The sequence below is a fragment of the Camelus ferus genome, chromosome 17, assembly GCF_009834535.1.
Source record: "Camelus ferus isolate YT-003-E chromosome 17, BCGSAC_Cfer_1.0, whole genome shotgun sequence".
Lineage (NCBI taxonomy): Eukaryota > Metazoa > Chordata > Mammalia > Artiodactyla > Camelidae > Camelus > Camelus ferus.
Genome location: NC_045712.1, coordinates 43,289,564 through 43,359,180, shown reverse-complemented (window position 1 = coordinate 43,359,180; position 69,617 = coordinate 43,289,564). Strand labels below are relative to the sequence as shown.

At 42.8% G+C, this 69,617-nt stretch overlaps 2 protein-coding genes across 9 annotated transcripts; one reads left to right on the top strand and one right to left on the bottom strand.

Moving 5' to 3' along the window:
* Nucleotides 1-15,844: 15,844 nt before the first annotated feature.
* On the bottom strand, nucleotides 15,845-23,591 carry EPM2AIP1 (EPM2A interacting protein 1). Of its 2 annotated transcripts, none has more exons than XM_032459268.1 (2): nucleotides 20,875-23,591; nucleotides 15,845-17,662 (listed from the first exon to the last, which is right to left on the bottom strand). In XM_032459268.1, the coding sequence occupies exon 1, from the start codon at nucleotides 23,468-23,470 to the stop codon at nucleotides 21,644-21,646; it is 1,827 nt and encodes a 608-aa protein (XP_032315159.1). In that variant the 5' UTR covers nucleotides 23,471-23,591; the 3' UTR covers nucleotides 15,845-17,662; nucleotides 20,875-21,643. The 2 variants fall into 2 exon arrangements, with proteins under 2 accessions (XP_032315159.1, XP_006195909.2); XM_006195847.3 differs by having other exon boundaries at nucleotides 21,178-23,591.
* A 277-nt stretch (nucleotides 23,592-23,868) lies between these two features.
* MLH1 (mutL homolog 1) lies at nucleotides 23,869-68,996 on the top strand. 7 transcript variants are annotated; one of them, XM_032459244.1, is made up of 20 exons: nucleotides 23,919-24,075; nucleotides 25,880-25,970; nucleotides 28,039-28,137; nucleotides 30,795-30,868; nucleotides 32,517-32,589; nucleotides 33,665-33,756; nucleotides 35,183-35,225; nucleotides 35,364-35,452; nucleotides 37,377-37,489; nucleotides 40,451-40,544; nucleotides 41,525-41,678; nucleotides 48,192-48,568; nucleotides 51,050-51,198; nucleotides 61,192-61,300; nucleotides 62,326-62,388; nucleotides 63,237-63,300; nucleotides 66,167-66,331; nucleotides 66,903-66,995; nucleotides 67,269-67,382; nucleotides 68,669-68,996. In XM_032459244.1, exons 1-20 carry the CDS (start codon nucleotides 23,960-23,962, stop codon nucleotides 68,834-68,836), a joined length of 2,340 nt encoding a protein of 779 aa, XP_032315135.1. In that variant the 5' UTR covers nucleotides 23,919-23,959; the 3' UTR covers nucleotides 68,837-68,996. The 7 variants fall into 7 exon arrangements, 4 of the variants coding, with proteins under 4 accessions (XP_014417790.1, XP_006188413.1, XP_032315136.1 ...); XM_014562304.2 differs by lacking the exon at nucleotides 62,326-62,388 and having other exon boundaries at nucleotides 23,869-24,075; nucleotides 25,885-25,970; XM_006188351.2 differs by lacking the exon at nucleotides 62,326-62,388 and having other exon boundaries at nucleotides 23,882-24,075.
* The last annotated feature ends 621 nt before the right edge of the window (nucleotides 68,997-69,617 follow it).

Below are 69,617 nucleotides of genomic sequence, written 5' to 3'. Positions count from 1 at the left end.
TTAGACAATCTCCCTTCTGGAGTGTGAAAGCCTGGCTGCCTGCGTTATGGGCACCAGGAGACGTAGGGGAGTTAGGGACCTCAGCACCCACTATGCACGTGTTGACTGCTTGAAATATGGTACCTTTCTCCTCAGTTGTGTCTGATGCCCACCATTCCTGACACCTGCTCTTTTATCTCCTCCAGGGAACAGAGTCCCTTTTGCCAGGTAAGGAAGAGACAGCAAGCAGGCAGCTATGCTGAGTTGGGGTGGGATCCAGGGGTCCTGCACTTCTTGGACTTTTAACTAAGCTTCCCTATTTTTAGGTCCTTTCTTTACTCTCTCTTGCAGAAATATCTGGTTATATCAATAGTTCCTGAGACTTTTGGTGACTGTGCTGTGTAAAATGAGCTGGCCCTTCGCTCTCCCTTCTACCGGCTTACCGTGTTTTCTCTTATGTCCATTATTATTATTTCCCCCTCTTCTAACACTTTTCCGGCACCCAGGCTTTTGTTGCTATTTTACTCGCTCCAGTTCTTCCTCTCTACATGCCTTTAAGCAGCAAGAGAAAAAAAAAATTCTCCCATATGAGGGAGCCCTCAACAGGCTACCAGCAGATTTCTCAGCAGAAACCTTGCAGGCCAGGGGAGAGTGGGATGATGTATTAAAAGTGCTGAAAGAGAAAAACCAAACCCATAGAAACAGAGAATAGAATGGTGGTTACCAGGGGCTGGGAATAGGGGAACTGGGGAGAAGCTGGTCAAAGGGTATAAGCCTTCAGTTATAAGAAGAAGAAGTTCTGGAGATACAGTGTACAGCATGGTGACTGTAGCTAACAATACTGTATGGAACACTTGACATTTGCTAAGAGAATGGGTCTTAAACATTTTCACTACACACACACACACACACACACACACACACACACACACACACACGTAGCTACATAAGGTGATGGATGTGTTAACTGTGGTAATCATTTCACACAGTATACATATATCAAATCAGCACGTTGTACACTTTAAATACATACAATTTTATTTGTCAATTGCACCTCAATAGAACTGGAAGGAAAAAAAAAGAATATTAATTTGAAAAAGCAGGAAAGTCACCTGGCAAGAGCATCCATGAGTCTCTCTCCTCTGAGTCTGTGGCCTGTCCCTTACTGTAGTGTTTTCAGGGTCAGAGCCTTGCCCCATATATCTTTCTTCTTTTCATATATGGTTGTTTGCAACCACATACAAGCTCTTCTCCTTTAAAAGTGTCCAGGAACTCATTTCAATGACCTTGAATAACTGAAACCTGATAGACAGTCTAGGGAACGGGCAGATGGCAGGCCAGAGTCATCACTGTCAAACACATCATGAAAACAAATGACTATTGAGTCACTAGTGGCCACTGTATCAAGTGAAGATTACAGATCCAACCCAGATAGCTAACCACGTAAGAAAGACAAATATTTAGATAAATTATCAGGGACATAGAATATATAAATAAATGTCAGCTGATTTTTTTTAAGGCAAAAGCCAAGGAGAGGAGGAAGTACAATTTATTTTCAGTCAACATTTATGTAGCACTATTTTTTTAAGTCTTTATGATAATGTAAGTTCTCAAGAGAATCTCCTAAAAAGAATATTAATTATCTCCACTTTACAAAAAGGAAAACTAAAGAAATGAAAGGTTAAGCAGTTTGTTGTACAACCAGCTGGTCAAAGGGCTGAGAGTAGAAAAGACAGATGAGCTCAGAATGGACTTGGCTGTGCTTCTTAGACCGTGAGCTCAGTCCATCCTGGATTCTGGTCTGAGGCATGATGTCCCTGGAGACCACTGAGGGCATTTACCCATTCGTTATGCATGGCACATGCCTAGAGACAGAAAGGTCTACATGACAGGAAAAACCACAATAGGAAAAATCCAGGCAAATTCTGTTTTTCATTTCAGTTTCAGTATAGCTGATCCTTAGCATTCTGAGAGTATCAACTAAGTTTCATACATGGCACTAATCTATCTTGGTAACACAGGAGGAGAGGCCGTATGGACTATGTACGGTCCAACCTCAAGACACAGATACCTACAACCACAATGAGAACTGCACCTTCACAGTAATGGATACCCAAATTGTAAATAAACCAATGAACACGCTCATTTAAATCCATGCAGCTACAACACACACACACACAACACACACAAACACACAGAATATACTGTCTTGGTTTCCCCACTTTGAGCACAGCTGTTCACATCTGAACCCACTGACACACCATCCAACCCCCTGCCCACAGCAAGAGCTGCCCCTCTCAGCCTCTGAGGCAGTCCTGCAGAGGCAGATACATAATCGGTAGGCTTTATTCTCACAGTCCTGACCACTGACTACATTCACCTGGAAGGGCCAACCAGTGATTTGAACTGGAGGTTAGAGTGGACAGCCAGGGCAACTGGTAATGGAAGCAAAAGGTGGAAAATATTGCAAGAGAACAGCCAGTCCAAGTCATCAGGTAGAAACAGAGATGCACAGAGTGAAGGCAGTTGGTTGGGAAAGCCGTGGGAGTGATGGAGACAGAAAGAGAGAGACAGGGGTGCCATAATATTAGATCACTAGTAAATTCTTGTCAACAAAGGTCAATGAGAACCAAGTTATCCTGAGGAAGCATCCACCCTATTCCTGCAGGAGTCCTGGCTGAAAGGTAGTTTCTGCAAACCTGTGAGTCTTACCTCCCTTGTCACTGCCTGTGACCTGATGATAGACCTAGTAGTGGGCTGAATCATGGACCTCCCCAAAGAATATATTGAAGTGCTGACCCCCAGTGCCTCAGAATGTGACTTCACATTCTGGGGTTGTTGCAGACGAAATTGGGTTGTTGTAGATGTAATTTGTTAGGGTGAGATCATACTGAGGGAGGTGGGTCCCTAATCCAATGGTGTCTTTATAAGAAGATGGCCATTTGAAGACACAGAGACACAGGGAGAGGAAGGCAGAGATTAGAGTGATGTATTTCAAGCCAAGGAGAGCCAAGGACTGCCAGCTGTCACCAGAAGCTGGGAGGAAGAAATGAAACAAATTTTCCCTCAGAGCCTGCATGAGGAACTAACTCTGCTGACACATTGATTTTGTGGGACATCCACTCTCCAGAATGACAGAGAATACGTTTGTTGTTTTAAGCTGCTCAGTTTGTGGTGCTTTGTGGTTACAGCAGACCTAGCAAACGAGTGCAGACCTCATTATCTGAAGGAACCCAAGTGCATCTCTGTCCCAGATGCGTCAGCCCTGGCCAGGGGCTGTAGAAGACTCCAGGACACTGGCTCTCCTCTGACCACGTCCCTTTCTAAGGGGTGAGGAGTCTCCTGGCCCAAAAGAATGTGCCCTTCCAGAGCCCACACCTTTTTTGTAGACCATGATCTGCACCAAATTTCCCTGTCCAAATGGCTCTGAGCCATTTTTTGGGTCTGGCCAAGCCTGGTTCTTGCGTGTCTTGACAGGGGACCAAGCTTCTGCTGTGCACACCTCTAAGCCCAAGAGGTGGCCATGGGTGGCTGTTTGCCAGGAGCATGGGAAGCTGTGGACAGAACTTAACTTGTGGGTTGGGTGTCCACACAAACATTCTCCTTGTGCTGTAGGACAGAGATGGCACTAGGAGGAGGAGAGGGCGGGCCGTGGGCTGAGGATCTCCATTTGGACTATGGCCCTGGTCCCCATGACAGGCAGGGCTAGACCCCTCATTCCCATCCTCACAGACCAAGATTGATGTCCAAAGGCTGGGCATGTTCTTTCACCACTATCCTGGCTCCTCATGCAGGTCCTGGCCACAAGAATGGTCTGCTGCCTCCTTCCTCCTCCTTTGCTCTGATCCCTGTCTCTGCAGAGGTGGGACCTTTGATTGGCCCTCTAAACCACCAATCTCAGTGGCTGGATCAGCCCTGGTGCCCCCTCCCTCCCTCCTCTTCCTTACCACAGGCTGCATGGGCTTCTTAAGAACCCTGGCCCATACCTGTAGCTGGGGTGGGATGTCAAGGCAGGGGTTATAGGTTCAGCTGCCCGTCCAGGGGCAAGGCAAGCAGCACACTCAGCGTGTCTGGCCAGGGGTCAGTACCAGGGAGAGGTAAGGTCTGCCACAAACCGGGACATCAAGGCTCCTTCTAAAGTAGCTCCAGCTGATTGTTCCATCGAGAATACGAGCTTGATGTCAAAGATCTTTTTTTTAAAAAAATAGAAGCAAGAAATCTTGATTTTATTATGTCAAGTTCCTACCTAACTAATTCAAAACTTTACTACAGTGCCCACCAAACAAAACCCAGCCACAGAGGCCAGAGAGGTTGGCAGGGAGTTCCCCTACACGTCGTTTGCCCTGACCTCACTGAACTCCAGGCAGTATGAGGAACTAATGTTGTTTTCATGGGTTATTTCTGCAGCCTGATGTGGCCCTTCCCCCTCTTCCATCTGGTCAACTCCAACGAAAGTGTGACTCATTGCTGTCCTCATCTCCCATGTAAGCCTGGTCGGAAGTCCACCCAGCCCCACCTCCCCGCATTCACCACTTCCTGCTCACTGCTCCTGATTCCCTGTTACAGCCCTTATGCTTTTTTTTTTAAACAACAGTTTACTCATCTACCCCCTAGACAGGGCACACCTCAAAAGCTAGGATTTGATCGTGTTCCTTGTGTGCTGCCAGCTCCCTGGCACTTAGATGACACAACATTTGTGGAATGAATGAATAAACAATACATGTCAGTAATGAAAAGGACATCACGAAGCCGCTGGGTATAGTTCACAGTTGGTATTTGTGACAATAAATGCATCATCTTAATAAGTAAGAGTGGGACAAAATAACAACAACAACAACAACAACAACAACAACGTTCAGAGGGATTGTGCCAAGGGATTTATTTGTACTGGAACTGGGAAACCCATGCCCATGAGGCAGGGGGAGGAGCAAACCCAGAAATTAAAGTAAAGGCTCAAAGGACTGCAAGCCCTGGTGGGCTCTGACGGTAAGGATGGCAGGGGGCGCCAGGAAATCGGCAAGTGAAAGGCAGTGATTGTAATGGAGGGTTCTTAAAGGGGGGCTGTAGGGTAAGGGTTGTGTAGGGACAACAGGGGTGGTGGCGTGGGAGGGATAAGGAAGTGCTTCCCGCACCCTGACGACAGCGACGGGGCTGGTGAACGGTTTTGTTTTCCCTGGGCTGTAGGAGCGCCCCGGCTGGTTTCGGGTGCGCCACCGTGAGGCCAGAGCACGCAGTTCAGCCCCGGCGGAGGGTTCGGGGTTTGCCTCCACGAAGTGGAAACCGCTCGGGCTCAGCACGCTTAGGGACGCAATTTCAATGACATATAAGCACCGTCCACCTTTGTCTCTTTACATCTGCTGAGGTCAAGCAAAAGGAAGGCTGCTGATCTCACAATCAATCATGCCCCCCCTGAGGCTTACTCCTTGTCTCCTGTTTTCCTCTTAACTAGTCTGTAAACGCTTTCGGGACAGGAATAATCTTGGCTTCCCCTACAGGACTTATACTCTGCAGGTGTTTTAAAAAAATAATCTCTGCTTAGTGCATTTAGATGAAGATGCTATCTTATAACAAGTTCGTTTAAAGCTCCAAAAACAAGTGAAATAAGCCAGACACCAAAGGGCAAATATTGTATAATTCTACTTGTGTGAGGTACCTAGAATATGCAAATTCATAAGAACAAAGTAGAATTGTGGTTACAAGGGGCTGAGGGGAAAGAGGTAGAGGCGCTGTTGTTCAATGGGTACCGAGTCTCTGTTTGGAATGATGAAAAAGTTCTGAAATGAAACAGTGGTGATTGTGGGAATGTACTTTATGTCACTGAATTGTACATTTTAAAGTGGCTAAAATGGAAACTTCACATAATGTATATTTTGCCACACACACACACACACAGACAGCCTGTCTAGCTTTATTAATAGCACACAAAATAGAATTTAGGTCAAAAAAACGTCGAGAGGGCCACTTCACTATGACAAAAGGTACCAGTCATCAGGAAGAATTAATTCTAAATGTGTATGTACCAAGTAACTACCTCCTTATGTATAAAGCAAAAGTTGTCCAACCCACAAAGAGATATTCATAATGCTGGTGGAGATTTTAACAATGGTGTATTAGCAACTGGTTAAAAAATTCTCCTACCCATCAGTACCAGAAGACTCGTATAAGGATGTTTTGTGGCAGCATTATTCACCATAGCCCAAACTAGAAACAACCTAAATGTCTATCAGCAGTAGAAGGGATAAATATATTGTATTAGATTCATCTAATGGAATAATACACAGCAAAGAAAATGAACTACAGCCTCATGCAACATGGGTCAATTTCAAAATGTAATACTGAGCAAATGAGGTCAACATAAAATACTACATACTGTATAATTCTATTTATGTGAAGCTTAAAAATATGCAACACTAAACTGTTTTGCTTAGTTTTAAGGATGCATACTTATGTGGTAACATTATTTTTTGAATGCAAGAAAATTATGTCCATAAAAGTCAGAATTATGGATATCTCTAATTGGGAAGGGCAGCATTGTGACCGGGAAAGGGCATGTGAGTTGGCAGGGGCGGGAGCAGTTAAGTGTTGGTATAGACTTCTAGGGTTTTAGCGAAATTTTATTTTGTGTCCCGGATGATAGTTATATTACAGTCTTGACAATGTGAATAGAAAATCAGAGTCCCCTAACTCTAACCCCAGACTGGATGGTCAGAGGGACTAGGCAGTAGATGTGGGAGGAGGGACAAAATCAAGGGTGGGGTGGAGCCAAGAGACACTGGTGAATATTGACAGAGGACAGTTTAAGAAGAGAACCAAAATCAGCAAAAGTAACCAAAAACAATGATACAACTATGAAAAAGTGAGGCAAGAAGGAAAGGAGAAATGGGGTGGCATGAATTGGCTAAGTCTGTATATATCATAGTAGGCGATAAAGAAACAATGTCTAGAGTTGATAAGTGGAGTTAATGATATATAGAAATACATCTGAACCAAAAGAACTAACAGAAGATAAAGTTACAAGTGGTTACTAGTACAGCATAGCAGTGAAGGGGGAGAGGAGTGAGGACACCAAAACTTTTTATTATGTCTTTTGGCATTTTCTGATTTTTTAAAGCCATTCATATGGACCTAGAGATTATCATAGTAAGTGAAGTAAGTCAGACAGAGAAAGACAAATATCATATGACATTGCTTATATGTGGAATCTAAAAAAAGACATAAATGAACTTATTTATAAAACAGAAAATAGGCAAACAACAAGGTCCTACTGTATAGCACAGGGAACTATATTTAATATCTTTAATAAGGTATAACAGAAAAGAATCTGAAAAAGAATATACATATATATATATAAGAATATATATATATATATATAACTGAATCACTTTGCACAAAATTGTATATCAATTATACTTCAATTTAAATAAATTAATTAAATAAAACCATCCATAGACCCAAGGATGCAGACTGAAAGGGAGCATTTGGTGAGGTGTTTTTTTCTCTGTGTACATGTGCTACGGGCATATGCCTGCGCCCAGCACCATTCAGTAAGTAGGCCCTGGTTGCCAAGGAAACCAGCTTTTCACTGATACCAATGAAAATGATGCTCACCAAGCAACCTTCCTCTTGAGCCATGCTGCCTTCCTGAACTCTCTTGCCCGTGTGAAGCTGTCCAGCTGTGGGAAGCTTACACCTGCTATCTCTCACTTCCCCCTTTGTGGCCTGGGACACAGGCGAAGGGGGCTATGCCAGTCAGGATGACCTACTGCCCTATTCTGTTACCAGCAAACCTGCTCATGAGAAATGAGTAGCAGTCGTCTTTTAAGTGATATTCACCAAAGCATAGAAGAGAGTAAAAAAAAATTACATTACTTTTCCCATACTTGCATCATTGACCCCAGGGGGAGAGCAGAGACACGACTGTTTAAATACTAATTATGTTGCAGTATAAATAACATATAGTAATGTACAGATCTTAAGTATGCAGTTTTATGTGTTTTGACAAATATTTACACCTGTAGAACCAACACCCCAGGCAAGACAGGATACTTCCATCAACCCAGAAAGTTCCCTCTTGGACCTTTTTAGTCAATAACACAGATACAGACACACACACAGACACACATACACACACACTCCTCCCTGGTCTCCCTGTGTCCCTCTCCTCTCCAGGCAACCACTCCTCTGACCTCTATCACCATACTATCACCATAGTTTGGATTCTTTTTTTCTTGACCTTCATGTAAATAGCATGTTCCCTTTTGTGTCCAGTTGTCTGGTTTCTTCTGCTCAGGGTAAGGTTTTTGACATTCATCCTGTTGTTCTGTGTATCAGTAGTTTGTTCCAGATTAGTATTTCACCATATGAACAGAAAACATTTTGAGTATCCATTTTCTGTTGATGGACACTTGGTTTGTTGCCAGTTTTTGGTTTTTATGAATAAAGCTGCTATGAACATACCTTAACATTCAACATTCTTGTCACATACGTTTCGTATCTCTTGAGTAAATAGCTAGGAGGGAAACTGTCGAGACTTGGGGCAGGTTTACGTTTAACTTCATAGGGTAGTCAAATTTGACTCTCTTTATGTTGTGGTAAAATACACATAACAAAATTTATCATCTTAACCATTTTTCAGAGTACAGTTCAGTGGTATTAGGTACATTCATACTGTTGTGCAATCATCACCACCATCCATCTCCAGAGCTCTTTTCATGTTGCAAACCTGAAATTCTGTACCCATTAAATAATAACCCCAACTCTCCCTTCCCCCAGTTTCTGACAACCACATTTCTTTCTGTCCTATGAATTTCACACTCTCTGTGTTAAATTTGACCCTCTAATGCCTAATCAATAGTAGTTGTCTTCTTGTGACTGGCTTATTTCATTTAGCACAATGTCCTCAAGATTCATCCCTGTTACAGCATATTGCAGAATTTTTTTCCTTTTAAAAGCTGAATATTATTCCACTGTGCATATATACCACATTTTGTTTATCCATGCATCCATTGCTTCCATCTTTTGCCTATTGTGAATAATACTGCTATAAACTTCAATGTACAAATCTCCCTTCAAGTCCCTCTTTTCCCTTCTTTGGAATTGCCAGAAGTGGGATTGCTAGATCATATGGTAGTTCTATTTTTAATTTTTTGAGGAACTACCATACTGTTTTCCATAGTGACTGCACCATTTTACATTCCCACCAAAAGTATGCAAGGGTTCCAATTTCTCCACATCCTTGCCAATACTTATTTTCTGTTTTTGCTTTTGTTGTTGTTTTTTAGTAGCCATCCTAATGGGTGTAAACTTGATTCATTTTTAAAAACATTTCTGGTATGGAACTTTCAAACATACATAAAATATGAAAGACCCCCAGATACATACCCACAAGCCTTAACAATTATTGACATTTGATCGCGGGTAGGGAGGGACGCTATAGAGAAGGAAGGACATACCTTCTTTAGAGTAGCTGTGAAAGCAGGGACAGAGATCTGTTTAGAACTGTCAAGTAAGGACAGTATTTTGCAGGCTGCCTGACCAGTAGGAATGAATCACTGGTGTCCAGTCTTTCTGCCTGTGTTCAAAATAAGGAATAACAGTCAAGTATACTTGGTAAAGAAGCAGCAGAGGAAGATCACATCAATGGACCATAAAGGAACCCTCACCATCACTTAGCCCACACATACCCTTTCTGCATGTACCTTTCATATTCTAACTAACATGATCTTTTTATAGGAGGAGGCTGAGGCTCTGATTTGTCTTGGTGACTCGTGTGATTCACCAGAGGGAGACTAAACCAGATGCTGTAGGTAATACTTACTCTGACAGTATTAGTGAGCTGGTGGGCTTTCCTAGTTATATTATATGGGAACTTGAGGAATCCAAGCTAAGCACAAAAGCCAGAACTTAATTCTCCTTCAAGCCACTGACTTGCTCTTAAATTAACGTCCCCTTGAGTAGGAAACTCCTGAAATGAGTTCCCTGAATATCTGCAAGCAGAAGTCAGTTATCCCTGAGCTGGGACTTGCCTTTTCCCTGCCAGGAATCATGGGATCGGGAATGACACGTACCCCCTGTATTAACTATAATTTCTTATTTTCTGTATTCTTGGTCCTCTGGCATCTGGAGCCTTGCTAGCCCACAGGAGAACGCCCTTCCCAGGGCTGGCTAACTTCTAGACCTAGCAAACTACTCTCCTCTGAGCAATGCCTTTCATATACAAATCAGTTAATCCAGAGCCTGTAAACTGAACCACCTCCTCTATTTGACTCGTACATTCCAGGAGGCAATAGTCCTCTGCCCTAATCATCCCACAGCCAGGTACCAGACAACCAGAGACAGCCCCAGTATCCCAGAACCAGCTGAGATTATTGAAACTAGCCAATCCTAAACCTGCTTAGTGATATAACCATACATAAAAATAATTAAGAGGAACAGGCTATTATGTATAAAATAAATAAGCTACGAGGGTATACTGCACAACACAGGGAATACAGCCATTATTTTGTAGTAACTATAAATGAAATATAACCCCTAAAAATTGTGAATCACTATGTTGTACACCTGTAACTTGTGTAATATTGTACACCAACTGTACTTCAATTTAAAAAATGAAAAAAGAAATAATTATTTCAATTGACTTCACAGAACAGTATTTTTGACTATACATCCTTAGTGGAATACATTGTAAAGAAAACCAGAACTGCACAGAAATCTCAGATTAATTTGGCAATCTTACTGTAATTTTACTAAATTATTTTAAATGTTATTTTAAAAGTATTTTATGTATACTGTAGATAAACATAAGTTATTATGCTAATATTTTAGAAACAAATATTTTAAACAAAAGAAAGGAAATACCACTGCAAAATCAAAGAAGTTAAACAAAAACTCTACAATGTTAAATTTGAATTGGAAATACCAATAGGACCTTAAAATGTGTATTTCTTAGCTCTGTGCACTGGAAAGTCCTAGAAGCAACGATGGCCAATGAACAACAAGCAACACCAACATTCTAGTGGTGACCAGTAACTACCATTCGCTATTTCAGGGAACTGGGGCCCCTAACCAAGTATGGGGGAGGAATGTAAGGTGAGCTGGAACACCTTACGCAGGAATGCATGGACGAGGTCAGAGGCTAATGGCATCATGGCAAAGGATACAGGAGCCAACTCAAAGAAGCTCCCAGTGGTCAAAGACAGGGCAACATGAGCATCAAAAAGGACAATGACTGCAAAGCAATTGAAACAATTAAAAATATAAAAGTCTACAGGCTTATAAAGAAAAATTTTTATTAAAATGTAGAAAGTCCACAAATGAAAAAAAAGGAGACACCAACTCCTAATTCTGAAAATTAGTAATTAAAGGGGACGAACTAAGTACTGATTCTGTCTTCAAACTATGTAATGAAGGCCTACTAGTGTCAGGCACTGGTCTCAGTACCAGAGACTCATCAATAGAGCAAAATAAATTGCTACCCTCATAGATCTTATCTGTGAATCCTTGGCAGGTTGCTTAAAACTGTATTTCAAGCTAAGTAATCCCAGTTTTTATGGAAAAGTTCTACTTTACGGAAGAATTCCAGCTAATGAGTGTAGAAGGCATGATAGAGTTAGAAAAATTACTATGTCACAAGTCCTAATGAAATAATGGATTCAGGCAACAATGATCAACAGATCAAAACCACTAGGTGGAAGGCTGACAGGGAGCCTGACAATGGCAGGATCAGGCTGCGACCACTGGAGCCCACTGACCAACCTGAGCATTACTAAGCCTGGGATGACCAGACAGTCTGTGACCCTGATGTCAGGTAATAAGAAGTACAAGGACCACCTTTGCAAAGAGTCACAGTTGTTAAACCCGGGTCTCACCAAACCTTTAGAAGTAACTGCAAGACTACACAAAACGTGGAGAATAAAAGAACACATTAAACAACACAACAGGGAAGAAATCAGATTAAATCCAGCACGTGGGACGTTCCATCTAACAACTGACCTGGTTTCTCCAACAAGACAATGGAATGAAAAAAATGGTGAGCAGGCAGAGGGACTCCTCTGGATTAAATGAGATTTAAAACACACAGCAAACAAATATGGTGTGTGGGCACTGCTTGGATACTGATTTGAAGAAATCAGGTATAAAAGGTCATTTTTAAGAACAATTGGAGAAAACAAAATACGGACTAGGCATGAGGTTTTGTCAAAGAATTATTATTAGGTTTGACAAGCATTGTAATTATAGAAGAAAATATACTTGCTTTTTTAGAGATGAAATAGAAACTTCAGGGCTAAAAGAGGTGTGTCAGTGGCACAGCACAGCATCCACATCAGTCAAATGAGAATTCAAGGCAATAAAAGGCATAATATAGGCCTTAGAAGCTTATTTTTATATTGATAATAGGCTTACTGTACAATGAGGATTGGTTAACTACTAAAAAAAGTGTAGAACTATTCAACTCAAGAATATGGAAAAATAGATTGAGAAAAAATGAATCGGAAAATAGGAAGAATGAATTAAAGAGAAATAAAAGCAGAAATCAATGAATCAGAAAATAATGGCACTGATATATAAACACAGAAGCAAATTCTTTGAAAAGGACAAAAAACTAAAAATCTGTAGTGAGGCTAATTAAGAAAAAGAGGAAGCCCGAACATTAGGAATGAAAGAGAGAGTATAAACAAAGATATAGAGGACATGAAGTAAACATGCTATCAACAACTTAATAAATTTGAAAACCTTAATTTAATGGAAAATTTCCTGGGAAAATCCAAAAAGTTGGAATTAACTCAAGAAGCAAAAGACATGAGGAAATTGAAAAATTGTTAAAGAACTCCCTATAGTGGAACTTGTCCCATTCTTTTCCGACAAGTTTTTTTCAAACCCTCTACAAACAGGTACTATGTAAACTATTAAAACTGTTTCAGAATACACATCAAAATGTGAAAATTTTATAATTTTGTTACATATCTAATGTGTCAACAAAAATCAGTTGATCTAAGAAAGAAATGGAAAATTTCATCCAAGGTAAATCTGAGGTTTATAACCCAGAAAGAGCATCTCAGAAAGCTCTGAGAACTGTTCCACCCATTAGAAGTCAAGGCACTGTTCCGTAAGTTTTTTGAGACAGAGGGCTGTACATCAAATGATGTGTTATCGACAATTTACATAATCCAGATCTAAATACCATGTGACTACTTACAAGATCAAGAAGGAATGTTATCTTTAAGGAGTTGTCTTATTGATGCTACGAGACTACTTACTGATTGCTGTTTATGGTTGAGCAGATATTTCTGCAGACGGAGAAGGTTTGGTCCAGACATAATGCAGATACACAATACACAGCGGGCTGGGTGGAAGAAGGGGCCAAAGTGCAGAGAAAGTCTTTTTATGTTTACATTTTTCTTGTCTTGCCATAAAATCTGAATTTTATTTCACAAATGTTAACAGTATGTTGAATTCTAGATTTCCCAAAGCATTCTGTTTAGCACTGAGAGATATCCTGTCTCAACCACTATTAGCCATAACCAAAGTGCAAGACTAAGGATTCTGGGGTCCTTCATCTGGCAAACAGGCAGCTCCTTAAAAGGAATGAAGAAATGAGGCCAATCTGGTAATGACAGCAAGGGTGGAGTGGGAAAGGAGACAGGAGTCAGGAAACAGCTTTCATCCTGGTTCTGCCGTGTAGAATAACCTTAGCCTCTCTCTGGGACCCAATTTCTTTACCTGTAAAGGAGTTGGGATAAATGATCTTTTTATGGAATCTTTAACATTCGGTTCTGTATGTTCTGATTTCAGGAGAAACTCTGATAACAGGTGCCAATAAACCCACCGGAATTTTTTTTGGTGGAGGGAGGTAATGTAGGCTTACATATTTATTTATTCTCAGAGAAGGTACCGGGGATTGAACCCAGAATCCATATCATGCTAAACATGCACTCTACCACTTGAGCTATACCCTTCCCCGTGGAGTGGTTTTGAATACCAATGGTTGCTAGCCACTGAGAGAGCTGGTAGACAACTTTTGGTGTGTCTGCCTAGCCCAAACTATTATAGTCGCCCTTTTCAACCCACCCCAACTGCAGGGCTGGGGTCCTGTAGCTGTGTTATATACCCCTTTTTGAGAAAAATCATCTTTCCAGTCATAACAATGTTCTCCCATTAAAAAAATATACATATGAGCAGGGGACGCTGGTGTTCAGAGAGAATAATAAAGCTAATGTGCAAAGAAGGCATAGACAAGATCCATGATTATAGGAAATTTATCTGGCTTGGTTATCTGAATCTCCAGTGCCAGACCAGCACCTGGCTCCAGTGAACCTTCGTTAAGAACTGTTGAATGGTGTGTGTGGGGGGGTGCAGCTCAGTGGTAGGGTGCATGCACAAGGTCCTGGGTTCAATCCCCAGTACCTTCATTAAATTAAGAAACCTAATTACCATCTCCTCAAAACAAACAAAAAACCTGCTGAGTGAACACTGAATTCAGTTCCCCTAAATGGCATCCATAAGATACTCCTGTATTTCTCTACTCACTCCCTTGTTTCCCTTCAAGCCAGTGTGGTTTCCTACAACCTGAAAGCCCTATCAAACACATTATGGGACCCTTTCCATCATAACCATCACTCATCATACGCCTGGCCTCAGGGAAGACATCAAAGACTGGACTGACACAAGTTCCTTCCCGGGAATGTGGAATTGGCACATGGGGAGACTGGGTCAGGCCAATGGCCCTGGAGTGGGGTTGTGATGGGGAGACGGGGAGGTGTGCAAGGCTGGCTGTAAAGGGATAGGAAAGATGCAGAGACGGGAACTGACAAGGGTGGTTCTGAGAGACATCTTCCCCCTTCCCATTAGCCAAAATGAAATGGCAAACATTTGGAGGCGATGAAATGTTTTGATTGTGGTGTTTCATGCATTTGTCAAAACTGATCAAAATTTAAGTATGTGCAGTTCATTGTACTTCACTGTACATCAGTAAAGTTGTAAAAACAAATGTGGAAAGTGCTTAAGTTGAACCCTTTCTGTTATTTTATAATAACCAATAAAGTTCCAATGATGGCACAGCACTTAAGGAGGCCCTTTGTTATGACTGCTATTTTGGACTGTGCTTAATATCAGCACTTTTTTATTTATCCCAATGCCTTCTCACCCCTCTTCACCCCTCTCAGCCCTCACCTATCCCCACTCATGGAAGTGAACATGTAATAATAAATAGTAAATTGTAATAGCGTAACCAAGTTGGTGAGCTCTAATAACCACTAGAACTAAAATGCAAGACCTTACATATTTCTTGAATTTATCAAGCTTTTACATTTTAGTCTTCTCTAAGTTCCTTCTAGGAGTTAAACACTGTAAATTATTTTACCTGGATTATTTTAATCATAGGGCGTATCTGCCTCTATTCTCTACAGAACTAGTAATTGATAACGTAAACCAGTGTTATGGCTTGTTAAAGTTACCCACGTAGACTGCAACCGCTTTTAAGACAGGATCAACTCGTGTATCGTGAATCCCCAGTTTACCAGCAGTGTCTACTGCAAAGCAGAGCAAGCAGGGGGAGGGGAAGGGATAAAGGGTAAGATGTAAGATGTAGTAGGATGAAAAAGGGCCTGAGTGGGTACAGACCATGCAGGGCCTTGTTTAACGACCCACAACGACCATAACGATCCATAACGACCTTGGATCTCATTCTAATGGTGATACTAAGCCACTGGAGGATTTTCAGCAGAGGACTGGCATGGTCTGATTTATATTTCAAATAAGGATCACTCTGGTTGCTGTGTGAATAATTATCAGGGAAGTATGGAAGCAGGGGGTATACCAGAGAGTACCAAGAGAAATGGGTGCACATGTTCACTGACAGATACTGAAATGTTTACTGCCACTTTATTTGTAATAACCACAAATTGGAAACAACCAAAATTTCCATCAACAAGAAAATGGATTATTAAGTTGTGGTATAAATCATACAACAGAATACTACACAGTAAAAAATGAACTGCTGCTACAGGCAACAACACGGATAACCTACAGACACAAAGTGAACAAAAGAGTACATATAATTACTACATTTACACGAATCTTTAGAACAGACAGAAGTAATTCACGGTGATAAAGGTCAGAATAGTGGTTATCTGTGTGTGGGAGGGGGGCACAGGGCACCTACTAGGGGTTAGAAATGTTCAGTCGACCTGGGTGATAGGTTCAAGGGTGTATATAAAAATCCACTGAGATGTACACTTAATATCTGCATTTTACTGAATGTAAGTTTCACCTCAATAAAAAAGAAAAAATATTTTGAGAGAAATTCTATAGAGACATATAGCTGTGTTTTAATTGGTTGTAATTGTCTTCAAAGTATTTCTGGGTCTCCTCCAATCCAAGGAAGGATTACTTGTTCCTCCGTGAACTTTGGTGTGGACGTGTGATTTGCTTTGGCCAATTAAAAGTGCTTTAAGGACCTGTAAGTGATTTGTCATACTTTTTTCATTTACCAAAATAAGCAACCATATCTTGGATGATACCTCTTGGTCAGCCTACATCTCAGAATCAGGACAACTCAGAGCAGAGAGCATCTTCCATAAAGGGTCACACATCAAATATTTTAGACTTTGTAGGCCAGAGACTCTCTTCACAACTCTGCCCCTGTAGAACAAAAGCAGCCAAAAACAATACAGAAACAAACGGGCAAGGCCATCTTCCAATAAAACTTTATTTACAGAAACAGGCAGCAGGACAGACTTTGTCCCTAGGCCATAGTTCATCAACCCCAGACTTAGAGCAAAGGCCCTAGCCAAGCTGCATGACAAAGGTTGTGTGAGACACTGAGATTTTGGTGGTTCTTACTGCATGGCAACCAAGTCCATTCTGATACAGAAATTGCTTCTGTTTTCAAAAAACCTAGCGTACTGAACATTCACTTAGATGGCAGGCATTCAGGAAACTGCTACTGCAAGATGGAGGAAATAACTTATGCAGGGGCAATGCATGTTACAGAGTGGTCAGACTGTCCCTTGAGAAAATCTGGAAGGCAGAATATCTATCCTTTATCAGAGAAAAAGAAAGACAAGGAAAAAAAATTTTTTTTGGTTACTGTCAGCCCCATTTGACAAAATACATAGGAAAGAGATGAACTCAGAAAAGAATTCATCAGTTTGCCAGCAGAAATACAAGGGAATAAAGAGAGTTCACAAACTCAAGTATTACTGGGTAGGAAGAAGCTGCTTCTCAACTAGAAAGAGATGAAAACAAGAAATCCTTTACTCCAAAGGTTGATTAAAACCCAGATTTGCAGCAAGGATCAAATCACTGGATGACTATCACACCTATTGTTTAAGATCTCTGAATGAGTGAATGGGCCTCAGACTCAAAGTCCAACTAAGAGTGTTAACGCTGGTAACTTCCTTAAATTGGAAAAAAATGGCTCTCCCACAAAGCCCGAAAGCCCAAGCTAGCCTAGAAACTGAGTTCAGAGAGACATGTGAACCAGAAAGCAGAGAGATACAGCAAATCTAGGAATTTACACATCATCTAAGTGTTACTTTTGTTTTACCTTCCTTGTGGAGGTGATGGCATTCTGCAGGTAGGAAAGCAAGTGAACTGAGTATCTAGTGACCAGAAGGGCTGAGTCATTCTTCTAATATTTTGTTAAATTTACTTACTTTAAAATCCCAGAAGAGCCAGAAATCATCTGTAAAGGAAAATAGCAAGTAAATAGTACGCCATTTTCTCCTAGGGTTGATGCTTACTAAAGCCAAATAGAAATTAACTCTTACGTAGCATTATCTTTTTCTGAACCTGAATGCCAAGTTTTTCAATTACTGAAGTACTGTTTTAGTCAACTAAATAGCTAGCTGTCCAATCTTTCTCATCCAGGTTCCTTTGCCAGATTTTTTTTTTAATTAAGACTTCTACATCAAGTAACTAAAGACAATATAACATCACGGATTTATGTTGAGTATACCCGACTTTACGACTTATGTTTATTAGGGCAAATTGCAAGCTAGCCACATGCCAAGCACTGAGCTAAATTCTACGAATACAATTCCCCAGCCACAAAGAACTTAGTTTCATTTCTTAATCTGTAATATGTGGGTAACAATTACCCGGCAAGCAGTTTACAGCAGGACCACTGTGAAGGTCAAATGAGACTATGAGAGGGCTTCAAAGATCGTAAAACACTACACTAGTATTTATTTATCCAAACATTTACTGAAATGTCAGGCATTGTGCTAAGCACTAGATAGAGCAGTGAGCAAGGCATACGGTCCCTGCCCTTATAAACCTTACAGCCTAGCAGTGATCAGTAAGAAAGAACAATAAAGTGCGCCCAGTCTATAGCTGAGGAAGAAGAGGCTATTTAGGGAGTGCACAGTAGGGGCACCTAGTTAGAGGGTATGCATCAAGGCATATAAACTGAAACCTGAAAGATGAACAGAAATTGTACGTTAATCTAAGAGCAATGGTGAAAGCAGGGGAGTGATACGATCAGATACATCTTTTGCAACAACCTGGCTGCAGTGTGGAAAGGGATCAAAACCAGAGAAAGGGAGACTAACGAGGAGGCTTGAGGTAGGCTGACAGCCTGAATTAGGATAGAAGTACTGGAGAATTGAGAAAAATTTAGGCAGTAGACTTAACAGAAAGGTTTTTGTGAGTGGATGTCATGGATGAAGAGGGAAAAGCTATGGATAACTCGGTTTGGGGCTTGGGCCAGGGCCACTGAACGGCTGGTAGTGGTGGTGCCATTTACTGAAAGAGGGATCATGAAACCAGGAGCAGGTTTGGGGACAAGATCAATGCCATATAGCGGTGCCTATGAGACAGCAAAGCGGACTTAAGTTAGCAGTGAGATATACAAATTAGGAAAGGTCTAGAAAGGAGATATGAATTTGGGAGTCATTTTCATAGAGCTGGCAACTGAAGCCGTGAAAGGAAATGAGATTGGCTAAGGAGATGACATAGAATAAGAGCTTAAAACAAAACATAAAAATCCCAAGGATACAGATATTTAAGAGAAACAGATGCCCGCAAAGAAGACCAAGAAAACATACTTGGAGATGGGATCTCCCTGAAGCCAAACTAAACAAGTACTTCAAGGAGGGTGGCCAGTGGTGTCAGAGAGGGTAGGAATATTGACAAGGACTTAGTGAGCTTGGTAGAGCAGTCTGGCAATACAGGAGAGTGGGGATACAGACAAATCTTTTAAGAAAACTACTAGGAATGGGAGATATAGGGACATACGAGTTTTCAAAAAATAGTACTTATTTTAAATGTATTCACTGATACAATAGGACCAGTAACAACTACTTTACAAAAAGAAGTTTTTTAAGACTGCCATGCAGTTACAGAATTACTTAGTACAGAAAACAGTAAAATACACACTTTTTTCTCCTTTTTTTTTTAAAACAACAAGACTAGTTTATAGCAAATTCTCTATTGTCCAAGATGAATTTTAAATCCTTGGCTTACATCTGTCCCACATTCAGCGACTAGTGTCTATATGGTGCCAACTAATTTTATTACTACCTTAAGCAAAATATATAGCAGAACTTCACAAAATGTACAAGGCCTCAGTATTTGAGGACCTGGGGTCAGAAAGCAGAAACAGCTTTCAGTCATTCTTTCAATAAAGCACTTGCCACGAAACAATACTCCAAACTCTTGGGAAATCACTGGTAGATTTTCTGTTGCTGTTTGGCTGTTTTTTCACTATGGTGTCTTTCCAGATATTTAAGCTTACTCCCTTTAACCAAAATCTCAACTTGACCATTCTTGTTAAAGATCTTATTTATACAGAATACTTGCTTTTCTGCCTTAAACTAATTATGCAAAACAGAACAGAGCCCTTTCATCTGATTCAATACCGACTGCTGACTTACACATGCTATTGTGAGCTACCAGAGCCTATCACGGCCTTTACTGCATCCTACCAGCCAAACTTGGAATGCTACAATTAGTCTCCCCATCAAGTACCGTCAGTTTTGCCCAACTTGCCCTTCCAGTTTTGCTTCTACCAGTAATTTGCCCTGTCCCTTGAAATAAGATCATCCACACTAGGGATCTACTGGCACTTTGGGAGGGGTAATTCACTGTGCCATGCTGTCCTCTGCACTGCTGGGGAGAGGGCAGGTCCTTCACACTTACAGAACCCCCCCAATAAATGTGACAACCGAAAGAGTCCCCTTTATGTTCCCTGACGTCCTCTGGAAGGAGGAGATACTGCCTCTGGCTGAGAACCACTGGCACAATTTTGTTTCTTGGGCTCTTATGGCATCTATTTTGATTGCTCAGGTTTTAGTTCCTTCTAAATTCTTGCTTGTATCCTGGTTACTTGAATTTGCTGAATTAGTGAGCAAAGAAACGTGTCACAGTAGCTAAGACAGGACTTGAGCGCTAGTTTTCAAACTGTTCTTGAGAGGATCTCTAAGCTGGGTCCTGCTTTTAAATCATTTCACATATTTGTCTTGACTGTAAGATTTCCTTTTCATGGTTAACATAAGCTTGAAAATTACTGCTTTAGCACAAAGCAGATGTCTCACTAGAAATATGGAAGTGCTACAACCTGTGAATAAAGCAGCTTCTCAAGAGTTAAACACTTCCATGTGCGCACTGTCTTAAATACACAATGTGCGGGAGTTTCAAATTCTATAATGAATCTGTTTTCAGTGGCAAACAAAATTTGGTACCGTATGACTTTAAAATGAAGGCTTTCCTTTAAGCAGGATTTCTTTATAGAGCTCTAACACCCATGCAGATAGGACAAACAAGCTAAAATACCTCACACCTCCTGATCCTGGGAGGTAAACATCTTTTTTCCTCATCCTTTCTGACAGGACCAAACTTCTGTCTAAAGTAGAAACAAGAACTACTAAGGGGCAACCCCTAAGGGTCTATACTTACCGTAGTCCTTTGGTAGGCAAGCTGATAAAACAGCACCCAACTGTGAAAAATTCAGGGGAAACCTCCAATAATTGGTTAGGCTGATCTCCAAACTGCAGGAAGCCTCCTTAACCAGCAATTTAAAAATAATTCTTGCTCCTCTGACTAAAATGTTATTTGATTATTTTCTCTATTAGTAATGTCATTATCGCTAGGGCAGGTGAGGGGGGAAGTGAGAGGGAGGGAATACGTCAATATTTACTTCAGACTCAGAAATATGTCTAAAAAAATAGTCTCAAACACTTTGATAGTTAGACAAAGTACCTCCACTGTATGAAAGGTCTTCCTTTTCAGAAACTTCTGCGCTTGCTAATGAGTTTCTGTAGGCTGGCTTGAACATACATTTAAGGACTGGATCATTTCAGACTATATGCATCAGAATTTTAACACTGTTAAAACAAGAGCAAAAATTTCTTCAGAACATCTTAAAAGCAGACTTCTAATTCAATTCACATTACTAGTAGTACACTTCTTTGAAAACAATTATATCATAAAAGCAAAGGATAATGACTTTGCCATTGAATTAAGTTTTTTAAAAAGTGTCTGCATGTTTCAGTCCCATGCTGCCTCTTGAGACGAAAAAAAATTTGTCTGAAGAATTTGACTTGTGATCAATTTGGATGAATAAATGTGGTGCTTTCTCACAATCCAAATTAATGAACGTGAAAATCAAACTCTTGCTTTTAGAACTGGATTTCTGTTGAGTGTTTCAATGTTGTACTACAAAAGTTCATGGATTTGGTTCATTTCTTCCTCTCACAAGATCATCCCAACGCGGTTCTATTTCAGTGGTGGCAATTCTAAACAGGGCGTGAAGTTGTTCGTCTGTCAACGGCTGGCTCAAAGTGTGCTGGTTTCGGGTTAAATACGAAAAAGCCTTTTCACAGATTTCGCTACTATCAAACAAGGATGCCACCTTACAGGCAACCCCTTTGATAATTGGGTAAGATTCAGCAGACAATCCAGCATAGAACTGCCCCAAGTCTTTGGTTCTGTATTCGTTCCAAAGGTTAGTATTCGCCTGAAGTTTCGTTAGCTCCACCTTTACTGAAATAGGTGCATACTCAGTTTTAAAGCTAAATGGATTTGCAAAAAGCTCTAAGTCCTTTTTAATGAACTTGAGGTCTTTGAAATGTCTCTCAAACTCTTTTTGGAGGCGACAGATCACCACCTGATACCTACCAGGTTCAAATATTTTTTCATCTTCTTTAAGATGCTCTTTAAGCTCATCAGTAACTTCTCTCAAGGCGGCAAAGTGTGTTAGATTGTTTTCCTCAATATGTCTCTGAAGTAAATTCAGCTTAACTTCAAAGGTACAAATATGGTCAAAGGCAGCAGCAGCAAAGACCTTACTAACTCTCAACAGTACACTGAGTTCTCGAAGGTGGTCCATAATATCCACCAAGAAGCCAAAATCACAAAGCCACTGCTTGTCTGTGAAGTGGATCGTGGTCGCCCCTATTGAAACCAAGAATGTTTTTATCTTTTTTCTTAAGGAAAATATTAGTTTTAAAGTTTTCCCTCTTCTAAGCCAATTGTTCAGGCAGCGTCCATTAACCCTTTCACCGTGCTCTGATTCAGACTCGGTTAGTAAAGCCTGAAATTCCGGTCGCCTAACGCCTCTGGTCTTAATCAAAACTATCCATTCAGATACGGCATTTATGACCTGATTAACATCCAAATCGTAGGAGCTCAACAGTTCCAAGTGAAGAAATCCTGAATAATGGATAACATTCCAACAGTTGGGGCTCACAGCCTTTTCTCTCATGTATGACACCAGTCCTGAGTTCTCACCAATCATCCTCAGAGTGTGAGTCGTGGTCAGTCCAACCATCCGCTGCAAGCTAAGCCCTGCCGTCTGCAGGGCCTCAAGGATTGCCGCCATGAGGGCACCAACACTGAAATAATGAGTCAGGTTGATTATGGTCAGAAGCTCTTCCTGCACCACCAAATCGTGGCCCACGCCGCGGACAAAGACCAGGAGGTAGTTCTCATAGGCCACAAAAGCCTGGTCGTCCAAGGCAAGGGAAAAGGCTTTAAAGTCCTTAGCCCGGTTAAAAAGCTGACTGCGTAGATTCTCGTGAATGTCCAGGACCCTTTGCCGCGTGATCTCCGGGGATAAATCAACGCCATTCAGAACGCTTACGTGATCGGGCAGTACGTCTCTCAGCATCACCTCCATGCACCGGTACACAAAGTCTCCCTCACCCCAGCCGCGACCCTTCAAGGCCAAGAGGCGGGCGACCACGAGGCCTGCACGAGCAGCTCTCTCCTCGGGAGTGAGCGGGGCGGCCTCGGGCAAGTCGCCCCGACGCAGACGCTCCACCAGGGCTTCGCGCTCGCCCTCCGACACATACCGCTCGTAGTAGCCGTGCTCGGCCTCGTAGTGCTGCCTGACGTCGGGTTCGCTGGCAGCGACGACGACGCGGCGACAGACCAGGCACAGGGCGCCTTCGCCCTCCGGAGGCTCCACCACCAGGTATCGCTGGGTCCACTCGGACCGGAACCCTCGAGACTCGTCGACTTCCATTTTGCTCCTCTTGGGCGTCATCCACATTTTACGAGGGGCCGCAGGAGCTGGGCCGACCTCGGCGAGGCCGCGAGGAGAGGGGAGGAGCAAGAGCGAGCCGCAAGCGCCTCCTCCGCTCTGCGCCAGATCACCTCAGCGCGGCACACCAACCTGCAGCTCCTGTGCCTCGGTCCCTATTGGCTGGAGATTTCGTTTTCCTCAGGCATGAGCCAATAGGAAGAGAGGACAGAGCTTTCTAGCGCGCAGACGCACATCCTTCCAGCTACTTGGTGGACCGAAGCCGCGTTAGGGAGGGACAAAGAGACCCGGAACCTACGGACTTTAGAAACTTGACTGGCATTCAAGCTGCCCAATCAGTAGCAAGCCCTGGTTCGGAAGTGGCGCTCCCTCTGGAGGGTAGGTTAAAACAGAGTCAGCTTCGTTGATGGAGGGACGTAGGCAGGAAGCCCTAAGGTGATTGGCTGAGGGCACTTCCGGCGGTCACCTCGCGGTAACCTGGGCTCCACTGGCGCCAAAATGTCGCTTGTAGCGGGAGTTATCCGGCGGCTGGACGAGACAGTGGTGAACCGAATCGCGGCAGGGGAAGTTATCCAGCGGCCGGCTAATGCCATCAAGGAAATGATTGAGAACTGGTACGAAAGGAGTCGCGCTGGGCTTCCTTAGAGGCCAGGATTTAACGGGCCGCTGCTCTGCATGGTGCGGACACGCCTCCCTGCCCTGAACGGAGGCGTGTACGGCGCATACTCACGGCAGCGGAGGCCGGGGGTCCTCTCTTCTCTCTTCTCGGGTTCCGTGTGTTCTCGATTGCCCTCGCGAGATTTTAGGGTTGTTGGCGCAAATAGAGGGCTGCACAGTGTTGTTTTAACGGTGCACTTAAATAAGAGAAATACTTTCAAAATTATACATGCAGAAGGTGCAGATTTTTAAATGTGTAAACATTTTATGTATTTAAAAAGGGAAAACAACTCCCCTCATCCTTCACAGGGGACCGTGTGTTATCAGTTGCTTGCTTATTCCAGAAGTCATCCATATACATTCAAAAGTGGAATTCATTTTGAGTTTTTTTCTAAGTGAATTGTCAGCATTTTAGGACAAGACGATGGACTTACGATTCACCTTGCGATCTTGATTGCCAAGTTAGTGACCTCACTTCGTGTTTTCCTGCCCTTTACTTTTTGTGAGGACACTTAGAAGATACCTGATTTTTATGGGAGTATTTCGTGAATTCTGAAGTTTAGAATTGTCCCACAAACGTTGTGGAGGAACAAGGTGAAAAACGTGGAAAGATGGGTGTAAACTGTAAACTTCAAAAAGGACAGATTCTCATAATGTGCCTAAACATTGTCAGATTCTTTGTAGTAAAATCCATTGATGCTAATAAAATCTATAAGTTAAAAGGAAAAAACATGCCCCAGCGAAGAATGGTAGATTTAACAGTGGGTCAGAAAGGACCACTGAAAGGAAGAAAGGGAATTAGAAGGAAGCCAAAGAACCTGGGAGTGATTTCTCCTTTTAACTTGATAACACATAGTTCGCAAAGGCTGGCTTTTGTTTCTGCAATGTTAGAATTAACTGACAGAACAATCTGGGTCTGTTATTGTACTGTGCCGAAATACTGTACAACAGAACTACACACATTAGCTCAGTGGCTTATAACTCTAAGCAGAGATTTTGTACGGGGTCCAGTTACGCTTTTTTTAATATGGAAGTCAAGATAACTAAGGACAACTTCAATTCAGGGGCTCTGGGGACAGGTATTTAATATTTCGGTAACATAACCTTACTTCTGTATAAAGGATTTTCTGTGTAAGGAGGAGTTAACTTCTCTTTCTCACACAGCCCCAGGCTGGATTTATTTTCTCAAGCTCTATAGGTGCCCTGTGCTCCTGGGTTATTCTTTGAAGGTATAGAAGATGTATTTGGCTTCTTAAAGCACTTTCTGCCAGTTTTTGTTTCTCCCAACATAAATATATTTGCTTAAAGAGAATAGTAGAAAAAAATGTAGAATTTTAAAATAACATTCTATAAGGGTCATTTAGGAACCTGAGGCTGAATAAAGTTTGAGTAACAGATGGTAGAATTAGTTGAGAAGCAGATAAGAAAGAAGCATGTGCTAAAAGGTCCCACTTCTAACTTCCCTTCCTTTCTTTCCTAGAGAAACCAACATGGTGCTGAATGTCTTATTGGAAATGATGGTTGCCCCCTCTGGCCCTCTCTTCCTTCTCCTTCTGTCACAACATGTCAACTGATAACAATGTAGTCACAGAGCCTGTAAAACAAAGGAAAAAACACATTTAATTTATCTGAAATTTGTTCTTATCTCTTGGCTCATATTAAAATCTGTGCATTAGAAGGGGAGGAGGGTAACAAAAATAAAATATGTGCATTAGAGTAGTTGTAGACTACTAAATTATTAATTTTTGTTTGATCTGCCAGTTTAGATGCAAAATCCACAAATATTCAAGTGGTTGTTAAAGAGGGAGGCCTGAAGTTGATTCAGATCCAAGACAATGGCACTGGGATCAGGGTAAGTAAAAACTCAGAGGAGAAGGATGTTTGTGTGCTTCGTGTGCTGCATCTGCAGGAAGTGGCAGCACTTTTTCTTGTTCTGGAAACTTTGGGCTTTTGTGCATGGAATTGTTTGAAAAATTCAGCACCAACAATAAATCTCCTGGGTACCTATTCCATGCTAGGCGCTGTTCAAGGGGATAAGGAGGTCACAGAGCAAGTTATGAGGCTGTTTAAAGGATGAGTGTTCTGGGCAGAGAGAACAATACCTGTAAAGGCCACAAAATGGAAGCTTGTCTGATATGTTTAAGAACCAGCAAGGAGGGAATGTGTCTAGAACAGGGTGGAAGAGTGGAAGAGGAACAGGAGTTGAGGTCTGAAGGATAAGCAGGCTGATCATGTAGGGCCTTATGGGACATTGTAAAATCTTTGGCTTTTTCTTTGGATAAGATGGGATACTATTAGAGTGTTTTGAGCAAAGAGGTGACATGGTTTGGCAAGTTTTGTAAGAACTCTTTTGTCTATGGTGTGGAAAATAGACTAGCAGGACAGGACAGAAGCATCGAGGAGGCTCTTGAAGCGATTCAGCAGAGGAGTGAGGGTGCCTTGGGCAAGTGTGGTCACAGTAGAGATGTAAGAAGCAGTGAGATTCTGGGTTGATTGTGAAGAACCAAGTTGTCAGAATTTGCTGGCGCAGGGTGTGAGAGAAAGAGGGATCAAGAGTGATTTCAAGGTTTTGGCTGTGCAAATAGAAAAAAAGAGTTGCCATTTGCTGATGGGAAAGGCTATGGAACAGACAAGTTTGGGAGAAGATGGGAAATTCATTTTTGGGTATGTTAAACTTAAGATGCTTGTTAGATGGATACAGATGTGAGTACCGGGTAGAGGTTTGGGATGATGACAGAAATTTGGTGTATTGCATTTTAATAGTGTTAAAAGCCATGAGAGTCACATGAAGAGATGCTCAACATGACTAGTCACTAGGGAAATACGAGTAAAAACCACAGTGAGACATCACTTGATATCCATTAGGATGGCTGTTATAATTAATTAATTAATACATAAAAACAAATATTGGCAAGGATGTTGAGAAATTGGAACCCTGTATGTTGCTGGTGGGAATATAAAATAGTGCAGCCACTGTGGAAAAATGGTATACTGATTCCTCACAAAATTAAGCAATTCCCATATGATTGCAATTCCACTTCTGGATACACACCCAAAAGAGTTGGAAGCCAGGTGTTGAAGAGATTTGTACACCCATGTTCATAGCAACATATTCATAATAGCCAAGAGGTGAAAGCAACCCAAGTATCAACAGATGAACGGATAAACAAAATGTGCTGGATACGTACAGTGGAATGTTAGTGTTACAAAGGAGTGAAATTCTGACCCATGCTACCACGTGGACAAATCTTGAAGACATTACGCTCAGTGAAATTAGCCCATCACAAAGGACAGTACTATATGATGCCACTTATATGAAGCACTTAGGGTAGTTAAATTCGTAGAATGAGAGAGTAGAATGGTGGTTGCCGTGGGCTTAGGGAAAGGAAAAATGGAGAGCTTTTGTTTAACCGGTACATTTTCAGTTTGGGGATGAAAGAGTTCTGGACATGGAATGTTGGTGGTTGCACGCCAGTGTGGATATACTTCATGCCACAGAGCTGTACACTTAAAAGATGGTTAAGGTGGTAAATTTGGTTACATATATTTTACTACAATTCAACATATCTATAAAATGTATTTATAGACTTTTAATAAAGAAGTTTTCTAATACAGTAATAATTTTTGTAAACTTTCTGAGACTGGATGAGATCATCAAAAGAGTGTGTGTAAGCAGAGCAGAGGTCTGGGGACAGAGTTGTGGGTTATCCACTGTCGGGGGAGTTGAGGGAAGCAGCAAACGAGACTGAGGAACCAGGCAACGAAGAGGACGGGGCGCCAGGGCCATGTGGGCTTCTGGATCCTGCTGATCTAGAACTCTTCCCCTAAAAGGGTTTTCTTCCTGGATTCAGTCAAGAGGGTAATTCAGAAATATTTGGGAAAATGAGTAACATAATTACTCATTTTTCTGTACTTTTTAGAAAGAAGATCTGGATATTGTGTGTGAGCGGTTCACCACAAGTAAACTGCAGTCCTTTGAGGATTTAGCTCACATCTCTACCTATGGCTTTCGGGGCGAGGTAAGCTGAGGATTAAAGAGACTTGGAAAACATCCTCCTGTGATGGTGGTTCTGCCATTTGTCAGCTTGTTTCTCAGCAGGTCAACCAGCCATGATACTTTTTAATTGATAAATATAAGCAAATGAGAACGGACTTAAATTCAGTGTGCCAAAACTGAGAATTGTTCATAAATACTTTATACACCATAAACTAGATACAGAGACACCCCCCCCCCACGTCTCTTGATGGAGAAAGGCAGCACCACCTACCAAGTTTTCTTGTCCAAAACTCAGATGTGAATCTGGTCAATACTTAGATCTAAGTACCAGTACAGAGAAGATACAGGGGACAAGGGAGCATGGTAAATGGTCCTGAGACTGGGAAACCACATGAGAAAAGACTTGTTTCCTTCAACAGGTAAACTGCAGAAGAAAAACGTAGAGAAGGGAGCAAGAACCTGTGGCTTAAAAAGAATTTGAGACACATTAACCAGCTCCAATGTACGGCTCTTACTCGGATCCTGATTTGTGCCAACTGTAACATTTTTTGAGACAGATATTTGAACACAGATTGGTTATCTGATGGTATTAAGGAGAAATTATTATCTCGGTATAAAAATAGCATCAATTTTGTTGTTGTTTTGAAACAGAGGTACTGGGGATTGAACCCAGGACCTCATGCATGCTAAGTATGCTCTCTACCACTGAGCTATACCCACCCCTCTCATGGTTTGCTTTCTTTTTCTTTCTTTCTTTCTTTCTTTCTTTCTTTCTTTCTTTCTTTCTTTCTTTCTTTCTTCTTTCTTCCTTTCTTCCTTTCTTCCTTTCTTCCTTTCTTCCTTTCTTCCTTTCTTCCTTTCTTCCTTCCTTCCTTCCTTTCTTCCTTTCTTCCTTTCTTTCTTTAAGTCCTTATATTTTAAGTTATATTCTGAAATATCTGTGAATGAAATTATGTGATGTATCATAGGAATATCTGATACAGAAAATGGATAAAAATATTTTTAAGATCAAAATAGGATCTTATATTTTTATGACAATACCCTATGGATATATTTTCATTCACTATGTATAGGCCTGCATAAATTTATAATGGCTGCATACTGTTCTGTTATATGTGTGTACTGTAGTCTATTTAAATGGTTTCCTGGTTAAGTGTTTATTCTTGACTTCTTAACTGCTTAATACTCTGATGAATATTCATGTATGTGTGTGTGTTTTGTTCAGTTATTTCCTTGGATAAAATTATAGAAATAATATTCATGAGTAAACACATGCATACTTTTAAAGCAGTTTATAGTTTCCTATTGCTGTCCCCCAGAATGACCACAACCTTAATGGTTTAAAACAACACAAATTTGTTATTACAGTTCTGGACATCAGAGGACATGGGTGTCACTGGGTCTCAGTGTACTAAAATCCACATGTGTTGGCGGGGCTGTATTCCTTTCCAGAAGCTCTGGGGAACCAGAGAAACTGGAGTAGTTATTAGTAGGGGAATGAGAGTGAAGCTGGAGGAGGGCAATGGAGCCAGTTACTTTTCATTTTAGGCCTTTCTGTAGTTTTTGAATTTTTTATCATATTTTACTTTCATTCAACTTTTTTTTTTAATTAAAAGGCAGCTGTGGCCCACTTACTGCAATTTAGATCAAACCTGGTTGGCCTCAAGCACCCTATGGCTCAGAGTGAGCCCCAGGTTGGTCCAGGTACGGGCAACATCAGACAGTATAACCTGAGGCTCCCCGGCTTTAAGTGTTTCCCCCGTCCGCCCTAGCAAAGCAGTGCCATTCCGACTTTGCAACTTCCTGAGTCAGTTCCTAAGCCGGTGACCTCCTGGAGCCTTAGTCCAGTTGTAGGGTATCTTTGGGGTTGTAATTAAACCGTGATTAAACAGGGAAGATTTATTGAGGGAATGCTGTGTGCCATCCATGGTTCTCAGCACTTTGTATGTATTAACGCTTTCACTCTTGACAGCTCTGCAAAGTAGCTTCTATTATTAGCACCCTGTTTTACATATGAGGAAACTGACACTGAGAGTTTAAGAAAGGTGACCAGAGCACACAGCTAGTAACCCCCTTCCCCATCACAGTGCCTGGGTTTCATTTTTATATGCTATGGTGTCCTTGTGAAAGAAGATACAGATTCCAGAGGGCTAGCAAACCAATCCTGATGTTAAGGGGAAAAGTGGTCATTTTTGTTTGTTTGTTTTCTTTTGTTTTGTCTTAATTGCATAATTTAAAATTTATGTTTCTAAATATATAATTGGTTACAGAAAACAGTTTTGAATAACACCATACAACCTTGTCTGTTTGGGGTGACTCCATTATCCATTTCTGAAGGCAAGCTTTGAAAATTGTTAGAAGACAAATTACTGAGAATATTAAATATGGCTGTAACTCTTCACCTGAGCACAGTTGCTGTTAAGGTTAACATTAATGCTTGGGTGTCTTTCCTTTTGGACTTTTATGTATATATAAATTTCCCTTGTTCTAATTATGCTACAGATTCAATTTGATATCCTCCTTTTTTTTTTTTTAATGTCATCAAAGTGAGTGAGCAAAGTGAGTGTCATTTGTTAATACAAAACAGAAGCGGCAATTTAGATAACTTCTCCCTTATGATGTGACAGTGGTGACCCAGTGATGGGTTTTTCCTTCCCTCCGTGTTCTTTTCTTCCATAGGCTTTGGCCAGCATAAGCCATGTGGCTCACGTCACCATTACAACCAAAACAACCGATGGGAAGTGCGCATACAGGTACAGTGCTGTCTTCTGCTCTGCGTATGTATTCATCATGAAATGTGTTTTTGCCTGCGTCTCAAAGTAATCCTGTCTAAACACCAGGGTTATCTCTTTTGGCTGAGATCTTAGGTAAAACTTTTCTCCTCCCTTTGCATTAGTTGATAATCCACGGGAACGATTATAGGTAATAATCTTACTTCATGGACTCCTAAAAGGTAATGGATTACAAGTGCCAGCAAGATTCCTGTTTGTTTATTTTTTTAATTGTGCTTTTCTGTTCTTCTTCTTTTTTTAATTCTTATTTTTTATTGAAGTGTAGTCAATTTACAGTGTTAGTTTCAGGTATACAGCAAAGCGATTATTAAGTTATACATATACATACATATATATGTATGTGTGTTTTCAGATTCTTTTCCATTATGTGTTATTACAAGAAATTGAATTTAGTTCCCTGTGCTATACAGAAGGTCCGTGTTGTTTATCTATGATATATATATATAGTGATCACACCTCGGTTTTTATAAGCTCTGGCCATTAACTAGTGGAAGACAAGGATTCATGCCAAAAAAGAGAATTTATTTTATCATACAGATTGTTAGTTAATATAGAAAATGACTTCAGCAAACGGCAGTTCTGCCTTTTTCTCAGTCTTTAACAGACAAACGTGAAGTTTTGGAAGGTGGAGCATTTCAGAGTGTATAGCACTGATGCTGGTGGGGGTTGACTTGGTGCAAATTATAGTAGCCCTCAGATTGATTTGATTGATCCCTTCTCACAAACTGGGGAGACCCTTGTTGGTGAATGTCTTCCTACATAGCCTGGGACACAAGTTCCATTTCTTCTGGGGTGTTATGTCCCTCTAGTGGCTCCCCTTCCATGGTAGGATGGAATCTAGAGTCATCACCGTGGCAACCAGCACCCTCCTGATGTGCTCACCTTTCCAGCTTCTCCCCTCCACACATCCTTATCTGCCACATAGTCTAAAGCTTCTATACTTTTGTTTATGTTTTTCCCTTCCTGGATGGTTTTCTCTGCTCTCTCCACCTGAAACTGGTCCACTCTAGAGCCCAGGTGAATTGTCATCTCTTCTGTGACACTTTCCCCCACCCCTATCCCAGACTGGATGTTTTCCTTTTCCAGATCACTTAGCGCGTTGTTCTGCACTGCAGGTAAAAGTCTGTGCCCTCACTAAGTCAAGAGTTTTCCTAGGCCTTTCTTTATTACCAGGGCTTCTGTAGGCCTTATTCGTGGTAGCCCCTCAAGTAAATGATTGCAGCATTACTGAAAACATTTTACTGTCATCTTAGGCATTGGCAAAACTATTGTTCCTAGCTCAGAATTCAGGAACTAAAAAGCAATGTTTGCTAAAAGAACAGGGATTCCCCCCTCCTTTTGTATCCAATTAGAATAGTTGTGGAAGTGGCAAAATAAAGAGGAAAATGGTAATTAAGTCAATATGCAACATAGCTATATTTTAGTCTATCATTAATGTAATTTCAGTTTTTACCCTCTAGAGGAGGTACTGGGGATTGAACCTAGAACCTCGTGCATGCTAAGCGTGCACTCTACCACTTGAGCTATAGGAGAGCTCCCCAGTTTTTACCCTTTAGATAAGTATTCTACCTCTATTAGGTATTAATCATCTCTTATATTTTCTGATTAGAGCACAATACTCAGATGGAAAGCTGAAAGCACCTCCCAAACCATGTGCAGGCAATCAAGGGACCCAGATCACGGTGAGAATGGTACACAGGACGGGAAATTATTGAAAAAGAGCTTTGTATGAATAGTGAAATAAAAACCAAAATTGTCTCTGAGTTCTCAAAGTATTAATAAAATGAATTTGTACTAGGTCATAGAAATCCCAAGATACCACCCTGTAAGGAAGAGAAATGATTGTTGGCTCTTGTGGCATGGCAGGCTGCTCACCACATCCTAATTTTTAAGAGACTGGGAGATTCTTCTACTGAGATGGCAGAAATCGGTGGTGGGGTAGCTGGCATTGAAAGAACCTTAAGCTTGTCTCCAGAAAACATCAGTCAGAGTTTGAGCCTTGATACTCAGTGGTTGTGTATCCAGAGGAAAGTTATTTAATGCCTCTTAATCTCACTTGCTCATCTGTCAGAGAATAATGGAGTGAAAAATACCTGTCCACTCACTCAAAGGATGTTGGAGTGACACGATTGTATCATTAGTCAGGAGAAGGTCTGTTGCGCTGCCTTATTTCTATGGTGCCATGTTTGGTCTCTTCCCATTCCAAGCACGCCACTGCCGTGTTAACGCATCCCACCCCTCCGCCCCAGCCTTGGCCAGAGCACGTCTCGTCGAAGGCTCTAACCCCTGGGCTTGATGGGCAGGCAGCGGCAGAAATGAATGTGTACTTCACAGTGCATGTTAAGGGGAATACTGTACCAGGGTGACCACAGTGTGATTTCCAAGAACCCCTAGAAGATTTGAGAAATTTTATAATTACTCTTAGTGTGAAAACTATTTCTGAATACCATGTGGTATTAAAATTATTTGTGAGTTTATGTTTGCCCCACTAACTCTTGTGCTATCCTGGGCAGTACTGTGCTTTATTTGTCTTCGTATTCCCAGCACAAGGCAAAGAGCCTGATGTAGAGAGAGCCCCCAGTACCTAGCTGACAAGTCAGAGTGAAGTGGGAGGCAAGAAAATACCCTTTTATTTCTTTTGTTAAGGCTGCTTACAACTGCGTTGGTGGTAAATATAGTTGGATTCTCTGCCTTAAGACCCAGCTTAATTTCTTTATACTTCTGTGGATTTACAAGAAAAATCAATCTTCTGTTCAGGTGGAGGACCTTTTTTACAACATATCCACGAGGAGGAAAGCTTTAAAAAATCCAAGTGAAGAGTATGGAAAAATTTTGGAAGTTGTTGGCAGGTACCTTCCAGAATCTGGGCGTGGGTCTCTGAATCAGTCTCTCACCAAAGAAATGTGTTCCAGTGCTTAGAAACTGAGAATGGTTGCTGAGCTAGGTAAATAGCAATACTAGCCTACAAATCATTTCTGGTCAAGGTTTAGCCACCAATTCTAGCTTCTCCCCCATGTCCCCAGAAGAGAGCAGTTGGTCTCTGTATCAGTGAGGGTTCTTCTGTGGTGGGCAGCAGAAACTGACTGTAACTAACTTGAGTCGTAAAGAAATTTATTGAAAGGTTAAGACCGACTCACCAAGTGGAAAGTGTGGACAGCTGCTCCTTGAGGAGAACCAGAAGCAGGGTGGCTTCAGGGGTTTGATGTAGTGACCCTGTCCCACCTGTTTCCATTGCTTTCCTGACTCTACTCAAGAGTCTTTCCCAGGAGAGTACATCTCATTGGTGTACATGATAGTCCCCTCAGCACATACCCACGTCTCGAGAAGATTTCTCGATTGGCAGTCTGCATCTATCAAGTGGAATGGGGAGGAGGTAGTGACCCGGAGGAGGACTTGGGGCTGTTAACAGGAGAAGGGACACAGGGCAGTTGAAAACAGCATTATGTCCAGGAGAGACTGTCTGCTAATACAGTGGCCCCAGCATGGCTCTCTGAGCCTGCATGTCCTTGAATTGTAGCAGAGCTGTGTTAACTGTTTCTCAGTATTGATAAAAAATCTAAAATCTGTTAAACATTTGCCTCTAATAGAAAGGAACAGACTTATACATCAAGTTCTCTGCTTTTTTCCCCTGGAATCATATAAATCAGTATCAGATGTTAATTATCTCCTGGAAGTAGAGGAGTTCTAGTTGGCTGTTTGGGTTCTAGGTGTGGTAAGTGAGTTAATTGTTAATGAGTAAGTGCATTTTACTAGACACAATCCTTCAGTTCGTGGGGCCCACGAGGGAGAAGCAGTAAATGTAAATGACAGCCAGCTGAGAAAAGGCTGGGCCATACTGAACACGACCTTGGGTGGAGGATGAAGCCGGTGTGGTGGGAGAGTGGGGGGGCTCTGAGAGAGAATAACAGAGCGCAGGGGGTGTTCAGGCTACGTTCTCAAGATGTTCTTGAGGCAACCCAGACCTTCTGAGTTTGTGAAAATAAAACTAGGCGAGGAGGAGATGGTATTGAAATAACCCTGAGTCTAGCCAGCGACGTACAGGGGCAAAATGGAACCCTGGCTTTGTTCAGTTCTGCCACATTTAGCATTGGTATCTCCATGCAGTCTCTGCTGGCCTATTTCCCTATGGACAAATTATGATATTTGAAGGTATTTTTGTTTGTTTATATCTTTGTTCAGACCACTTAATTCCACCAATTTTTATAACTAAAAGGGGGCTCTGACATGTACTGTGCCTTGGCCAGTCTTTTTACTGTCTTGTTTTTTCTTTGCCAGGTATGCAATACACAATTCAGGCATTAGTTTCTCAGTGAAAAAAGTAAGTTCTTGATTTACAGGGGATGGTTATGTGTTACAAGAGCAAAAGGACTTTTGATCGTTGGCCGGGGAGGCAAGGTTATGGTGTCTCAGTCAGCACGGTGAGACAGTAAGCTGGATCTCCTGTTGTGTTCATCAGCAAGGTGAGACGGCGACTGACGTCAGAACACTGCCCGGTGCCACGACCGTGGACAACATTCGCTCCATCTTTGGAAATGCTGTTAGCCGGTATGTTGATAACTTTTTAAACTCCTCTGCATTCCATCCCATTATTTAGGGATCTGTCCAGATAACATCTGCCTTAAAAGTTTGCTTTAATTGAACATGCAGGTTTGTGGGCATGCTTCAGATCACTTCGGGTATCAGTGCTTCTTGGGTGCACATCATCTCCCAGATGCTCTGGCTATAAATCAGTGCATTCTCTCTAGGTCTCTGTCTTCAGAATATTTGTAGTGTAGAGGAGTGCTCCCTCTTTTTCTTGTATTTTCATTATCTTCACTTTAGGGTTGCATGCATTATCATTTGGTAGTTAGTAATTACCTCCCATTTTTCAGGCTTTGTGCCAGAAGTTAAGGATATAAAGACAAAGAAAATATTTCTGCCCTTAAAGACCTTCCTGTCTGGTGGTGAGCAGATTAGTGTTACCAAATCCTCGTTGTCAAGGAAAACCCTAAGTGGGAAGATTGCTTGCATTATAGCTTTCTCGATACTCCCCTCTGCGGGGGAAAATGCAGACTACATCCCAGATCTGTAGTTTAATCTCAGGACTTCGCAAGACCCAGAGTGCCTGTGTCATAATCTGAGTTGAAGAATACTAAGGGCCTTCTGTGTGCCAGGCATGCCCTGGACGCTGGGGTACACAGATGAATGACATAGCCACTGACTTCCCTTTTTCTAATAACCCATAGGCAGGAGCAGTAGTCCCAGAATCCAGTTTTCTACTTGGAAGGACAGATTACTCTTTGAACAAGACCAGGTTCCTAACTAGGGAACAGTTTGCTTTCAGTTACCCTTTTCTTATTAATTGTTAAGAAATTGTGGTTTTTTTTTTTCTCAGTTGTGCTCTCAGAATGAAGAGAAAGCTCTATTGTACAGTGAAACTTTTAAGGACCTCTTGACCAAATTTTAAGACTCAGAATTAGTTATTATGAAATTCCTGGGGACTATAAGAGATTGGCAGCTCCATGGAGCAGCAGTTCCCAAAACATGTTTCCAGAACACCAGCCTCTTGAGACATTTTGGGCAGAGAGGGTTTGCTGGTTCACTGTGTGGGGGCAGGAAGCTCTGGAGCTGTACCGCCTGCTCAGAGACTCGCGGCACACACATCATTCACTGCCTGAAAAGCTTCCACTATCCAGCCCACAAGTGCCTAATGGGTGCCTGCTGTCTGCTGGGTGCTGTGCTGTATGGTAGAGATACGTAGTAGGGAATGAAGCAGAAACGAGTCATACCCTTGGAGGACTCATATTCTAGTTGGAGACCCAAGAAAGAATTATGCTGTTCTGTGCATTACTGACTGTGCTGGATGCCTCAGAGGAAAAGCATAAGGTAGAGGGATCCCTTGGTGGTCAGGGACAGGGACTCACAGAAGATTTGAGGAAGTGAGCGCTGAGATCCTAGGGATAAGGTGGAATTAACTCACCAGCAATAGAAATTTACGGGGCAGAGGGACAAGCCCTCGGGGAGGCCTTCAGGCAGAAATGAATGTGGCTTGTGTGAGGACCTCCTTTCACCTGTCAGTCTCCTCTCGTGGTGCTTGTCAGCAAGTAAGGGCTTCAGCAGAGACAAGTTCTTTGGACTCTCACCTTGGGCTCCTAGTTACTAAGATACATAGAAGTTTCAGCAAAATAAGTTCTCAGAGCCTGGACTCGCCGTGTCCCAGCAGTTACAGCAGTGCTTGGCTAGTAGCATGAGGGCTTGAAAACACTGCCTAGTGGGGTAGGTGGATGGATGGTTGGACAGATGGTGGATGAGTGGTTGGACAGACAGATGGGCGAGCTCAGAGGACCTCAGTAAACCAAGTCTTCAGGGTCCTCGTTTGGCAGAGTTGGTGTATGAGAAGGAGCCCTAATTTTTCCAACTCTGATTCTTTAGAATGTTTGGATTGTCCAGTTTTTTCAAAAGCCTCAAAATTTCTCTTTTTTCCAACCAGAGAATTGATAGAAGTGAGATGTGAGGATAAAACCCTCGCCTTCAGAATGAATGGCTACATATCCAATGCAAACTACTCAGTGAAGAAGTGTATCTTCTTACTGTTCATCAACCGTAAGTGAGAAAGAGCCAAGTGGGGACGTCTGTGCACAGGGACCTTTGGGGTACCATGGAAGTATTCCTCATTCACAGGTGTGATCATACCCAGGGAAACCTCACACCAAAATGTGGTTTAATTAGGAAGTATTTATAATTCCTCCCCTAAATCCACGCAGCCCTCCCACCTGTGCTCATTGCTGGCTCACAGTTGTGGAGTCTGGCTCTTGCCTCTGAGGGGGAGCCCAGGAGAGGGCATCCCAGGCCCCTGTGAGCCAGACCCACCCCTCATCTGCTGCCGTCAGCGCCTTCCCAGCAGGCCCCGGACAGATCTTTGTTCTTTCCCGAGATCAAGGGCCACATTTGGAAATTACACAACAGGGCAACAGGGAGAGGGGCCTTCAGGTGCAGGCAGTTTTTTGTTTTTTTTTTTTTTGAATGTACTAAATGCCACTGAGTTCATTTTAAAATGGTTAGTTTCTAAATTGTGAATTTCACCTCAGTAGATTATTTCAATTAAAAAAATGATGGAGAAAAAATAAAGTACATTTACTGTATAGCACAGGGAACTGTATTCAATATCTTGTAATAAACTATAATGAAAAAGAATAAAAAATATAGATATATATTAAAAAAAAAGAAATTAGCTGATAGCTTTATGGGTGCTCCCTTGTAACTGACTCTGTTTATCTCTTGCTGCCTTTAGAATTCTCTTTTTATGTTTAACTTTTGCTATTTTAATTATAATATGTCTTGATGTGGGTCTGTTTTGGCTTATCTTGTTTGGGACCCTCTGTGCTTCCTGTACCTGGATATGTTTCCTTCTTTAGGTTTGGGAAGTTTTCAGCCATAATTTCTTCAAATACATTTTTGATCCTCTTTTTTCTTTCTTCTCCTTCTGGGATCCCTATTTGCATATGTTGGCACCCTTTATGTTATTCCATAGGGGTGGAGGGTATAGCTCAAGTAGTAGAGTGCGTGCCTCGCGTGCATGAGGTCCTGGGTTCAATTGCCAGTACTTCCTCTAAAAAATAAGTAAATAAACCTAATTACCCCCCCCACCAAAAAAATTTTTTTTAAATGATATATTACTGTTAAAGTGAAGAAAGGAAATGCTAGGCCCTTTGAGATTTTTCTTTTTAAAGAATGAGTTATTTACAGCACAAAGAGCAGGACTAGAAATCAGGAGGAAATAAACTCAAATCGATTTGGAGTTTCCTCAGATTCCTTTCCAAGCTTTCTCTGCTGACATAGTGTTGAAATGATTGCTACCTATTAAGTAAATACTGCTTTGCATTCTGCTGCTTTTTGCTTAACTGCACATTGCGTGGTCTTGAGAGACAGTGACAGGGCAGCAGTCCCAACACCATCTGACTCAAGTTTTTCCTTTTCATCCAGAAACACACCACCTCATTCCATTTGTTCATTTCTTACCGTTTTTAATCGTATGGGTCCTTTACCTTTATTGTTTAATTTGTATTTTTTTTAATTTTTGTTTTGTGTGATTGCTATTGGAAATGACATATTCTCCCGCCTTCCACTTATAGTGATAACCAGCTAGAGATGTCCCAAATTAAGCATATTTTACAGCAGTTGTTCAAAGCAATGTGGAAACAGTGAAGAGGGAGACAATATTCTGCAGACACATTCTGTTAAACTGACTTATTGGCAAGGTCTTTTCCCACTTCATTAGGAAGGACTTGAGCCTGACGTGCAGCAAAGCTTACTTTAATCAAAGTTCAGAAAATGTTTTTCATTTATTTTTTTCCCCTAACCATGAAGAGAAACTGCTTTGTAACACACATGTTGGCTATAGAATAGACAAGCAGAAATCAGAGTAAGTGCCGTCTGGGTGGCTCACTCCCATGCCTCTGGTGGGGCTTTTTACCACACCAGCTCTGCGTTAACATTAGCTAATCTGGTCATGATGCCAAGTTCCCAGTAGCAGAGAGACGGCAGGCTCTTATGTGTGTCATCCAGTTATCTCACACTGGCCAGGCTCACTCAGATGATAGGAACAAAGAACACTCCTTTGGCATGTCTCAAGTTCAGAAATCTCAGCAGAGACACTCCAGCTGTCCTTTGTCAGGTTACACAGCCCAGTGACATTACTGAGGCGGCTGTGGATGTATGAGCACTCCTTGTTGATAGAATTACGGTCTCTCTTCTCATTGGGAATGAAAAAATGTGACATATCCCTGGCTGCACCAACGCAGGACGACAGATCATCAGCAGGTCATCCGTCTGGGGAGAAAGGAGAGCTGTGGTTGTCTGAAAATAGATCTTCCTCTGATTTTAGCCTTGTATCTCCCAGCTTTCGTCATTTTCCACCCCCTCAAGCCTGCCTCATTTCCTAAATTACCCTCAGTGTGTGTTCAGTTATTTGTCCCACCTGAAATGCCTGGAAAACATGCTCTTCCCCATAAGTACTCCATTTGTCTGCCCCCCCCACCCCATCGGGGCTCCCTAAGCTGAGGTAGCTGCTCCCTCTCCTCATCACTCAGCACACGCGTCTCCCTCATGGTCCTTCCACCGTGAGTTGGAATTAGTTTATCCACCAGCGTTTGTCTCCCAGCTCGTAGCACACATGGTAGGTCTCCAGGATGGATTTGCAGAATGAAAAGTCTGAGCAAGGGCACGTGGTCCACCTGGGCTGGCTGGGGAAAGGGGGTGGGGGGCAAGTTGACTGTCCTGTTGTACCTCTGCTGCTCGGGTGAGACGAGAGTCCCCAGGGAGAAGCTGGGGAGTCGTGACGTAGAGGGGGCCCTTCCTCCCTGGGGGACTGATGTGGCTGTCACTCCAGAGACATTCTTCTTGAGCTGATTTCATGGTATGTGTGAATGTGTACCTGCCATCTCACCTCTCGGGACAGATCTGGGCTAATTGCTTTCCCTTTTACATTTTTTTTATTTATTTTTTTAATTGCAGTATAGTTGATTTACAATGTTGTATTAGTTGCTGGTGCCTTTTATTTTTTAGATCGTCTGGTAGAGTCACCTTCCTTAAGAAAAGCCATAGAAACAGTGTATGCTGCATATTTGCCCAAAAATACGCACCCGTTCCTGTACCTCAGGTAATGCAGCACCAAACTCCTCGCCCAAGACTCACAAGGAAGAGAAATTCTGTCCAGCTGTCTCCTTTGAAAGAGATGGACTTGCTAATTAGCCCAGTCAGAGTGTATCCCTTACCCCACTGGCAAAAGATATTCGTCCCTTTCTACAGGGGAAAGGCAGAGTTCTCCTTTATTTATTCACTCCTGCCACAGAATCTGACCGAGGGCCTCCCTTGTGCCAGGGGCTGTGTCAGTGAAACAAAGCTGAATAACATGGCTTGTCCCTGAGCCACGCAGAACCTGCCTGAACCTGGCAAACAAACCGTTCGTCTTGAGGGTCCATCCAGGGCCCTCTACCAACAAAGCCTCACACTGCAGAACTCCACTGTCAGAGCCAGCAGTGAAGTATGATGGATTTGGAGCTCAGCCAGCAAGTTGGTAGTTGGTACAGCCTCCAGCCTGACTTTTGTGCTCCAGTTTAATGATAGAAGTTCTCTCACATATTTTCATTTTTTTTTTAATTGAAGTATAATCAGTTATAATGTGTCCGTTTCTGGTGTACAGCATAACTCATGCTTTGATCTACATGTAATACTGAACAGTCAATAGGGGATAGGTTCGTGACCACGATCTGGAAAAGTTAAGCACCTTGCCCTGGGTTATGTAATAAGAAATTCCACATGATGGTAATAACTGCTAATGTATAATAAACTGCCTGGTACATGCAAAGTGCTTTACACGAATTGAATCCCCACCATGTGTTATGTTCAGTTCACAGGTGAGGAAACCCAGGCAAAGAAAGATGCTCCAACTTAGCCATGCCCACTCAGCATTAAGTAGCAGAGTTGGCATTTGAACCCAGGTCACGCAGACTTGACCCTGAAGGCTTGACCACTGTGTCATTAGGCCTCCCCGTGTCTGCTGGCCACCACATACACTGTGAGTGAATTTTCCCACATTCCCCACCATCTGAGGTGATTGTTCTCTCTTTTTCCTGCCAGTTTAGAAATCAGCCCCCAGAATGTAGACGTCAACGTGCATCCGACGAAGCACGAAGTTCACTTCCTGCACGAAGACAGCATCCTGGAGCGTGTGCAGCAGCACGTTGAGCACCAGCTCCTGGGCTCCAACGCCTCCAGGACGTACTTCACCCAGGTAGGGCGCCTCTCCCCGCTCATCTGCCACCTTAAAACATGCCCCGCCACACGTGAGGGCCCAGGTTCTTGACTGTTGCTTGAGGACTTTGTCATTATTACTTTGGTAGTTTTCTTTCAGCAACATTTCCTTCTTTGAACCCAACTGTGAAGGTTTTACAATGTTGTGTCTGGACCTGGAGTCCTGAGGCCTGAGCTCTTCTCTGTGCCTCCTTCTGGTCCTCAAGACCACCTTCCTAGGAAGGCGAGCTGTCTACTACAGAGAAGGGCACCTCTCCCCTGCATTCTCCTCAGAGACCTTCAGAGGCTGATCCCACGTACCCAGGGCAGAGGGCAGGGGCTGGCTCGGGGAGGCCATTGCCAGAGCGGGGCCTTTGGTGTCAGACCTGGGTTACTGCTGTGTGACTCACCCTCCCTGGCCTCCATGTCTCCCTCAGTAAAGGGGGAACCAGTCACCCCGACAGCCATGGACAGTTCCAAGTAGTTAGTGAATAGCAATTGCATAGTCTAGTCCAGGGCCTGGCACCATTCATCTAACTACACTTAACCAGGTTCTAAGTGCTTTGATTCTAAACTACTCCCTCTCTCTGGGGCCTCAGTTTTTCCATCTGTGAAATAAGCAGGTTGATAACATGATGTCCAGTGTCCCGTCCCAGTTCTGAGGTAGTGTGATTCTGGCCAGTCCTGTATTCATAGTGAGCATGTGTTCATCAGAAGCACAGCAGACACTGAAACTATGCAAATGGAAACATCTTCCCCGTTAAATTGCACTGGGTCCTGCAAGCGGGAAGCCAACTTCTGTGAGTCCTACTTCTCAGAAAACTTTTTAAATTACCAAGCAGATGAGTGCTTCCCAAAAGCACTTCCCATGGTTACCCCCCTGGAAGGGGCCTAGATGGGAGACTGCGGGGCACTGGCAGTGAGAGGGGACGCAGGCAGGGTGGGCCGTGCACCTGCAGGTTGTTGGGGCTGAGGGTGGGGGCGGTGTGAGTGTGAGCCCTCGGAGCAGGATCTGGTGGTACAGGGAAGTGCTCGGTAGCTGTTAGGATTTTTTTTTTATCCCTTGTTGTTGCTCACTTAGCCTCAGCACCCTGTAGTGCTCATCCTCTGCCTCCCTCCCCAGATATGCACGGAGGCTTCCCAATGGGTGGGGCATTGTGGGTGCCTGGGGTTCCAGCACAGACAGGTTCCTGGCTTCACTGAGAGCTCACGCTCTCCTAGAGTCTACATCCCACGACAGAGACAAACAGGGAGGAGGGTGGAGGGGCTCCTGGCTCAGGTTTGAGCCTGAGGAAGGCGAAGGCTGGGACCTGAAGCCTGAGAAGAAACTAGGTGGACAAAAGGGGATGAGGAAGGAAAAGGGTGTTTCTGGCAGAGGGAAGGGCTAGGGTAAAGGCAATACGTGTTTGAGGATCTGAAAACTGAGCGTGGTGAGTCCAGTAATCTTCGGAAGCTGTCTCTAATGGCTGCCGAGAATCACCTGGGGGACTTTAGGATTTCCCGGGGCCCTCCCCAAACCAATAAATCAACCTCAGGGGGCGGGGTCTGGGCATAATACTTTGTGAAAGCTTCCCTGGGTGCTGTTGGGGGCAGCCAGGGGTAAGCAACGCTGGGCCTGGGTGGTGCAGGCCTCCGCTCCCTGCAGAGTTCAGGCCAGATAGAGGGGTTTGCAGCAGCACGTTGAAGAGCTTAGACTTCAACTTGAGAGGAATTGACGGGATCTGGTTTGCATTTTGTGAGGAGTGCTCTGGCTGCAGCGTGGAAGACGGCAGGGTTGGAGAGGAGCAAAATGGAAACCCGCAGTGATTTGGGAGAAGTTGAGGGCCAGGGGGCAGGTCTGGGCAGAGGATGGGGTTCTGTTCACTAATAGTTGAAAATCTGGAATTGCCAGGCCCTGAAAATAGGTTGGGTAGTTGGCAGTGGGAGGAGAAGCCCAGAGTGTGAGTTGTAGGTGAGGCAGCTGTCCTGATCGAGGTCCTAGGGCAAGGGTTTGCCAGAGACCCAGGAGGGTGTCTGTGGCTCCCCCGGGAGAAGAACCTCTTGGCTTCCCTCCTGTCTTATCCTGTCAGCCAGATTCATTTATCTAGATTACATTTTAGTTCCCGGAAGAACTGCAGGGTCCTGACTAGTATGTCTTCAAAAGGAAGGTGGTTCTACAAAGAATCTACCTAGAGAGGAACAGACCAAGGCACATAGTCATCAAATTGACAAAAATTAAGGATAAGGGGGAAATATTAAAATTAGCAAGAGAAAAGCAACAAATGACATACAAGGGAACTCCCATAAGGCTATCAGCTGATTTTTCAGCAAAAACTGTACAGGCCAGAAGGGAGTGGCCCAATATGTTTAAAGTGATGAAACGGGAAAACTTAACAACCAGAAATACTCTATCCAGCAAGGCTCTTGTTCAAATTTGATGGAGAAATCAAAAGGTTCACAGACAAAAGCTAAAAGATTTCAGCACCACCAAACCAGCTTTACAACAAATGTTAAAGAACCTTCTCTAGTCATCAAACTGTAAGAAAAGAGAGCAAAAAGGAGAAAGGGGAAAAAAAAACCTACAAAAGGTTATTTTGGCAATTGGAGGTCTTTTATGATTCCATATACATTTTGGAATTGTTTGTCTTAGTTCTGTGAAAAATGTGAGTATTTTGACAGGGGTTGCATTGGATCTGTCGATTGCTTTGGGTAGTGTGACCATTTTGATAATGTTGATTCTTCCAATCCAAGAGCACAAGATGTCTTTCCATTTCTTTGATCATCTTCAATTTCCTTCATCATTGTCTTACAGTTTTCAGAGTATAGGTAACCTCCTTGGTTAAGTGTATTTCTAGGTATTATTTTGTTTTTGAGGCAATGGAAATGTTTATGCCAGTTATAAAATTCTGGTTTTGGGAGTGGAAAAAAAAGTGAATGGAGGGTCACAAATGGCAAAATATCTTTTTTTGTGGGTGAATTATATATTCCATTATGTATATATGCTGCATCTTCTATATCCATTCATCTGTTGATGTGAACTTCAGATGCTTCCATGTCTTAGCAATTATAAATAATGTTGCTGTTAATAATGGGGTGTATGTATTTTTTTGAATTAACATTTTTGTTTTCCTTGGGTATATGCCCAAGCGTGGAGTTGCTGGGCCATGTGGTGGTTCTATTTTGGGGTTTTTGAGAAACCTCCATATTGTTTTCCATGGTGGCTACACCAATTTGCGTTTCCACCAACATTGTACAAGGGTTCCCTTTTCTCCACATCCTTGCCAACATTTGTTATTTGTGTTCTTCTTGATGATGGTCGTTCTGACAGGGGTGAAATGATACCTCATCGTGATTCTTACTTGCATTTCCCTGATACTAGTGATGCTGAGCAGCTTTTCGTGTTCCTGTTGGCCAACTCCATTTCCTGTTTTGGAGAAGTGTCTGTTCAGTTCTTCTGTCAATATTTTAAATGGGTTGGTTGGTTGTTTGCTTTTTAATTGAAGTACAGTTGATTTAAAACATTGTATTAGTTTCTGGTGTACAGCATGGATGGACTTGGGCGTTATGCTAAGTGAAGTAAGTCAGACAGAGAAAGACAAATACTGTAAGATATCACCTATATGTGGAATCTGAAAAAAATACAACAAACTAGTGAATATAACAGAAAAGAAACAGACTCACAGATACAGAGAAGGGACTAGTGGTTACCAGTGGGGAGTGGGAAGGGGGAGGGGCAAGATGGAGGTGGAGGATTAAGAGGTACAAACTATCAGGTGTAAAATAAGCCACCAGGATGTACTGTACAGCATGGGGGGTAGAGCCAGTATTTTATAATAACCATAAATGGAGTATAACCTTTAAAAATTGTGAATTACTATACTGTATACCTACATGCATATAATATTATACCTGTATAATACTGTATACCTAGCTATACTTCAACTTTTAAAATACTGTCCCTATTATAAAATAAATGCATAAATAATTTTTTTAAAAAAGAAGGAAGGTGAGTTTCTGGATCACAGAGCCTGCCTCTTGTCAGTGCATTGCTTAGACAGAGCAATGAGAGGGGTCCAGACTCAGGCTGTCCCTGCTCCTGTGGGGTCATCAGAATCCTTTCTTGCCCTGCCAGCAGCAGGTTGCCCTGGCTCCTGACTTTCTGGCCATGGGGCCACCTTCCTGCTCCCCACCTGGTGCCTTGTGCTCCACTTGGGGGGCAGTACAGCAGCAGCCCTGGTTTGCAGTGAGGCCATTTGGTGTGGAAATCAGGAACCCTGGTGGCTCTTGTGGTTTGTTCCATCTCTAGCATACTAGACAAGGTATTTCACTTTTCTGGACTTTGAAACTACTATCTGCAGGGTGGGGGGGTATAGCTCAGTGGTAGAGCTCATGCTCAGCATGCGTGAGGTCCTGGGTTCCATCCCCAGTACCTCAGTTAAAATAAAATGAAATAAAGTAAAATTACTACCTGCAAAGTAGTTTTGTTAATTTCTACCTCCCAAAACCCACCTGGCTGTTGCATAGGCAAATGAAAGTAAATACATTACAAGGGCTTTAAACTGTCCAGGGTTTTTCCTTTTTGAGTAGACTTGCTACTTTAACTTTTAATTATTTAACTCTTTATTATTGAATCTTTGTAAACACACATACAAGCAGATGATACAGCAGATCTCCATGTACCTATCACGCAGTTTCAACAGCCATCGACACTTCGCCATCTTTGTTTTACATATCCAGTCCATATTCAGACACCCAGAAAGATCTTTTTATAAAAGTAGTTTTGTTCAAATCTGTATCCAGTCAAGTTCTACTCATTATGTTTGGTTGTTATGTTTCCTTGAAACCAGGAAAGTCATCCTTTTTTTGTTGTTGTTTTTACTAGCTTATTCTAAAGCTAGTTGGAAAGTGCACATTTAGGGTTGGCTGATTGCTGCTGCTTAGTGTCCTTTGACGTGCTTGAATCCTTTAAATTTCCTATAAACTGAAAAATTAGATCTAGAGGCATGATTATATTCAGATTAAAAAATTTTTTTGCGAGCGTTCATGATGGATGATGCCATGTACTTTCTATTGCATCCCAGCAGGGGGTGCCTGATGGCCTGACTTGTTCTGTCCCTGTGATGAGGTTTATCCTCCAGTTCAGCTGGTGAGAGCCCGATTCCTTCACGCCATCGATACTTAGCGTAATGGTTCCACCATTCACTGATGACCATTGTCTGAGTCAGTTATGTCATTAGGATTGCAAGATTGTGATTTTTTCCTGATTTTACCATTTCTTCTTTATTAATGAACTGTAATTTTTCTGGGTGGAATAATTTTCCCTCATTTGTTAGAGCTGTTTGGTTATCCTGAAGTACAGTGCATACTAGAAAGTAGGCGTAAATGCTGAGTTCTGTGCCTTTGATTGTCAGTTTGCAGGGAAATGGGTGGGCATCCCAGCAGTCTTCAGTAACATTAAATGACTTGTTTTCTCTTTCTGTCTCTCCCTCCACCATCTCTCTTTCCCTTCTTCCTCTCCATTTTTCTCTCTTCTCTCTTTTAGTAATTTTGTCATAGCTGTTAAAGCAGTTTAATTTAATCAGTTGTAGCCATTTTCTTATTAATTCTGAAATTACTCCATCTTTAGCCAGTGGAAGCCCCTTCGGGCTGGTGCTCTTGTCCCTTTGACCCAATTCCACTAGTCTTTGATAATTTCTTTGTTTCTGGTGAAGCAGGATGTTTGTAGGCTCACTCTGTACTTTCCCAGCCTGTGCCCTGGAATTGGCCACTTTTCCAAGGAACTCTGGTTTATTTTAGTGGGGAATGGTATTTAGAGACTTTAATCTGGGATCAGGGGTCCTCAGTGCTACCGGTGGTCATTGCTTTCAGGCCTCTCCAGTGGAAAAAGCTAGGAAATACATATATTTAAAGATGCAGAAGAAATGTGGTTGCCAGAAGCTGGCAGGGAGGGGAGGATGGGGAGTTACTGTTTAATGGGTACAGAGTTTCAGTTTGGGAGGATAAATGGTGGTGATGGTGGTACTTAATGCCACAGAATTGTACTCTCAAAAATGGCTAAATATATATATATAAAATAGATAAACCACAAGGTCCTCCTGTATAGCACAGGAAATTATGTTTAATACCTTGTAATGGCCTATAATGAAAAAGAGTATGAAAAGGAATATATATATATGTATAACTGAATCAATTAATACATTGTAAGTTGATTGTACTTCAGTTAAGGAAAAAAACAGCTATATGTATTTTACCACAATGAAAAAAATAAAATCTCTTATGGCAACAAAACAGAAAGAGAGAGACAAATATGAGAATTTATACTAGTATTTCTATATCAAACCCATTTTTAAATTATAAGAATTTTGCTGAATTTTTGAATTTTATAATTTTACATCTTTTATTTCGTCAGTCAAATCTTGGTCAGAGAATAATTCTGTAATGGTAATTCTCCCTGGTTCTGGCTTCTGCTCCATTTGTGGACCTGCACTTTGTTACTTCATATTCTGAATCTTTCCACTGTCTTCTTTTTTGGCAGACTTTACTACCAGGTCTTGCTGGCCCCTCTGGGGAGGTGGTTAAATCTACAGCGGGTGTGACCTCCTCAGCTGCTTCTGGAAGTGGCAACAAGGTCTACGCCTACCAGATGGTCCGCACAGATTCCCGGGAGCAGAAGCTCGATGCCTTCCTGCAGCCTGTGAGCAGGGCCCTGTCCAGTCAGCCCCAGGCTGATGTCCCAGAGGACAGGACAGATGCTTCTAGTAGCGGGGCCAGGCAGCAGGATGAGGAAATGCCTGAACTCCCAGCTCCTGCTGAAGCAGCTGCCAGTCATCAGGGCCTGGAGGGGGATGCAACAAAGAAGGCTTCAGAGCCATCAGAGAAGAGAGGGCCACCTTCCAGCCCGGAGAACCCCAGGTACGGCCTTGCCTGACTCGCCCTCTCCCTCTGATGGGATGGTGCTGGGGCCTGGTCCACTGTCTGCGTTTGACCATGGCTTGAGAGTCACCCATCACAGTGGCCTTTGAAATACCTTAAATGTCTATGATTCCAAACATTATATAAAAATACATCAGAAGGAAAAATCAGAAGATTTATCCTTTAATTTTAGTAATGAATTTTGACAAAGCCTCAACAGCAGAGGTGGCTGGAAAGAGGGGCCTAAAATATCCAGAGGATTCTTTCATCTGCTCAAAGCTGCTCTCACTCCTTTCAGAAGCACAGTTTTTCACTTCAAAGCACGAAACTCCCTGAAGCACATGAGCTGCTGGTGAAAGAGCTAGAGAGGGGCAGGCACAGCTGTACTAGTGACTGTTGTTTAATTTTGAGCATCTTCAGTGCACCCTCTGCAGGTGCTTTAAGGGCACGTCATTGAAATCTCTATGTGCAGGTATTGACCGCGGAGCTCAGGGTGAAGTCCTTTGCCCAAGGCCACACGTTTGCCTGATGGCTGACCCCCAAAACACTGGCTCTAACTGCCTGTTGCAACTCGGGCAAGTTTCTTAACTCCAGTTTGCTCATTTCCAAGCCAGCCTAGCAAGACGACTTACAGGATTTGTGTCCAGAGAATAATAAAGGATGCTGCCATTTATCGAGCATCTGCCATGTGTGCCGGGCACCTTGCGTGCATGATCTCATTTAATGCTCTTAAAAGCCTGGCCAGAAAGTGTTCCATTTCTGTTTATCACTTGGCGAACTAACCACCCAGCATTCAGAGAAATCTTTCTAAACCAGTAATCAGTATATCGCTCCTCTGCTGAAAACTGGCGCTTCCTACTGCTCTTGGGGTGAAACCAGCCTGTCCGCCCCCAGTCCACTCCCTTCCTCCCCGTGGAGGCACTTTGGCCGCGCTGCCCCTGCAGGCGACCTGACCTCACTGAGCTCTCTCCCTTTTGCTGTCACTGGTCCCTGGGCCCAGGAACACTCCAGCTTCTTGTCACTCAGGTTTCAATTCAGATGTCATATCACATGTTGCCAGAGGCCTTCTTTGTCTGTGTAATCTAAAGTTCTCTCTCCTCTTGCTTCCTCATCATTCTATCATGTTACCTTGTTTTATTTTCATCACAGCACGCGTTGCTACTTAAAGTGACCTTGTTTCCATTGTTGTTTGACTCACCCCCTAAAAAGTCAGCATGGTGAGGACAGGCACCTTGTGGGCTCGTTCATGGCCATAGGAGGTTGGCCTTCTGACAGTGCCTAAGGGATGGAGAGATGGAAGGCTGAGTGAAGGAGATTTGGCCAGGTTAGCCCACTTGCCCAAGGCCCTGCAGGTCTACGGGCTGAGCCAGGTTCCAAAGTCCAGCTGCTCGGGCCTGAGGGGTGTCAGATGAGCGATATTCGGGAGAACAGGCTGATCTCACTGGCCTGCCACCAGCACGGGGAGCCCTCCCCAGGTGTGCAGAGCCAGCACAGAGAAGCTGCTCTCTTCTCCAGCATGTAAGACACAAAATTCCAAAGATACATTCACCTCAGTGTTCATCACAGTACTCTTCACAATAGCCAGGACGTGGAAGCAACCTAAATGTCCATCGACAGATGATTGGATAAAGAAGATGTGGTATATGTACCTCATATCCAATGAGTGTTGCTCAGCCATAAAAAAGAGTGAAATAATGCCATTTGTAGCAGCATGGATGGACCTAGAGATTATCGTACTAAATGAAGCAAGTCAGACAAAGACAAATATGATATGATATGTGGAATCTAAAATGAGTAGTATTCCATTGTATAAATATACCACAGCTTCTTTATCCAGTCATCTGTCGATGGACATTTAGGTTGCTTCCATGTCTTGGCTATTGTAAACAGTGCTGCTGTGAACATTGGGGTTCATGTATCTTTTCAAATTAGAATTCCCTCCAGATACATGCCCAGGATTGCTGGATCATATATAGCTCAGTGGTAGAGCACATGCTTAGCATGTGCGAGGTTCAATCCCCAGTACCTCCATTAAAAAAAAAATTAAAAACAAACAAGTAAGTAAACCTAATTACCTCCCCTGCCCTGAATTTTTTTAAATGACACATATGAACTGATTTATAAGACACAAACAGACTAACAGACCAAGAAAATGAACTTATGGTTACCAAAGGGGAAAGGAGAGGGGAGGGATAAATTAGGAGTTTGGGATTAGCAGATACAAACTACTTACTATGCATAAAATAAACAACAAGGTCCTACTGTATAGCACGTGGAACTGTATTCAGTATTTTTTAACCTATAATGGAAACATGAGAAGGAATATATATTATATGTATATGTAAAACTGAATCACTATGCCTGTACACCTGAAACTAACAGTGTTGCAAATCAACTCTACTTTAATTTTAAAAAAAAACAGCAATAAAAGAAAGTTTTTTAAGACAGTAATGAGCTGCCTGTTCCTTATCTGCTTTGCAGAAAGCGACATCGGGAAGGCTCTGACATGGAAACGGTGGAAGATGCATCCCGAAAGGAAATGACCGCAGCTTGTACCCCCCGGAGGAGGATCATTAACCTCACCAGCGTTCTGAGTCTCCAGGAAGAAATTAACCAGCAGGGACATGAGGGTACGTAAATGCCCAGGGCTGCCTGGGACCTCCAGGGCCAAAACTGCTAAAATGAAATATTTGGAAATGCAGAAAGCATTCATGTTGGGATGGCCTCTGTGCTGAGCAAACCTTGCTTCCCATATTAACCCGTGGTGGCAGCAGCTTTAAAGATAATTTTCAGCTCAGGGAAGGAGGGAAAAAGTAGTCTCTGGCTTTAAATTAGAATTAATCGGTACTCTCATTAGACCACAGAAGTCAGAGTAAAGTGGTCATTTAAGTAATCCCCAGTCTGTTCCTGTCTGAGCTAAAAGTGTAATGATAGCACACTTCTAATGCTGTGGCCTGACTGGGGTGTGCTGTTGCTGAAAGTGCACAGGCTTGGGAGGGCCGTAGTTGCTACCCTGGCACTCCTGCTTCTGCTGTGTGACCTTAGACTCCTGACTTAACCTTTCTGTGTGCCTCAGTTTTTCCTCATCTGTAAATTGAGATTAATTTTACCCCTGAAGATTATTGTGCTGATGAGAGAGAAAGTGGTAAGTAAAACACTTGTTACATAGTAAGGAGTCAATAGATATTTTTACATCCCAAAGACAAAGTGAAAAAAAAACCATTATCATCTTCCTCAGAAGCAGCTTTCAGAATACCTGAGTATAGAAGTCCATCTGGGTTACTGTTACTCCAAAAGTAACTTGTGGTTATAGGAATGAAAAGGAGGCTCGTCATATCCCAGGGATGAAGTGACGCAGGGACTGAGGTGTGTGACGGTGACATGGTCCTAACAGCAGTGCTGACCCCACTTGATGAGTCAGTGATGCTCCAAGTGGCCTTCATTGCTGGGGCTCCAGAGGGTAGCTCTGCATGCTTGTCCATGCAGTTTAGCCCCAGCCTTTCCACTCCTCATCCCCTACCCATTTCTTTTTATTGAAGTACAGTCAGTCACAATGTATCAGTTTCTGGTGTACAGCACAATGTCCCAGTCATGCATATACGTATTTAGATTCATTTTCATCTCCTTTTTCATTAAAGGTTATTATAAGATACTGAATGTAGTTCCCTGTGCTATACATATGAAATTTGGTTTTTATCTGTGTTTATATATGGTAGCTAACATTTGGAAATCTCAGATTCCCAAATTTATCCCTTCCCACCTCTCTTTCCCCCAGTAACCATAAAATTGTTTACTATGTCTGTGATCCTGTTTCTGTTTTGTAGATGAGTTCATTAGTGTCCTCTTTTTTTTTTTTAAGCTTCCACATATGAGTGATATCATATGGCATTTTTCTTTCTCTTTATGGCTTACTTCACTTGCAATGACAATCTTCAGATCCATTCATGTTGCTGCAAATGGCATTATTTTATTCTTTTTTATGGCTGAGTAGTATTCCATTGTATAAATATACCAAAATTTCTTTAGCCAGTCATCTGTCGATGGACATTTAGTTTGCTTCCATGTCTTGGCTATTGTAAACCGTGCTACTATGAACATGTATTTTTTCAAATTAGAGTTCCCTCCAGATAAATGCCCAGGATTGCTGGATCATATGGTACATCTTTTTTTAGTTTTTTGAGGAATCTCCATACTGTTTTCCATAATGGCTGCACCAAATAACATTCCCACCAGCAGTGTAGGAGGGCTCCCTTTTCTCTATAGCCTCTCCAGCATTTATCGTTCATGGACTTTTGAATGGTGGCTATTCTGACTGGCGTGAGGTGATATCTCATTGTAGTTCTGATTTGCATTTCTCTGATAATTAGTGATATTGAGCCTTTTTTTCATGTGCCTGTTGGCCGTTTCTATGTGTTCATTGAAGAGCTGCATTTTTATGTCTTCTGCCCATTTGTGTATTGGGTTGTTTGTTTGTTATTAAGTTGTATGAGCTGTTATATATATTCTGGAAATTAAATCTTTGTCAGTGGCATCATTTGCATATATTTTCTCCCCTTCCGTAGGTTGTCGTTTCGTTTTACTTATGGTTTCCTTTGCTGTGCAAAAGCTTATAAGTTTAATTCAGTCCCATTTGTTAATTTTGCTTTTATTTCTATTGCTTGGGTAGACTGTCCTAGGAGAACATGGCTAAGATGTATGTCAGCGTGTTTTGCCTATGTTTTTTCCTAGGAGGTTTATTGTGTCATGTCTTAGTTTAAGCCATTTTGAGTTTATTTTTATTTCTGTGTAAGTTGTGAGGGAGTGTTCTAACTTCACTGATTTACATGCTCCTGTCCCGTTTTCCCAGCACCACTTGCTGAAGAGACAGTCTTTTCTCCATTGTATATTCTTGCCTCCTTTGTCGAAGGTTAATTGACCATAAGTCTGTAGGTTTATTTTTGGGCTGTCTATTCTGTCCCACTGGTCCATATGTCTGTTTTTGTACCAATATCATGCTGCTGTGATTACTATCGCTCTGTAGTATTGTCTGAAGTCTGGGAGGGTTATTCCTCCAGCTTCATCCTTTTTCTGCAGTATTGCTTTGGTAATTCTGGGTCTTTTGTGATTCCATGTGAATTTTAGGATTATTTGTTCTAGTTCTGTGAAATATGTCATGGGTAGTTTGATAGGAATTACATTAAATCTGGAGTTTGCCTTAGGCAGCGTGGCCATTTTCACAATATTGATTCTTCCAGTCCAAGAACATGGGATATCTTTCCATTTCTTTAAGTCATCTTCAATTTCCTTAATCAAAGTGTTTTGTAGTTCTCCCCGTGTAAGTCTTTCACCTCCTTGGTCAGATTTGTTCCTAATATTTTACTGTTTTGGATGTGATTTTAAAAGGGATTATTTCTTTACTGTCTTTTCCTGCTACTTCATTGTTAGTGTAAAGAAATGCAACTGATTTTTGTATGTTAATCTTACATCCTGCTACCTTGCCGAATTCTTTTATCAGCTCTAGTAGTTTGTGTTTGGAGCCTTTAGGGTTTTCTATATATAGGATCATGTCATCTGCATATAGTGACAGTTTTACCTCTTCTCTTGGTGTATTGGTGGGAGACGGTGAGCCAAGTGTCCTTCCACTCCGCCATCTTGGCACCTGCTTCCTCTTATCCATTTCTTAATTAAACAAGTTAAATTTCAACACTGCTATAAAATGTATGTCAAAAGAAATGAGTGGCCAGGGAGCAACTCAGTACCTTCTCTGCTGATCCGTACCCTCCTGAACAGCTGCTCAGACTCAGAAGCCCCTCGCCTTTTCTTGTCTCACTCACCGTGTGTCTGGACGCTTCCAGGAAGGCCTCAGATGGCCCTTCCTCGTTCCTTCTTTGTTTCCTTTGCACTCCGGGCCTTCGTGTGCGGGTGGGGAGAGGCAAGGCATATGTGTTTACATGGGAAGGGTACACACTCGCTGTGACTAAGGTCTTGCCTGGTGTAGACCAGTTGGCTTCTGATTTCTGTTTCCATGAAGATTCACTCCCCTTGCTCCTTCCCTCAGTTACTGGCTTTCAGGCTGGGAGCTCTTAAAACCATTTAAAATAATAAAAGGAAGAGGGGGCTATTACTTGATGTGTTTAGCAGTCTTCCTCACAGTTGCTTGAATTGACAGACTCCCTCAGATTTGGAATTGAATGTTTTCTTTAAGGCTTTGTAGTCCTCACACACAGCAGGATATTTAAAGTCATAATTTCAATAAATTTCAGAATAGTTGCCAACCATTTTCAGTGCAGGATAAGACTAACCTGCACCAAATTTGGTCAGGTTTGGAGTCCATTGCTGAGGCTGGGTTGATAATCTAAATGTTCTAAAATTGTGTATTCATGCATGTTATCTCATTTAATTCTAAAATAGTCTAGGGAGGGAGGCAGAGCAGTTACTGCTATCTCTGCTTTAAAATAAGGAAATGGCATGGGAGATGAGCCTCAGAGGCTCCTGGCAATTTAATGGGAACTTCCTAGCAATGAAAAACAGGCCTGGGTACCTGCCTTGTCAAGATGGGTCATTACTGGAGTGGCCTCAGCCGGAGGTCTGCTGCTGTGGGACAAGCACTGAGCCCTTAGGCTGAGGCTTTTTGCAGACAGGCAGTGTAGGGTCTCACAGAGGGAGTCACTCGCTGTCTGGGTGTGGGGAGTGGAGTGAGCACTTCTTTGAAGCCTGGAGAACTCTGCTGAGGCTCCCAGCAGCCAGTGGGAAATGTGTTCATCTTTTGGGGATATCATTTCCCTGCTCTGTAAACTGATGCTCCTCTGCAGCCCTTACTGGACTGTTGTAATGAGCACCTGAGACCCGTGTCTGAGGGGAAGGGCCCCTGCCTCAGGTCCTGCCCACCGGCACCTGTTTATACCCACAGCCCCAAGCAGGAAGCTGGTGGTCTGAGTTGAATGCCATGCGGGGACTTCTCTGAAGCTCGGATTTGGGGAGGTGGGCCAAAACCTGGCTGCTCCCTCACAGAGCTATGCTCCTGGCCCAGAATAGAAGTAAGATGCTTTCTGTTAAGGACACTCTTAGTTGCTCTCACTTGTGTGATTATTTCATCGTGGTTTCCAGCAGAGAGCCTTGCGTTGGGACGCAGGAGATCTTTGCTAAAGGAGTGACTGGGAGGGCGAGCCCGGGAATTTTTATTCTGAAGAGATATCAGAGTCGGAACCTCTATCAGACACCTTTGTTGAGTCCATGGATTTACCCGCTCCTCTGGGCACACTTTCGATTAACAAACAAGGTTAATATCTGGCCCAGTGTCCAGTCACGTGTTCCATGGAATTAGGCTCATCTCGGATTAGTAATGACCAAGTTACTTATCGCCAGTCACATTATTTTGATCTGTTAATTAAGGAAGAGGAGGAATGTCGTAAATTATTTGCTATCACTTGAATCTGAAAATGTGCTTAACGTTTTATTCTCAATTTTATTATATTTTCTTGGTCTTTGGTGAACAAACCAGGGCTTAAATGTACATATTCCCTATGGTTTGTCTCTAGATGACACTTTCTTTTGGTGCAGAAGATGAATTCAGCAAGCGTTAGTCGAGTGTCTTCTGTACAGAAATGCGCTGTACCAGGCCTGGAGGCAGAAAATGCACTGAGTGGGTTCAAACCCCCGTCTTGAAGAATGCCATGGGGTTGTGAGGGTTGTTTAGTGAGTTGCCGGCTGTAACATAAGGTGGGTGAGAGATGTTCTAGGACAGAGACAGAAGGCTACGTCAGCCAGGGTGATGGGGTGACATCTGCCTGGGAGGGCTTCTCAGTCAGCTCAGGCTACAGCCAGACGCCATGGTGCCCGGGGGCTGCGCATGGGGCCGTCAGGAACCAGAGGATGCCCGCCCTTCCTCGAGGCGGCTTTACTTGCCGCTTCTTGGAAAACTGTGCTGAGACCCACGGCCTCATCATGAACTCCGATATGGGGTTTGGCCTGGAAGCACAGAGGATTTTGTCCTGTTTTGCTGCTGGCAGAACGACGGGGAGGTGCCCAGCGACCTCCAGTGCGTAGTCAGGGGAGGAGTGAAGCACAGGTGCTTGAGGTCCTGGTCGGAGGCCGTGGCGGGTGCGTGGAGCCGCACGGAGCCCGGGGAGGAAAAGCCCCGCCTGCGCTCCGTCGCTCTGTCTCCCTCCCTGGAGGGAGCCCCGTGCGGGGAGCAGCCGCCCCCGCCTCCCCCGACCCCCGGCCAGGCTGTGCTTCGCTTCGGTGGCTGTGGGCGCATCAGAGCTGCGTTGGAAAATCTGCATGGAAAAAATCTCTGACCCTTTTTTAGTGGATTACATCGCTTCTCTTTCCTCCAGTGCCTCATTATTCAAGATTATTTGATGTCCTCCAGCTTTTAAAATAATCACTTTCCGCCTACGCGGAACATCCTGTAGAGACATTGAGTTTCCAGTGGGAACAGAGGGGAACACTTATTCTAAAAAATGAGAAAAATAAGCCTCTTTTTAAGGGGGGAGCAGAGACTTGCAGAACTTACATAATAATGTGAGAACTCACGTGCGATGCCCAACCTTGACAAAAGGTATAGTGAAAATGTGATATACAGGCTTACTGCTGTCCCAAACCCTGGCCCCGTTGTCTCCAAACCTTGGCCCCCGTCCCCTCTGTGGTGCTGGTGTGTTTACTTCTTTCATTAAGTGTATGTGTATGTACACGTACACACACATGTGCAGATATATGTTAGTAGATGCAAAATCATGTTTATAAAACATAAGTGGGATCTACAGGAGAAAACATGAGAATACCTGCTTAAAGAAACAGCACAGAGAGGGGAGGGTATATATAGCTCAGTGGTAGAGCGCGTGCTCAGCGTGCACGAGGTCCTGGGTTCCATCCCCAGTACCTCCATAAAATAAATAAACCTAGTTACCTCCCCTCTTCAAAAAATAAATTAAATAAAAATAAACTAATTAAGAAAAAGAAAAAGGAACAGCACGAGTCATCCCCAGTGCAGCCCTGTACTCCCCTTCCCTGTCCTAGACCCTCCCACCTCCCTCAGGATGACTACGACCCAACATTTTGTGACTGTTGTTTCCTTTTATTATAGTTTCACCACATGCATATGTAGCCCTATGAAATCTATTATCTAGTTTTAAGTATTAAATTTTATATAAAGGGAATTACACTGTATTTATCTGCAATGTATGTAAATATACACACACGTTCCTAAAATTCATCCATCCTGTTACATATGCTCTGGTTTACTTTCTCTGTTTGTGGTGGATTCCACTTCATGACTCTGCCACGTGTTCAGTCATTCATTCTGCTGTGGAAGGACATGTGGGGGCCTCAGGTGGCCTCAGCCCTGCCCTCCCTGCCCCTTCCCCAGACCTGAGTGGGTCAGGAACTTGGCATCCTGGCCAGGAGGCTCTGTGCAGGGAGTCCACTTACCTAGAGTTGCGCTGACTTGTGAAATGACAGATTGTCTTCCGAAGAGGGGTTGCTGAGTGTGTGGTCCCACCCACAGTGCAGAGAGTTGCTCTGCTCTGCTTTTTCTCCAGTGTTTGATATTGTCAGACTTTTTACCACTTTGGTGTTGGTGAAAGGGTATCTGATGGTGGTTTTTATTTGTGTTTCCCTGGTTACTAATGAAGTTGAGTAAGTATATGTCCTCTGTTAAGTGCCTGTTCAAGCTTTTTGTTCCCTTTGCTGTTGGCTTTTTGGTCTCTGACTTCAGGAGGTTGTTTTTTGTTTTTCTTTTTTTTCTAGGTAGTAATCAGTTACATGAAAATATCTTCCCTCAGTTTAGAGCTCGTGTGGTATTTTTTTTATGAAAAGAAATTCTTAGATTTAATGTAGGCAGATTTTGAGTTCATTAGAGATTGGCTTTTTAAATCTTACTCAGGAAGTTTTTTCTAACTCTGGGATAATTAAATATATGCTCTTACATTGTCGCCTAAAATGCTTCTATTTAAATTTCTAGTCCCCCTGGAATTTATTTTTGGTGTGTGGTGGTAAACTCGCAGTTTCCATGTGAGTATCTAACTGTTCCATTCCACGTGGTTATTGTCAGCTTGTTTGGATTTAGCCATTGTCATTTGCTCGTGATTCTTTCCCTCAGACTTTTCATGGGATGGGGCCTGGGATGGCAAACTGGGTTTTGCTTTGTCCAGTTCATCCTTACTTTGTTAAGTTTCTTTGCTGGGTTTAAAATTCCAGACTGGCAGTTATTTTTTCTTAGTGCATTGAAGGTGTTATTCTGTCGGTCTTGGGCTTCTGCTCTCACTGCTGAAAATTCAGCTGTCAGTCTTGTATTTTGGTACTTTGTGGAGTAATCTCTCTCTCTTATCTCTGAGTGCTTTCCAGATCTCTTTTCTTTAGTGCCCTGCAGTTTCTCTGTGTGGCAGATGTGGATTTTGTTGGGCTTTGTAGAGCTGAGGCTTGGTACCTTGTCATCACCGCTGGGATATTCTCTGATATTTTGTCTTGAGAGTCTTCAGTGATTGTCTCTCCCCTGTGCCCTGCCCCTTCTGGGACCTGAGTTACATATTAAGTATGAGTTACATACTAAGCCTCCACGTTGCTTAGTAAGCACTCATTCCTATTTCCCTTTCTTTGTCTCTGTGCTGCATTCTGGATAATTTCTTTAGATCTACCTTCCCATTAATTACCTTGCCAACTTTGTCTATTCTGTCAGTCTATCTTGATTTTAATTTCAATTATTATCCTTTTTATTTTTAGAAATTTTATTTGATTCTTTTGGAAATCTCTTTGATCATTTTTAATATAAATTATTGTTGTTTTTGTTTTAATTTTTAAGATTGAGTCAAAATAAAATTATTTTTCCCATTGTTTACCACGAAATTTTGATCCCCATTAGTATATTAAAATACAGAAGACCTCGTGTCACGTGACCTTGCCGAAGGTGCAGATGGAGACATCTCCACTTTCTTCCTCTCATATTTTTATACTGTTGCCTTTCCTTGCTTCATTACAGTGGTTGGGCCCCCCTAGTACAAGGTCAAATGGAATGAGTAAGCGTGGCCATTTGTTACCTTGTTCTCCGTTGTGGAAAGAATGCATTCAGTATTTCACCACCAGTCGTGATGTTCACTGTAAGTTTTTCATAGATGCCCTTTTCAGATTAAGAGAGTTATTTTCTATTCTTAGTTTGCTGAGAGTTTTCAATTATAAATGGTTGTTACCAAACAATTTTTCTAAATCCATTAAAATGTTAAAATGATCATATGATATTTCTCATTTATTCTGTTAATATGGTGAGATTTTTCCAAATGCTAAATCAGTTTTGCATTCCTGGCCCGATCCCTACTTGGTAAAGATACAGTATTCTTTTTCTTTTTAATGTTGCTGGATTTCAGTTGCTGATGTTCTGTTAAGGATTTTTGCATCTATGACCATGAAGGATATTGGTCTAAAGTTTTCCTTTTTTAAAGTGTTTTCCTAGGTTTGGTATTAGGGTTGTGCTGGCCTTGTGAGGTAGGAATTATTCCTCCTTCCTCTATTTTTTGAAAGAGTTTATGTAAGATTGGTGTTATTTCTTTTTTTTAAATTGAACTGTAGTTGATTTACGATACTGTGTTAGTTTCAGGTGTAAAGCAAAATGGTTCCGTTTTTTTATATATATGTATATAGTCTCTTCAGATTCTTTTCCATTATGTTTATTATAAGATATTGAATATAGTTCCTTGTGCTATACAGGAAATCCTTGTTCTTTATCTATTTTTTGTATAGTAGTTTGTTGACTGCAAACTCCAATTTTATGCCCCTACTCACTTTCCCCTCTGGTAACCGTAAGTTTGTTTTCTGTGTCTGTGAGTCTGTTTCTGTTTAGTAAGTTCGTTTGTACTACTTTCTAGATTACACATATAAGTGATAATATTTGTCTTTCCTTGATCATTCTTTATAGTCTCCTGCTACTTCTCAATGTTTTAATACCTCTTCAGCATACAGAACATACTTAGTTTATCATCTTTGTTGATTTTTCCAGTCTCTAAAACCTTGGCAGGTACAATTCTGTGATTTCTTCCGGATTCTGATTCTTGGTGCCTAGTTTCTTTGCGTGTTTTGTAGTTTTTTGACCACTAGTTCCTGGTACTTTATCTGTGAAGAATTATTTGACGTCTGAATCAAAGACGAATTTCTCCAGAGTGAATTTGCATTTGACTCTATCAGGAACAGTGAGCCTGGAGTCAGCTTAAACTGAAATCTCCACTTGAGGTTTTCAGGCAACCTGCTCAGCGTGAACTCTGGCTGCCAGTGGTCTCCTGTCACAGTCACCATTTCACACCATCCCTAGGCTTTTGTTTTTCGCTTTCTACACCTCAGAGTCCGCAGAAACTGAAGTTCATGATTCCTGTGGTTCCTCTGGTGTCTTTAGATACAGCTGGCTTCAGAGCTCTCGTTACTTCTCTGGCTTCCTGCTTTGTCTTGGATTGCAGTCTTTGAGTGTTCCTTAATCTTCTGGTAGTTCCAGGTTGCATTTGAAAGATGAGTTCTGACTTACTCCTCATTTGTGTTTGTTTTCAGCAAGAGGCTCAGTTTGGGCATCTTGGCTTGTCTGTCCCCTCTAGTCACAGCGCTTGGTGCTCTGGGTGGCGGAGAGGCGTGGGTGGGATGCCATTACTGACCCGTGCCTTGTTTTCCAGCTCTCCGGGAGATGCTGCGTGACCACTCCTTTGTGGGCTGTGTGAATCCTCAGTGGGCCTTGGCACAACATCAGACCAAGTTATACCTTCTCAACACCACGAGACTTAGGTAAATCAGCGCGTACGTGGAAAAGGCAGGGCTCTTAGGGAGCGGTCCTTGAGGCACAGGCGGGAAAAGTGGGGAGAGCAAGATGATGTAGTTGGAAAGGGCCCTGGCTTTGGAGTCACACAGATGTGGTTTCACATCTGGGCTCAACCATTTCCCATTGATGTAACCGTGGACAAGTTACTTTCCTAACTTGCTTCTCAGATTTTCTCATCTGTAAATTTGGGGTATTACGACTTAACTTGCAGGATTTTGTAAAGATAAAATGACATGAGACGCCTAGGATTTGGTAGGTGCCCGGAGCTCAGTAAATGTTGGCTGCTGTGAACCGGGTGTGGAGGACTTGGTGCTGGTGGAGAATTCTAGCATCTGCGGGGTACAGCAGGGGGCTGGTAGGGGTGCAGGAGGAAGGAGACCTGATGCCTCCTTTCCGCCTGGCTTTGGGGATGTAGTGGAGGCCTGTTCCAGCCGCCAGAGAGCCAGCGGGGTTGATGAGCGCACGAAGGGTGAGCCCCGCAGTGCTGTTTGCCCAGCACTTAACCAGCACTTAGCCGGCGATGTCTCCACTGACTGTTTCCAGGGACCTTGGTGGATGGCTCCTGTCGAGTATAGAACCTACATTATGCATTTTTGAATCAGTAGTATGGATGAGAGGGTGCTGCCACCCGGCGTCCAGTGGACATTGTCACTTGTCCATCGTGGGACTGTTTCCCACTAAGCCTTGCTGTGGCCTCGCAGTGCTGCTTGGCCCTGTGAGTGGGGCGGCCTCCGTACATTGCTTAGAGTTGGCACACGGGATTAAAAACCCATTTCAACCCCCTAATCTGGAACCTGGCCCACTCCAGAAACTTAGTGCCAGCACACCTACCTGCGGGATGTTCGGGACTCCTTCCTCCTAGGCTTAAAAACCGTTTTGGTGCAGCTCTGCTCAGGGGCATCGTCTTTGCCTTGAGAACCTGGGGGCTTGCACGGTGAGCTGACGTCTACTGATTTGTTGGGGAATTTTGCTCCCCTTTTTTCTCTCCCAGTGCGTCTAAGAGCGTGATTTCCAAGGTGCCGCATCGCAGTTGTTCAGGTCCTTTATTTCACAGGTACAGATCCAAGCCAGTCCCAGAACCTCAGCTCCCGATACAGTGTGAACAGTTTCCCAAGGAGACGGTGAACCAGGTTGAGAGTGCAGTCTCTAGACTGAATTCCTGCCCTTCCCACTTTCCTGACTCTGCCCCGGGACGCGGCAGTCACTGCGTGGGTGTCTCAGTGTCCCTGCTGTAACGCACCCAGAGCTGACGCTTTCTCTCCTTTGATAAGGAAAAGAAGGCTTTAAACAGGACCACTGTGGTTCAGATCACTTTCACAGCCACTGAGTATCACTTCGATTCTGAGTTTTTGTAAGTAGTTCAGTGTATTGTATACTTCGCAGCTGCTTTTGGAACGTTGCCAGCCAGTGCATAAACCGTACACCAGAGTCGTCTCATTCTGCCTTATGTTCACTTCTCATTACATAGGCATCTCCCTCCCCTCCCTGTGAGTCCCATGTTTTTTAAATGGCGAGTTGTAGAAGAAGTGATTTATGGGATTCTTTTCAAGTGAGGAAAAGCTAAGCAAGCAAAAACTTAACCTTATCACTACTGGGTGTGAAAACCTTTCACAGCACCAGGGGGTGGGGACAGAGCATGGGTGGTGACAAGCCAGATGTAGTCCTAGTGCTCTGACCTGAGGCGGAGACCGGCCACCATAGCCCCGGCCGGGGCCCCCGCTGGAGGCCCGGCTCCTGGTGGAACAGGAAGTCCCGGTGGATGGTTAGAAAGGCCCCAAATGAGGCAGAACATCTCTGTCCCCTCCACGTGTCAGGTTCTCTCTCCCGTCTTGTCCCTCCTGCTTGGCTCTCAAGCATGGATTACTCAGCTCTTCCTTAACGTCACTTCGTTTTTATTTTCAGTGAAGAACTGTTCTACCAGATTCTCATTTATGATTTTGCCAATTTTGGTGTTCTGAGGTTCTCGGTAAGTTTATTTCCTGCTTCTCATTTCTGAAATTTCAACAGCTGGTCATTTCTGAAAATAATAGCTCTACCTTGATATCTTATTTGTGGTGTATTACATTTTTCTGTATGATTTGCCCATGGAGGTATCTTTATAATCCGGTTTTATACAAAGCAGAACAGTCATTTGGTAGCCAACTTAAATGTTTATTATTATTATAGAAATTGATACATATCTACTTAAGAAAACTGGGAAAGAGATAAAAATAGAAATAAACATTCTCTAGAGCCCATGACCCAAACACAACCCCAGCTAACAATTTTAATCCATTTCTTTCAAGACTCTGTCATTGCCCAATTTTAATTCAGAGTTAAAACCCTACTGCTTACCTATGTAGTTTCAGATCTTTTTATGTTTGAAATAGTCTACAGAAAGCCTTCTGGAATTTTTATTGGGACTATGTTGAATCTGTAGATCAATTTGGGGAGAAAATCTTTTATTACATTTATCACTTAATATATCAGTTTTTTTGATGCTATTGTAAATGGCATTTTTTTAAAAATTGCCAATTGTTGCTAGTATATATAAATAGAAGTGTTTTGGTACATTAATCTTGTATCTTGCAACCTTGTTAAACTCATTTATTGATTCTATCAAATTTTCTGCATAGATGATCATAGAATCTGTGACTAAAGACATTTTTATTCTTTCCTGTCCACTCTGAATGCCTCTTCCTTTCTCTTGCTTGATTGCACTGGCAAGGACCTTAGTACAAGGTTGAGCAGAAGTGGTGAGAATGGAAATCCTTCTCTTATTCCTGATCTCGGGGAAAGTGTTCAGTCTTTGACCATGAAGTACACTTTCTGCCGTAGGTAGGTAGGGTTTTGTCTGTGAACCTTATGAGATTGAGGAGGTTCCCTTCGATTCCTTGTGTGTTTGGGGTTTTTATTCAGGAATGGATGCTGAATTTTTTCAGGTGGTTTTTCTGCATCTGTTCAGATAATTGTATGGTTTTCCTTTTTTTGTTAATATAGTGAATTACATTGATTGATTTTCATATATTAAACCAGTCTTGCATTCCTGCAATGAACTCTGCTTGTACATGGCATATTGTGCTTTTTATATATTATTGGAATTGATTTGCCAAAATTTTGTTTCCAACTCTTCCATCTATATTCACGAATGATACTGGTTTGTAGGTTTCTTGTCTTTGTCTGGCTTTGGTATCAGGGTAATGCTGGCCTCAGAGAATGAGTTGGGAAATACTTCCTCCTTTTCTGTCTTCCAAAAAAGTTAGTGTAGAATTGTTTATTCCTTAAATGTTTGGTAGAATTCACCAGTGAAGCCATCCAGGCCTGGAGTGTCCCTCTTGGGAATATTTTTGACTAAAATTCAGTTTCTTTCATAGATATAAGAGCTGTTCATGTTAACTGTTTCTTCTTGAGTGAGCCTTAGTATTGGGTTTCTTTCAAGGAATTTGTCCATTTAGGTTTGAAGTCTATTGGCATAAAATTGTTCATAATTTTTATTACTATTTTGATGTCTGTAGCTCTGTGGTGATGTAGTCTCTCTCATTCCTAATACTGGTAATGGATGTCTTTTCCTTTTAACTCGATCATTCTGGCTGAAGGTTTGTGAATCTGATCTCAACTGACTTCAGGTTTCATTGATTTTTCTCTGTTGCTTTCTGATTTCCATTTCACTTGATATCTGCTCTGATCTTTCCTTTCTTCTACTTATTTTAGGTTTAATTTGTTCTTCTGTTTGAGAAGCTGAGGTCCCTGCTCTGAGACCTTCCCTAGGGGGGGTGTCGCGTGCTCACCATCTCCCCAGGTGCTCCTTTGCCAGCTTCCTGCGCATTTTGATGAGTTGTTTTCATTTTCATTCAGTTCAAAATAGTTTCCCTTTTGATTTCTTCTTCGACCCTCACATTTTTTACAAGTATATTACTTAGTTTCTAATTACTTGAGGATTTTCCAGAGATCTGTTAATTGACTTCTAATTTAATTCCATTTTTGTCAGAGAACATATTTGAATCCTTTTATACTTATCGAGACTGGCTTGTTTTATGGCCCAGAATATGATCTGTGTTAGTAAATGTTCCATGTGCACTTGAAAAGAATTTGTATTCTGATCTTGTTGGGTAGAATGTTCTGTAATGGCAGGTATATCAAGTTAATAGTGAGGCTCAAGTCTTCTGTACCCTGATTTTCTGTCTACTTGTTCCATCAATTACCGGGGAAGGGGGCTTTGAAGCCTCCAAATGTAATTGTGTCTACTTCTCTTTCACGTTCTGTTTTATCCTTTTATATTTTAAAGCTCTGTTATTGAGTGCATAAACAGAATTGTTAGGTCTTTTTGTTCATTGACTCCTGTTATTATGAAAAAATAAGAACAGCATACTGTGGGTTTACAACATTTAGAAGTAAAATGTGTGACTACAGTAACAATGTCAGAAAGAGAAATGGAATGGAAGGCAATGTAGGCCATTTTTCACAATAGATTTCAATCTTCCTCATCAGATGGCTTACCTGAAATGTTATTCGCTTTACCCATAACTAAAGCAAGAGGGAGGGGAGCGTAAGGCAGTAGAAAGAAATGAACGATCTGCCTAATGATTTTTGTAGAAATAGGAAAGCTGCACAAAAGCAAAGGGCCTCCTCACTACCTCACTCTTCCCACCTGTTCCGTGGACTTTTGTCTGCCACATCTTCTCTGTTCAACTGGCCTTCTTTTGTGGAATTTCAGGTGTTTTCTTTGGGGGCTGGGGGATGAGTGTTAAATTTGTGGCTTCTCCCCTGCTGTTGTGATGATGATTTTGTGGGGAATCAGGCTTCGTTTGGATGCCCTGGTCTGCTCGCTGCTGAATGTCCTTGCTCCTTCCCAGGAGCCAGCATCGCTCTTTGACCTCGCCATGCTCGCCTTAGACAGTCCCGAGAGCGGCTGGACAGAGGAAGATGGTCCCAAAGAAGGACTTGCCGAATACATTGTTGAGTTTCTGAAGAAGAAGGCCGAGATGCTTGCGGACTACTTCTCTCTGGAGATTGATGAAGTGTGTGAGCTATTTTATGTCTCCATTGTATTCTTCAAATCAGAGTCAAGTTCTGTAGTTGGTCCAAGATGAGGGTGAGATGGCTGGGGCCCCTCTCAGAAGCAGCGTGTGCCTAGGTGACATTTTCTTCACTCCTCGTCTGCATTTCTAGGCCCACACTGCTCTGTCATCCACTGGTGCCCATTCCTGTTACCAGAGTGCAGGACCCCACCTGAGGGAGAGCGGAACCCCCCGATCCCCGCAGGCCATAGTGAATGAGGTTCTGCCTTGCCACTTGCTCCCCCTGTGTCTTCCTCTTATCCTGAGCTCTCTGGGGCTCGCCTTATGTGTTCTTTGGTTGGTGAGCAGATGCAAAGAAAAGGTGGTTCTGCTGCACATTAGGACAGAAAGCTCTTTTGAAGTGCTCAGCTCTCCTGCCCCCAGTGCCCAGCCTAGTGAAGCACCTGGTCTCCTGGAATGGCAGGTGTGAGGACCAGAGCTGGCGGAAGCACCAGGGAAGTGGAACTTGTTCAAACTAAACAGTAACAGCATTATTTCTTGTCCCTTTGTCCTGGCCTTTTTCCACAAGCAGGAAGGGAACCTGATTGGATTACCCCTTCTGATCGACAACTATGTGCCCCCTTTGGAGGGTCTGCCTATCTTCGTTCTCCGACTGGCCACCGAGGTGAGTAATGAAGCCAGTATGTGAGTGTGTGCTGGAGGGAGAGGGCACGCGGCCCCACCTTCACCTGGAATCACAAAGATGAAAAGGGTAAAACAGCCCAAGGCCCGTCTCCTCCTCCTCTGCCTCCTCCCCCAGCCGTATTCAGCAGTTCCAATTTATAGCTAAAATGCCTAAAAAGTCACATTGACTTTTTAAGTCTTTGATCTCCATTTAGAAATGAAGTGTGTTTAAAGCACATACCTACATTGATGTATTATATTCTCTTTGGACCAGGTGAATTGGGATGAAGAAAAGGAATGTTTTGAAAGCCTCAGTAAAGAATGTGCTCTGTTTTACTCCATCCGGAAGCAGTACGTATCCGAGGAGTCGACCCTCTCGAGCCAGCAGGTACCACAGTGATGCAGGTTGGCGCCCCCGGGCTGGGAGGGGCTCTTACACAACCTCAGATGATGAAACCTGCCCCTTTCTAAGGTCCTAGGGTTTCACTGCACGTGAGGTTTAAACACGGTGCTCAGCTCTTATTCATGAGTTTTATTTCCTTCTGAAATAATACCAGAAGGTGCCACTGCAGTGAGAAATGGGAGGCTGAGTTGGATTTTCCAGGGCTAGTGGGCCCAGATTTCCCATTGTTAGCCCGGACGCGTGTAGCCACCGCCTTCAGGGTCTGGGTCAGCCTCCCCAGTCCCTCCCAGCTCGTGCCTACTCCACATCTGACCACTGCATTGTCAGGAAAGCAGGGCTGGACTTAGGTCAGATCCCCAGCTCTTCTTACGGAAACTCAGCCTAACACAAAAGAGCCTTGGTTCCTTGGGTTCCGTGAGGTTTTCCATCACCAAGTATTTCGGAGGGTCTGGTTGGGTGGGGGAAGGGGCCTGAAATACTTCAGAGACGGTGCAGGTTCTGTGAGTCCCGTGACTTCTTTGGTTTCCCAGTGCATATAAAAGTTAGGTTTAGGTATACTGCATAGTCTGTTAAGTGCGCAGTAACATTATCTCTAAAAACACAATGCAGACCTTAATTAGAAAACAATGCTGTTAGAAAAGCGGCACCAATAGACTTGCTCGACGCAGGGTTGCCACAACCCCCCATCTCTCTGCGGTGGAGGCGGCAGGAGGGCACACTTTCCGGACAGTGCTGAGAGGATCTCATCGGATTGGAAACATTTACTTCAAGGGAAGGAAGGATGGATGAGAACGTATTTCCTCGTACATGAGGCAGCTAAGGCTTAGGTGTGGGAGAGGGAGGGTGGAGCACAGTCGTCATGTTTATTTTCATTTCTTACCTGTGGAGCTTTTTGGAAAGTAGAGCCACATTAAGACCCCAAAGTTAGTAGTCATTTAGGAAGGTACTTCCTGCGTCCGCCATGCCAAACCGCATTGTCAGGACCAGACATCGTGCTCAACCCTGCCTCAGTAAACACGCCAAGTGGAAACAGCTTTCACAGGGGAAAGGGCCACAAACTCGTGGGGGATTCTTTCCCACCACCTCATCTCCTGTGTGCAGGCCTGTAGGATCCCTGAGGTTGGCCTAGAAAGGATACTTCACAAGCATCAGGTCACACAGCCCACTGTAAACCACCGAGCCTTTCTAGGCCCAGTGCACATCACGCAGGAAACTGGTGTAGACGGTGATGTGAACGGTGAGGCCCATGACACCTAACTTGTCTCTTCCAGAGCGAAGTGCCTGGCTCCACTCCAAACCCCTGGAAGTGGACTGTGGAGCACGTTGTCTATAAAGCCTTCCGCTCACACCTTCTGCCTCCGAAACATTTCACAGAGGATGGAAATATCTTGCAGCTTGCTAACCTGCCCGATCTATACAAAGTCTTCGAGAGGTGTTAAATACGGTCACGAACGGACTCTGGGATGGGTGGTCCCTCCTTTGTGTCCTGACGTTCGTAGGGCTTAAGGTAGAAGACTCACGTCTGCCTTGTAACTAGTAGCACTCCTTCACGCATGGTGCATTGACTGTAAATAAATTGTCAGATGTGTCCTAACGTGATTCTTACTTAATTTCATTACTCTTGAAATTTTCCTAGATCTGTTTTCACCCAGTGTATACCTCACTATGTTGAAGAATCCCAAAAGGAGTTTGAAAGCCCCCTGGACATCCGCTAAGAATTCTAAAAAGGCCTTGAAGATTGGACAGATTGTGCTTTGATTTGATTCTTTCCATGTCCCGGTGAAATTCTAGCAATAGGTGATACTGTGTTGGGTCAAGTGCCTTTTAAAACAGATCTTGAACCTGTAAGAGGGTCTGATGACACTGACTATGGAAAAAGCTGAATTGACAGTTATTAATACCTTCAATAACCAAAGCTAAGTGATTTATTCTTAATGAAAAAAAACTTGAGAGAAGAAACTAGTCCTTTTGCAATCTATAACTAGCATGAATTTTAGACTAGCCCACGTTGCTAATGGCTATCAATACTGCCAGCTTAAGATAAATGAATTTCTAGGTATTCTTGTTTAAAGGATGTTGTAAAAATATAAGCTTAAACTATCAGTGCCATTGAAATAAGCTGCCTTAATATCAGCCTGTATTAATAGAAATGTGTGGTCAGCACAGCCTATAGTTCTGAGGTAAAATCCAGGTCACACGGCTCAATGAAGAAAGTTCTGT

What these genes read in the sequence shown, in the direction of transcription:
- MLH1 (XM_032459244.1), top strand. Translation starts at nt 23,960, where the DNA reads ATGTCGCTTGTAGCGGGAGTTATCCGGCGGCTGGACGAGACAGTGGTG. An exon ending in ATCAAGGGACCCAGATCACG is followed by an intron (nt 32,590 to 33,664) that starts GTGAGAATGGTA and finishes TCTTCTGTTCAG; the next exon opens with GTGGAGGACCTTTTTTACAA. An exon ending in CACCCGTTCCTGTACCTCAG is followed by an intron (nt 40,545 to 41,524) that starts GTAATGCAGCAC and finishes TTTTCCTGCCAG; the next exon opens with TTTAGAAATCAGCCCCCAGA.
- EPM2AIP1 (XM_032459268.1), bottom strand. Translation starts at nt 23,470, where the DNA reads ATGTGGATGACGCCCAAGAGGAGCAAAATGGAAGTCGACGAGTCTCGA.